This window comes from Leuresthes tenuis, unplaced genomic scaffold, assembly GCF_036924035.1.
Source record: "Leuresthes tenuis unplaced genomic scaffold, fLeuTen1.0.hap1 SCAF_6, whole genome shotgun sequence".
Taxonomy (NCBI): Eukaryota; Metazoa; Chordata; class Actinopteri; order Atheriniformes; family Atherinopsidae; genus Leuresthes; species Leuresthes tenuis.
In genome coordinates, this window is record NW_027325360.1 from 1,993,665 (window position 1) to 2,054,612 (window position 60,948).

The window sequence follows — 60,948 nt, forward strand, 5'->3', positions numbered from 1 at the left end:
ATTATCAAATATTTTCTCCTTTCAAAGGAGTCTTCATATCCTTTCATTCATCTAAGTTTCCTGATATATTCACCAAGTTTCTGCTTTTATTCACAGTTATATTTGTTACAATGTTACACTTCAGCAATTTTGTTAAATTGGCGCAAACTGAAACTGTCAGCAGCACGACTCCAGAGAACTTTCCTTGTTATAAATGAAAAATGGCCTCATCAAGTGTCCTTCGACAGCCAGTTCATCATCCTAATTCCCAAGAGCTGGCATGCCAATATCGGCCTCCAACTACTTCTTTTACCACTACTTCTGGAACTAATTTCTTCTCTTCTCACCACTGATGCTTCCCACTCCACCTGACATTCAGGAATAATGACTCATGACAAAGTTTAATACTACCTGCGGCTTCTGACTCATGACTATGTGCTTTCACCAGACTTTTCCTGGTGGAGGTAAACCCTAAAATGAGCTCCACCTCCTGGTTAAATGTTCAGCCACATGTTGAGGTGATGCTGACTTTGCATGCCATATGGTTTGGTGGAAGATTTCATGTTAAGTGGTTTGAATTGGTAGTCTGGGTGGCCCCGGTGGGAAATTTCTCAGGCAGAATGGTGCTGTTCCCCAAGAATGCCACAACCAATGATTCGGTGCCATGGAGATATGAGGTCACTTAAATAAATACATCACTCGCATTTGTCTGCACAGATATCTGAGCAATGCCTGTTCACTTCGTGTTTATGGAAAACTTCATTCACAAAGGAAGCTGTGATGCTGTCTCGGCACTGCTGACGCCGTTGCCATGGCGCAGGGAGCAGACAGTTTAGCTAGGCATGTCTTCAAGGTGCGGAAGGAGTTCGGGCCCCTCGTCATCTCTGGTTTGTTCCATTTCGCCACTCATCTGTTTCAAAGAGTGTGCATCTGCAACAGCTACCGACGGACAAAATGAATCTCGTATTCACCACATGAGTCGGGGGAAGCAGACCCACAAGACGGAGCATGGAAGTGAGCTCAGGGTACCAGAATGTGGGTTACTGTTAAAACACCACATGAAAGGGACTCCTTTGGGTTTTGCGGGAATCTACGTTTTTTTTTCCTCCCCCCTGCCGCTGAATTTTTCCACCATGATGATCATGTCCTAAATGGAGTTGCTGATTGATGCATGAACATTAGCTACTGTTCGTTCACTGGATACTGTCAGCAGACCTTATGGTGACCGCATTCAGAAAGTTGCTCAGTCTCATAATTAACAGGAAGGAGTGAGGTGAGAGACAAGATCACGCTGACCTGGGGCTGAATTTAAGGCATCTGAAGTGTTTCTGATTAGCTCAAATGGAGGTGAACCATTTTTTCCACTGGAAAAAAATAGAAGAAGGAGAAACATTTGCTTAACAGGCATATCGAGGCTCAGTTCAAAGTAAAAGTGGATGGGGGGGTGCTCGAAAGCGCGGCTGCCGCTCAGTAGGTAACTCTTTACGGTAATGATGGGGAACACAGCAGGTAGAAGCTCTGAAAGCCCAGCAGCATCTCCTGATTGCCGTTTCCACAGAGCAGTAAAGCAGCTGCTGGCTCAAAGAGAAAAAGACCCGAGAACACAGAGAGCTGTGTGTCTTCTCAAGAGCCCCCAAAAGCAATACCAATGAGTGATCGTCTGGCAGAGTGGACCGAAGGCAAACATCGGAGCTCAACACGGTCCAATACCTCTCAGCCAAGAGAGATACCGGAGGGACTCAGACAGTAAAATTCAATATATATAATCTCTACAAAAACATATCTTTTCCCCAGAAAAACTGATTATTCCAACTATTCTAAAAGGTAAAAGCAAAACTCAACTGCTGAGGAAATTTATTAAGAGTTTTTACATTGGAGAAAGTGAAAGCTCAGGGTCGGGGGGGGCTGGAGCCTATCCCAGCTGTCAGTGGCTGAGAGGCAGGGTACACCTGGTCCAGTAGTCCATCACAGGGCCACACAGACACACAACCATGCACTCTCACTCCTCGGGACAGTTTAGAGTCATCAGTTAACCCGACATGCATGTTTTTTACAGTTGGACGATGGGAGGAAGCCGGAGGACCCCACACATGCAGAAAGGCCGCACACCACCATGCAGCCCACAGCCAGAGTCAGTTCATGGGAAAATGTGTTGACAGTCTGACGTGTTGACAGGTATGATTCAGTTTTTATTGTTCCATTAAATATGTCCATATGTCAGGCTTTGACAGATTCCTGCTCTTCACATAAAAAGAAAACCAAATTAAAGGATTAACCCCAAAGTCCTACACTTGTACATTTGTACTATTGTTAATACCTCCTCTGCTGGGGCCTCTCGATATGACCTTTAACCTTTAACATGCTAACTGAGGCCTGTAGAGTCTGAGATGTAGCTCTGGGCCTTTTCACCTTGGGGTGACCTTTAACCTTTAACATGCTAACTGAGGCCTGTAGAGTCTGAGATGAAGCTCTGGGATTTTTGACCTTGGGGTGACCTTTAACCTTTAACATGCTAACTGAGGCCTGTAGAGTCTGAGATGTAGCTCTTGGCTTTTTCACCTTGGGGTGAACTTTAACGTTTAACATGCTAACTGAGGCCTGTAGAGTCTGAGATGTAGCTCTTAGGTTTTTGACCTTGGGGTGACCTTTAACCTTTAACATGCTAACTGAGGCCTGTAGAGTCTGAGATGTAGCTCTGGGCTTTTTCACCTTGGGGTGACCTTTAACCTTTAACATGCTAACTGAGGCCTGTAGAGTCTGAGATGTAGCTCTGGGCTTTTTCACCTTGGGGTGACCTTTTAACCTTTAACATGCTAACTGAGGCCTGTAGAGTCTGAGATGTAGCTCTGGGCTTTTTCACCTTGGGGTGAACTTTAACCTTTAACATGCTAACTGAGGCCTGTAGAGTCTGAGATGTAGCTCTTGCCTTTTTCACCTTGGGGTGACCTTTAACCTTTAACATGCTAACTGAGGCCTGTAGAATCTGAGATGTAGCTCTGGGCTTTTTGACCTTGGGGTGACCTTTAACCTTTAACATGCTAACTGAGGCCTGTAGAGTCTGAGATGAAGCTCTTGGATTTTTGACCTTGGGGTGACCTTTAACCTTTAACATGCTAACTGAGGCCTGTAGAGTCTGAGATGTAGCTCTTGCCTTTTTCACCTTGGGGTGACCTTTAACCTTTAACATGCTAACTGAGGCCTGTAGAGTCTGAGATGTAGCTCTGGGCTTTTTGACCTTGGGGTGACCTTTAACCTTTAACATGCTAACTGAGGCCTGTAGAGTCTGAGATGTAGCTCTGGGCCTTTTCACCTTGGGGTGACCTTTAACCTTTAACATGCTAACTGAGGCCTGTAGAGTCTGAGATGAAGCTCTGGGATTTTTGACCTTGGGGTGACCTTTAACCTTTAACATGCTAACTGAGGCCTGTAGAGTCTGAGATGTAGCTCTTGCCTTTTTCATATTGGGGTGACCTTTAACCTTTAACATGCTAACTGAGGCCTGTAGAGTCTGAGATGTAGCTCTGGGCTTTTTCACCTTGGGATGAACTTTAACATTTAACATGCTAACTGAGGCCTGTAGAGTCTGAGATGTATGACCTTTAACCTTTAACATGCTAACTGAGGCCTGTAGAGTCTGAGATGTATGACCTTTAACCTTTAACATGCTAACTGGGGCCTGTAGAGTCTGAGATGTATGACCTTTAACCTTTAACATGCTAACTGAGGCCTGTAGAGTCTGAGATGTAGCTCTGGGCTTTTTCACCTTGGGGTGACCTTTAACCTTTAGCATGCTAACTGAGGCCTGTAGAGTCTGAGATGTAGCTCTGGGCTTTTTCACCTTGGGGTGACCTTTAACCTTTAACATGCTAACTGAGGCCTGTAGAGTCTGAGATGTAGCTCTGGGCTTTTTCACCTTGGGGTGACCTTTAACCTTTAGCATGCTAACTGAGGCCTGTAGAGTCTGAGATGTAGCTCTGGGCTTCTTCACCTTGGGGTGAACTTGCTGGGACGTCCACTCCTGGGAAGATTGACAGCTGTCCTGAATGTTTTCCACTTGTGAATAATCTTTCTCTCTGTAGAATGATGGACTCCAGATAGTTTGGAAATGGCCTTATAACCCTTCCCAGACTGATGGGCAGCAACAGCTGCTTCTCTGAGATCCTTTCTGATGTTTTTCCTCCTTGGCATCGTGTTAAACACACCTGAAAACTGGCAGAACCCCAGAACTGAAAGAAGCTTTCACACGACAGGAGGCAGAAGAAGCAGTTGTGCTTGTAATTTTGAATCCATAAATAATGAAGTCCTGCAGTGTAAAGGACCTCAGTGGGGAGATGGGCTGCCTGCTGTATATCTGTCAGATGGAGACCTTTGTGGGAAAAACATACTCCTCATAAACTTTGTCACCATTTCAGGACTTAGAGAGTCATGTGACCTTTAGATTTACAGTCCCAGATCACTCTCCAGTAAGGTGACTGTGGTGGGAATGGATGAAGGAGGGAGAAGGATGTGAAAATAAGTGCCTGACAGCATCAACCATTTATCTCAGCTGTCACTGGAGCGCTACTTTCCCTTTAGCATCTTTGACAATAGCATCTCCTGCATCATGAAAATTGGTGCTTCATTAGATGAAACCCAGTACAACAGATGCCCGAATCATACATCAGTTGAGATTAAATGTTTCTGAGATGCAAAACAGACAAAGTGTGTCACATTAATCTCTTATTTTCATGTTCTGGTGAAAACTGAAGCAAGTTTGCCCTCTGCTGTGCAGCAGAGAGGAAATGATACCCCATCAGTTCAATCACTCGCATCAGACTGTTTTTAATCCAATTCAACTTGATATGTGAAGTCTATGGTTTGGCTACATAATGCATGGACTTATATTAGCACGAGTATGAAGGTTTTTGGGATATTAAGGTATTTCTGCAGTGTCTGCTTGATTCTGGATATGCCGGCTTGAACACTCCAGGAGCGAATTGTCTAGAATTGTCATTCTGTGACGTCTTATCCAGGTTTCTGATCATTCTCCAACCATGATGTAAATGATGTAAAGAGCTGTGTGCATCTGAGCCTGTGCCGCTCCACTGGGGGGGATATTATTTCCTCATTGTTGTTCTCAAATAAACTCCTGCTGGATTTAATCACTGAGCAGCAAAAGTGTATCCATGTGCTGCTGAAAATAGTCCCAACAGTGTTCCTTAGAGACAGCCACTGCCGTCCCCAGCTGTCCAGGGTTTTATTGAGCATTTTAAAAAGCTCATTTTGACTGATATTAGGAAAATAAATGCAGGTTTCAGGAATAAATATCATTTTTCCCTTTAGCTCTCTCTGTTTCTACATTATAAGACATGTTTTCCATGAGAAATACTTTCACAATAACACGCAGTTAGGATTTAGAGCGAAGGTTGTCCCAGAATGACTCTGTATATGGAAGAAATTCCCTCTAGGATATCCCCTCTACTAATCCACATAATAGACCAGATGCCCCGGCTCAGCTCGCTGACTGCAGAGGGCTTTATTAAGATCTTAATCGTATTTACAGTGACTGCTGCACTCCACTCTGACTGCAGTCATAATTGTATGATGTTTGATTCTGAGCTGAGCAACCTGGTCTGAGGTCAGTGTTAACTCATCCCACACCCAAGTCAACAAGTTACGGTCAACCTCGGGACCAAATGAGGTTTGAATGAGTGATTTTCAATGTAAAGATGAATGATGACGCGGAGAGAAATCAGTATTATCAGTCAAACACTTTGGTTTGGAGTTAAATAGCTTAAATCTGCTGATCAGTGTGAGATTTTATACACTTTCACTGCCCCACCGGTTGTTCTGTATTAATGTGCTCTGTCTCTGAACTTATCTTCTGGAGCCACGTTGTCCAGGAAGTTGATGTTATTACAAGCATCTGATCCATTGCCAAGAAATCCGACTCATTTATTGAACTTGGAGGACACAGATCTCTCTGTACAGAAAAACCCTTTCATAGAGGTGGCAGGTTCTGTGTCTTCATCTGTCAAACAATTTTCCTGAGAGCCTGTCACGGCTAATTTCCTCTTTCCCAGCAGCAAAGCCACTCCACCGTCTCTGCAGGTGTGCGTTCGACAGTTTCCACGAGAAACCAAAAGGTTTGTGAAGTCAGAATAAGAAGTAAGACCAAGACAAAGACACACAGAGGGAAGGAAGTCTGTCAGATGGGTCCAGTGAGCTCGTTTCCAGATGTGTAGCAGAGCTTTAAACGTTCCAGCGAATCAACTAAGAATCACTTTCAGGATTATACGTATCAGTGAAGTGTGCAATGAGGTAAGTTCTCAGACATCCTGGATTTAACCCAGACTGGGCCAGAGCGGCCTGTGAATAACCCAGAACCTTCCATATTCCCTGTGACGTCACACAAAACCACATAATTGAGAGTGTGGTCTTAACCTAGGGAATGGAACTGGGTGGGGGGGGGCTAATGGTGACGTCATCTGTCACTTGGTTAAATTGTATGTATTTATTAAGATGTATTTCTTTATTTTGCTCCCTATTTTCCTCCATCCATCCATCCATGAAAGGCTTTGTGCAGCATAGGAACCTCATTCATAAAAAATATGCTTCGATTTATACTTTAGCACAGACATGAAATTAGTCCCAACTGTGTGTTTTTGTTCAGTTCATGAAGGATATAAAGCATATAAAAACTGCTCAAACGTGCATAACTAATGCTCCAATAAATCTGAAAATAATGTGAAGTCAAACTGAGCAGAGCATTCATGTAAAAAATAAAGACAGAAACACAAGTAATCTGCATCTATCATCACTTTATGACCCTTTAGAGTCAGGTGGGGCGCTGTATTTTTACTGTATTTTTTGTACTTTGCCTGCAACCTTTGGGCAACACTGTGAAATATGTAAAAAAGTCTCTATTTCTCATAGTTAATGCTTTGTTGTGCAGTTTCACCTCCTCCAGCCAGTAAATGTGTGCTAAAAGTGGGATTAGCTTAAAGGAGGACCTTAAGTTTGTCTCTAAGTGTTTGGACATAGTCAGCAACCTTGACGTCTGCTTGTACAGATTTGACACCGTCGTATTTCTTTATAGTGAGCAGAAAAATGTCAAAAGCAGCCTTGAGTGTGTAGCTCTGCCAGCACAACCATGACCAAGATGGGTAGCTAACATAATCACACTTTGAAGAAGGCTTTGTGTAAAAAGAAATCTCTGCAGCCGCAGACTGACGAAGTAAATACTTAAATATTTTTCTCTTCTTCTGACTCACTTGAGCAAATATCCACAAAAAAACATGGTGACGGTAGAGTCTCTGCATGAGCTGCATCCACAACATAAGATTTCTGTTTCCTTCAGCTCAAAACTGCCTCCAGAGAAGAGAAGCAACACCAAAATCTACTCGTTTTGACTGATTTGTATCTTTGCTCCTAATTGCCTGAAGCTTCTGCCATTGTTGTAATTACTGTGCTTTTCAGTAACTTCTGCTCAGCTCTGAGCTGTTTGCCACCAGAAGCTACATGCAGCACGTACCTTCAGTTAATGATACATTTTACAAAAAAAAGAACAAAACCCTGCTGTCACTTTCTGGTTGGTTTGGACAATGCAATCAGTTGGTTAGGGTTGGAAAACGTTTTCTGGGCTCAACTCATTCACTCCGTTAAGAACGTCCATCTTACTCAAAGTCGTCAAAATCTGATAAATATCCTGCCATGTTGCACAAAACTATCAGCAGCAAACTCTGTGTGAAGTTAGCCGACTGTCACAGAGCACGGAGTGAATAAACTGTGCTGCAGGGGGGCGTGTGGATGAAGTGGTCCCAGTAGAGTGCCTGTGTAGAAATCCCTCCGTTAGCTCTCCTATAGCTGCAAGTAGCCACATAACAGCAGCTATGAGCTAACAGAGCTATAGCACACGTTCATTCATTCATTCTTCTTAAAGTATTGGTGAAATAAAGACAGATAATGCCTTATTTAGAGGCTGCATCCTCTAAGCCCCGTTCACTCCGTTATATGGATCTCCAGTTATCTAAATATCTTCCGAAGGACGCCGACTTTCACCAAACTGTTCTCAGTGAGCAGATGAACGTATTTCATGCCAGAAATAAGGTTTAAAAACACCGGAGTTCCCCTTTAAAATGCACTTATCTGTCTGTTAATTCTGATTTTCTCCACATCGACTGTGGCAGCAACAAGTTAATTAAATAGGCTGGAAATGGAAAAATATCCCCGTCACACAGAGACAGTCCAAAGACAGAAACCAAGACAGCAGCAAACATCTCATGTTCTCCTTAAAAAGGCTCAGAATCATCCAGATTACATGTCCATGGATTAAGAAAAGCTTTAACATAACGCTCAGTGCTTCTTTTCTCAGATTGTGACGGTACTTAGAGTAGTTTTAGGTCTTTAATGCACAGTTGATTTTTAGTTTTTTTATATTCTAAACACTTTTTTCACCAAACTTTCTGATAAAATAAATGATCCATAACATTTCAAATTGAAAAGGTTAATTAAAGCCATCAGATATCAAACTGGTTTGGGGGTAAAAAGTGAATCATCTCTGATCATTTTCATTTGAAGTCATTCATTTCCAACCATTTCACCAAACTGTTCTCGGTGAGTAGATGAACGTATTTCATGCCAGAAATAAGGTTTAAAAACACCGGAGTTCCCCTTTAAGTTTAGAAAACAATCAGGGTTAAATCTCACTCTCATGGACTCTCATAATTAAGTTTGCATGTTTCAAACTTAATTACTGTCTGCAGGAATTCTCGAGGAAGACAGTCTCCTCAATGCCACTGAAATATATGATTGATTCTATTCTTTATTAAATATTTTCACCCAGTCTTTTGTTATAATAATTAATTCATGTCATGTTGTTGTTCATCTTTGCTGCAGCCTGCGCTCCTCTCACACACTCAGTGCTGTACTCACTGCACAGAAACGTACGCTGAGGCATGAGCTCCAGATCTGTCGGAAGTGCAAGAAAATACCACTTCGTAAATGTTCCACTCATCTGCGACTCCCAGCGCCAGCTCCTGCTTCGCAGAATTCCCACAGCCTCTGTTTTCTTTACAGAATAGTTCCATCAGAAGAAGGAGCTACATGGCTCATTGATATACATCTTTAAAGACTGAAATTCCTGCAGGAGAGGGCCTCAGTTACTATAATGGCTTGTTTTATTAGCAGATCCAGGACATGGCCTGGGGAAATAATTAGAGACTCCACAGACTAGTATCATCCTTTTTACAGTTTATCATCTTTGGCCGTGTTTTCATTGTTCCACTTGTGAAAGAGAAGTTTGTGGTTTGCTGTGTGTTGCACACAGTTGCCATGGAACCGCCTCCCATCCATCAGGCTCCATGAGGGGGTGTGTGTCCTGATCCTCTCTGTGGGCCAATCAACCGCCTTGCTGTTCAAGTTTAACAGCAATCAAACAAATGAATAAAAGAATAAAAGGTCCAGATGTGTTTAGATGATCTATTCAGAGCCAAGTTTAATGCAAATCTTGCCTATTTGTCTCCTGTGGTCAGATTTTCTGCTTTAAATGTTAACTTTCTGAGTTACCGGGACAAGTATGGTACCTGACATGGGACATTTAAGTGCCAGGCTGCAGTATTTATGCAGGAAGCCTTCTTAAATAAAGTATAGGTGGTCATAATATGGTCCATATTGAAGGAAGAAACATTTTGTGTGAGGTTGAAGATGCACAGGTGTGGGAAATAAAAATAACATTGAGTAATGTTAGTAACACCTGCTAAGGGGGTAAAAAAATGTCTGTCATGGGATAAATATGACCCTGGGAGAGATGGAATGTTGAATTTTAATAACAGGTTATTTTAAGCAGGTGGTTGACCCCATTCTATATAAAAGTAGGCTTAAGGGTGCACTGTGCAACAAAGAAAAACACGAGTCCTGCATGTCGATAACTAAGAAAACGGCTTCAGTGTAAACAGGAAAAAGTGGGATAAGATTAAGTTTACAGTCTCTGGGGAAATTAATATTCTGAAAAATATTTATGCATGTAATGATGCGGCAAAACCCTCCTCTGATTAAAATAAAATCCAGCTTTTAACCTTGCTAACAAGTCCACAAGGTGGTTTTATGTGGTGCATCATTATCCAAATGAGCTATCGACACAATGTCTGTGGATTTCTGCTTTGACTCTGCAGAGCACCGCCTGCAGTCTGCTATTAATGCAGATTCTGGAAGGTAACTGTGAGTATGGCACAAAAACACCACCCAGTTTCAGGGTTTTACAGAAGGACAGTCTTCTCTGTTAGTGACGAACCTTCTGAGGTGAGATTTAACAGCAGACAGAAAGCAGGAAGGAGCCTGGAAACACATAACCTGCTCCAGGAAAGTTCACACAACACAAGATTTTACACGAGTGTCATTCTGTTGTAAGACTGCAGAGTGAAACTGATCAATTTGAACATGTTTATACGCAACCTGCTGGTTTCCTTAGCTGGGAAATTGGCTTTTTTAATCGGCTTTGTATGTCTTTGACTAATTTGAAATGGATTGAATTGGACTGGAGTGGATTATGACTGTGTTACAATGAGTTGGACAGTAATTGGCTTCAGTGTCTTTCAAGCCTTGAGATGACATTTGCTGTGATTTGGCGCTATACAAAGAAAACTGAGTTGATTGAATTTAAATTATATCTTCATGATTTCTGCTAAATATCTGAAAACCAAATGTACCAAAAGATGCACTTTTCTGTTATTTTTGTCTGATCGCAGCTTCCAGGAAACACGAGAGTAAATCTAGTGCTTGAAACATCTTCCAGGCTTGAACAATGTGATTATATCATATATTTCATTATTCAGTTTGAGACTTATGGAATTAATGACTTCATGTTATATTAAGATGTGATTTTAATAAAATCCAACATTTTAAAAAGGTTTCCCAGACATTTTCTGCTTTTTTTAACTGCCTTTTCAGCCCAGTCCTTATTCCTGATCATTCTCAGAGGAATGAGCGTTTAACTCTGACATTTCATTCAGGCAGAAAAAAGGCTCCTAACTCAAAGGATGAACCAGTGTTGTGTGGACACAGAACAGACAACTTAGCAAAGAAGCCATTTTAAACTGGATCTTTAGGCACTTTGTCACAAAGACACATCATTTGTTCCCATTTCTTTAGCTGCATCTATGAAAAACAGCAAAGAAAACACAGTTTGACAGACAGAAAATAGGATTTCTGCAGCAACAAGGTGATTCCCAAAGAGCTATTAGCTGAAAACTTGGCATATCTCAGCATGGTGTGCAGTGTGTCCTTAAAACATTTGAGGAAACTGGACAAGTGGAGGACAAAAGAAGAAGTGTCAGGCCTAAAAAACTATCTACAGCAGATGAACAGGATCTGAAAGTGATGTCCTTAAGAAAGAGGAAAAAATCCAGCTGTGACCTGACAGGACCTGAGAGATGCATCTGGACCTTCAGCTGATCCATCTACTGTTGGCCCAAGCCTCATCAGAAATGGGCTCCATGGAAGGGTGGCTGTCAAGAAGCCGTTCTTAAGGAAGGGAAACAGGGAGAAAAGGCTGAGCTGTGCCAAATGACACAAGAAGTGGACTGAAAATCAGTGGCAACAGGTCTTATGGAGGGATGAATCCTCCCCAGAGCCCGGACCTCAACATTATTGAAGCAGTGTGGGATCATCTGACAGAGAACGGAACAAAAGGCAGCCCACATCCAAAGAAGAGCTTTGGGATGTCCTTCAAGAAGCCTGGAGAACTATTCCTGAAGACTCCTTAAAGAAATGACAGAAAGCTTGTCTCAGAGGGTTCAGGCTGAGTTGGAGAATAAAGGAGCTCAGACCAGAGATTCACTTTAAAGCTGCTGAGAACTGAGAAAAAACTCTGTTGCCTTATATACAGCATTTCCATTTATGTTTGAATATGTTTCACTATTTGTTTGTTTGTCTTAATATCTAATAAAAAATGAGTGCTGACTCAAGACTTTCACAGTCCTGCAGCTACAAAAGTGTGAAGAAAATCAGACTGAAAGAAACATTTTATATTCGCTAAGAAAAGGAAAAGATCAGAACCTTTTCAGAACATTGTTAAAGAACTAACTAAGTTCAGTTCATTGCTTTTATCTATTTCTGCTGAAACATTGGGTCTTTATCTTCAGAGAGCGACACGTGCTGCTGTGCATGTGCTGGCACGCGGCTGCTCTGTGGACAGGTGATGGGGGCCCCCGTGTGGTGAGAGAGAGCTGTGAAACAAACATGGCAAACATGAGAGAACACAGCGCTTCTTTGCATAGAGGGCATCTTAAAACCTTTAATAAACCAAAATACAAATATGGAACAAATTTCCTGTTGTACAAAGAGTTCACGAACACACGACTTACTACCACCAGAAGAAAGAAAGAACAAGTAAAACCGATGTGATTGCTACAGATGAAAGCTCTTCATCTTAATCTCAACATGGGCTTCAGACAGATCCATAAAAAGCATTTTCAGTTTGACATTTCTCAAGCGTTGCTTATAATAAGCACATGGCATCAACATGTTTTTTCCGTTGCAACAACAGTGAGGCAGCGTGGCATTTCCTCCGAGTCATCATCGCTGATATAAGACCAGCGAGCTCAGGCGCAATGTCGCTCCCAGGTGGAGCCGAGCGAAGGTTTCATTCCAATCAGTGACAGAGTTCAAGCTACAAGCTGGGTGGGAAACAGACAGATGTGCGTGCAAGCCTGGCTGACATTTAGTGGATGGGAATGAAATGTGAAGCCCTTCTGATGTAAATTATTCTGAAGTGCCGTCTCACTTCAGGATTTACAAGAAAGAGTAAAAATGAACATCCGCTGCAGCGCAACATCTACGAGCTGAAGCCGGCAAACACTGCAGGCATGAATAAATGAGTCTGCAGCCACACATGCAGTCCTATTGTATCTGCAACAGTACCCTCATATTCAAAGAGAAGAAAGAGAAAAAAGGTAGCAACCAAAACTCAAAGAGCCGCAGCCAACTGAGGTCAGAAAGTAGATCCATCTCCTTACAATCCAACACGTGCCTCTGAAGCCTCAACGCTTAATAAATGCAATCTGCGGCTTGATTAACTTTCTCAGACTCAGTCGCTTCAGAATGATCTCACACACCCATGTGCCATGTGTAAACTAATGAAGAAGTCATAGAATAAAACGCTGTTTTCAACCAGTGCTTGAAATGTGTTTCCCACTGAGAGCCCTCGTGCACGGAGAGGTCTCAGCATCTGTTGAGAGGTTTAAAGTTGTGTCGGTTGCATTCGGGTGGTGATGCTAAAAGCTGGAAGTTAATCAGGTTCCGACCTCAGTTTTCATAAAATACAGTAAAACTTTTAACATTCACGAGTTTCTTGGATGCGAAGAAGACAAAATGACTTGAATCTAATCACATGAATTACATGGGCTGCAGGAAAAGTATTAAATCCACTGCACACGTCAAAGGTTGTGTTCAAACACATCTACAATCAGTGGGCTCAAAGAATAAAAAAAGGTCCAGGCACTTCTTTTACTGTAAAAAGTTCAAAGCTGTGAGGAAAGCCAAAAATAGCAGAATTATTACAACATCAACCCTTTCCTTTTACCTCTGCTTCTATTCTTAGACGTTCAGCTCTCACCTCGACACGTCTGCGCGTGGAAGCGTTACAAAAGGCAACACCCATATGGAAATACAACTGTTCACAAAGTTTAAATCCTATCAAATCAACAACAACTGAAAACGCCTGCCGCCTGTGGAGCTCACTGCTGGTTTGAGTCACTCTTTGGTTGTGCGTCCATTCAGCATCTCAGTGACAGTTTGAATCTTTTCACATTCATTTTGTGGGTCCCCCAAGTTGTTTTGCTCGCTTGGTTTTCCATTTCTGTCATGATTTTGAATCTTTTTGTGGGTTTTCCATCTGCATTGCACTCAAAATGTCTCATTATAGTCATTTCAAAGCCTAGCCTCATCACACCTGGTAAAATGTGACGCTAAAGTTACCCTACAGCATCATTTTAAAAGATCCATGACAGATGATGTGAAGAAATGTACTTTTAGTCAAACTGTGAGCTTTTTCTAGATCTAATAAAGTAATTTAACACCTAAACACAATATTTACGTTGTGTTTTAGAGGAGAAAGGCTCCTGTCTGTAATTTGACACCTAAACATGAGTCTTGAGACTTGTTCCTTTTCCTCACATGGACGTTGTGTTTTAGAGGAGAAAGGCTCCTGTATGTTGCTGGAGGCTTTACTCTTTGTATAATTCGGCTGCCAGCTCCAAAGGTAATCCTGTGCATGTCAGAAAGGCCACAATAATTAGTGTGTTATATTTAAAGCAGTCTATTAGCAGGAATTTAATAGGTTATTTCTAACTGTGGAATAGTATTATTCACCATTTTGTTTTCATTACTACAGAATAAGCAGTTCATCCCTCTGCCATCATGCACCATCATGTTACCAGATGCAGATAAATACTGGTTCAGGAGCAGGCCATTCACTTAGTTTAAGGGCAGGGGATGGGGGCGTTTAACTGGCTGCAATTTTCAATTTATGCCACTAGATGTCTCACAGTATTTGGCAGTATTTGAGGTTAAAAGCTGATAAAATGCATGAATAAGGTCCAAAATACAGTGTGTGCATCTTCGTTATAGATATAGAAATCAATCAAAGTGTCCCAGATGTCCTGTAGAAGCTGTAACTAGCAGAAGTTATTCTGAGACAGCTCTCAGAGACGGTGTAGGAATGAACCTGATATAACAGGAGGTAGCGCCCCGAATCGTCTGTCAGCACCGTTCGCATCAAGTGTCTCAACATAACGCCCCACGCCAGCTCACCACTGAACACTTCCATCCAACTGCTAACAAATAGAGAAAAGTTTACGATCAAAACATATTTACAGACCTTGTAATCAAATATATGTTTATTTCTAACAAAATATGTCATATTTCCATTTGGGCAAACTGGCTCGACTGCTGTTGCTGTTAATATTTCCCGGGTGAGCAGCTCAGAAACTGTTGCAAGCTGCAGTGCGTCTTCCACAGGTTCAACATGAAGTTAACAGCAAAAAAATGGAACAGCACGCTCACAAACACATACAAAAGGAAACATTAACAACCGAAATACTGCACTGAGAATTCATGGAATTCAAGCAATGTTCGTCACCACGAATGATCACCAAAGAACACAAAACACCAGAGATGGACGCATGGATGCTAAGAAACTGTAAACGAGTGTGCAAAGCTGAGCGATATTCTGAAGGCTACAGGGGTGTCACACTGTTATTGGAAACCCTCCATCATGAGAAACCAAAGGAAAAGATCAGCTGACCAAAGGTTGGGCAGAACAACGTTTCACCTGCCTCCCCACAGCTCACTTTCCTGTTTCTCATTTCACTTTTTGATGATTTTAAATGTTCAAAAATACAAAATAAAACACACGAACCCTGAAGAAAATCAGCTGGTTTGCTTAGTTCTTGCTTTAAGACTTTTCTTTGTGTCGGTACATTAGTATCACCAACTGTAATGAATGCAGAAAGACTGCTAAATGGAATCTGTCGTTTCCCAAAGCTCTGCAAACTCTTTCTGCATCTCACGGCTAATTCCCTTTGTTTTACCACCTGCAGTTTTACCGTTTCAGCTGGGAGTTCGAAACAGGGCTGAGGTGGGAAGAATGTGAGATTCAGACAGAGTAAGGTGCCAAAGCCGAGAGTTACATGGATGTTACTGCATCCCGGGTGCAGGAAGAAATAATAGTTTTTTATGACTATGAGTTCTGAAGTGGATAAAACATTTAAAAAATAAATGAATCTTTATTTAAGATGACTTGGGTTGTGAAGGTAATGATAGCGGTAAACTAGTTGCCATTTTTATGGGCCTTAACTTGCAACAACTGGGGCTAGCTGTTATTAAGCTAGCTGTTGTAGCTTTGTTTGCTAGCTGTTATTAAGCTAGCTGTTGTAGCTCTGTTTGCTAGCTGTTATTAAGCTAGCAGTTGTAGCTTTGTTTGCTAGCTGCAGAAAACTCTCTTTGAGTCTCATCAATGGAACAAAGAGCCACAGCATGATCGCTGGAGATTAGACACAGTGTCGTAGTTGTTAGTTATACCAGAAGCATTGTGTTCTTCAGAACTCTTGGAATGCTTTTTATCAATCCTCCATGAGGTGGAAAACAACCACCAGCCAAATAACGGCATGTAGGCTAGGCTCACTTCTGCAGTCACTTTGGGATATAATTGCTAAATTTTGCATATTCTCACCAACAACTCATCCCAAATCCAAAAGAATATGACAGACCCCAGAGAGAAATGCCAGTCTCTGATAATACAGTACAAAGGCCGGTTGATCAAACAGGTTAGTAGCAACTAAAGGCAAAGTTGGAGTTACACCCGCGAGGTTCATCTAGAGCCCAGTGAGGTCTACAATGGCCTTGATGAAGATGGTGTCGTCGCGAATGTAGGAGTTTTTTAAATCCAGCTTGGAAAGTGGACAGAAGAGCGGGCAACCACTGGCGATGTTCATATCGCTGACGGGCCTCTGGAAGGACGAGGATGAGATGTCCGGCCGGAAAGCATCGATTATGTGCTCCCTGTTGTTCTGGTCGAGCAGCATGAGGGTAACCTGCGTACAGATGTCAGGAGTGTGACCTTGTATCTGCTCTGACGGACAAACTGAAGCTGATCCAACAAATAAAGCACTGGTGCAAAACAAAAAATGGATTTTAAAGATGGCTGTCAGTGAGGAGATCTGAATATCTGTTCTTAAAGGTGAATCATAGTTTGTATGAACAGTTTCTCTGGCTCTAAAAGTTAGGAGGAGGAGGAGGAAAGGGCTCCACACAGTCTAAGACAGTGTTTCTCAACCCTGGTCGTCCTCAGCCTTCTGCAGAGCATAAAGACCTGACCCACTCATTTGAATCAGGTGAAATAGGCAGGGAAACATGCAGGAAAACATGGAAAACATGCAGGACAGGGTGTTTTGAGGACCAGGAATGAGAAACACTGGTCAAAGATACACCTTGAGTCCCATTATGCAAGTTCACCTGCGCTACAGAAGGTTTATTTATTGTGTCATCTGAAAAAGCCTGAGCTTCAAACGTAGCCACAGTACCTGAAGCCTACGTTAAGCTTCTCTTCTGCTAAAAACAATCATACATCCCATGGACCCATTCTCTGCATGTCATTTAAAAGACCTAAGAATAACAGGCTGATCCAGGATCGGCTAAAGCAGCGTTTTATCTAATCTGATTATAAAAGCTTTTACCTTCTGATTAAAAGGCCACTTGAGGAGTGCGTCGCTGTGTCCTCTCATCACCACAAAGAACAGAGATAAGTGGGTACCGCGGCCTGTGCCGTCGCCATTCAGGTAGATCCGCAAGCACATCTTGTAGCCGTATTTACTGGTGTAAAATGCTGGAAGACATTATTCAAAAATCAGGTGTAACAAGACAGTTATGCCAAGCAGGAAGTGTCATATCAGCATACAAATTGCTTACCGGGAGAGAACATAGCAGGAGCACGGCCAGCCACAGCATCCTGCCTCTTTTTGGTGAAATCTGAGATTTTCCAGATAAAGATGCCGTCGTAGGTTGCTGCAGACATGTCCCTCATTTTCCCCTCCATCTCCACGATGGACAGGTCTCTGAGACTCACCGTCCTCTCCAGCTGACGAACCTGCAGCAAAGCAACACAAGACCATTTAGGCTGTATCTGAAACGCTGAAACCAAACCAGAAGCTTCAGGCGGCAACACGGAGCCGTTTGACACCAAGAGCACAAACAAATACAGGCAGGAGGCCTTCAGCTGCCCTCACTAAATCTAAGGGCTGTTGAACACCTTCATCTGGAAAACATGAATACAGATTGGTGTAGGGTGGAGTTATTGGGAAGGTAACGAGGCCCACTGAAGCTTTCATGGGTCACCTTGTTGTTCAGAATCTCAATTTTGTCCTGGTCTAGTCGGTGTTGGCGGTTGTAGGCCTCCATGGTGGTGCAGGAGCGCTCCATCTCTCGGTTGAGGACACAGACGATGTTTTCAAAGGTGTTGACTTTGAGCTCCAGCTCCTGGCAGCGCCGGCTCAGCTCAGCCACCTTGGTCTTCTCGCTCTGCAGCTGCAGCTCCAGGGCAGCCCCCATGGCGCTGGGCAGCGGGGTGAAGGAGGTGGCGAGAGTCGGCGCACATGCACCCTGCATGGGGGCCATGCCGACCCCACCCAGCTGACTCATCTTCAGCTCCAGCTCCCTCAGGCACTGGTGGAGCTCCTGCAGCTTCTGGCTGGCCACCTCCAGGCTCTGGGGCTGCAGGCTCTCCAGACTCACCTTGATGCCCATGATGAAATGCAGAAGCAGGTTGAGGTGTTCGTATGAACACTGCCGCTCGTGGTCGTGGATCTTCTCTTTCTCCACCTTCGGAGTCAGAGACAGAGACACATTGAGACAACAACAGTTCTCAGCCTTACAGTTATTCTAAATAATGTTTGCAACACTGCCACAGAAGAGGAAAATACCAAAGCAACTAATTACAGAGGAAACTATGGATATATACACTATAAAAAGTGTTTTATTGTTTAAATATAAGACCGAAAAACAGGCAAAATACCTTCATATCAAAGGGTTGTTTTGGAAGTTAAATAGAAACTAGTTACATGTAATAATGTGCATACGTTACTTTAGAATAAGGAAAGGAAGAGAATTACACCTCCACTGATAATCAGAGCCAATCAGCCTGAACATACCTAATTCACCACTAATAAATTAAGTTAATTCTTTCTATTCACACTGTGAATGTGTGCAAACACCCACAGCAGCAAGAGTTTGGCTCTTTTTCACAAACTCTTCTGTGATGATGTAATACCATCAGAGAGCTTCTTCTTCTCTATCTTTTACATTCAAATAGAAATCTGAAACTTGAATTTTCTCCCTTTCTCCTTTGCATCCTTGTTATTTGTTTTAAATGGGAAATTCTATGTACTTTTGTCAAGTTTTATACAGTCAAGCAGTTATGACATTAGGCAGGGATACACACAAAAATATCTACTTACAGATGTATCGCAGCCAACAACATGAAACCTGCATGGTGTTTTAAATTTACTGCAGAATTTAATATGGTCCACATACTGCAAAACAAAACAAATGAAAGAAGCAATGATGTATCGAGTGTGTTGAGGAATTTGATCCCTAGCTACATGGTGAACGACATCAAGCTAACGATGCTAATAAGTATCAGGGATACCTTTTCTCTGGGGATCTTTTTCTTTGCACAACCTTCGCAGATCATTGGGTACTTCGGACAGATTTCATCATGAGCCTGAAATAACGATAATTTTTTAAAGAGTAAGTTCACAGCTAAATTAAATACAAGAAGGTTTAACGGCTACATGCTAAAAATCATCCATCATCACGGTAGCCTTATCCTCTGGGTCCCAACAACTCCTTTTCTGTTGTTCCACTTGTTTTAGTGTATTTAGGTCTGTAAAATTTAAATTTGACCCTTTTTTAAAGCGAAATGATGCAAACTTATCCATTAGCAGTTCTTGTGTCTTTCTGGATGCACAGAAATAATCCAGCATGGCTGTATCATGGTGATGTGGGAAAAAAATGACAATTTTGGTAGTTTTCCTGCTGATTCTGGTGCCGTTTCTCAGAAAAAAAACCTTAGTCGCAGTCTATTTAAACCTGTGTGCGTCATGCCTGAATGTTCCAGTGAGACAGAGCGATGCCTCAGAGCAGGAGCGTGAGCTTTGACCAAACTGTTCGTGCACAGGAGCGTGAGCTTTGACCAAACTGTTCGTGCACAGGAGCGTGAGCTTTGACCAAACTGTTCGTGCACAGGAGCGTGTGAATACTGTGGGAGACGGGCAGGGCTCGTTACAACAGGACACTCACCTTGATGTTCTTTAACAAGAAGGGTTCTTTGCAGTATTTGCAGTTAAGCGTCCTCTCCGGACATTCCCTCTCATTGTGGCGTTCCTGTTCGTTGGCTCTCATCAGCTCTTTACAGGAAGGACACATGATGATCATGAAGTCACAGTTGCCCTCGTGGCCCGCCTGTCAGAAACCGACAAAAACCCTTTGTGCTTAATTTGTTCTCGCTGAATAATACACTTGGATGCATCTGATGATGTCAAACCGTTAAATATTTGATGAAAGATGAACAAAACTTCAACATTTTGCTCAAACAACTGACGGCTGTGGGCTGCAGCAGAGTTCAGTAAATTGACTGATTTATCATCATTTATCAGTTTTTCAGTTTTACAAAGTGCAGACTGGCAGTGAACATCTCAATAGTTCATGAGTGTCCATCATTCTGGCAGCACTATATTAGAAGAAAAGACTTAGAAATATGTTCTTTTTTCTGCAATATGCGATAATAACTATAGGAATAATCTATAGGAATCATTTGAATGGATTTCTGTGGAATAAATCCCTCAAGAATGATTGATGTGATTCTGTGGGACAATACGCCTGCATACAAACTAAAATTAGGGTCGTTCAACCGTTAAAAAGGTTTTAATTGTGATTAAACTCATGACTGTGCAGTTAACTGAGATTGAGGTGATGCTAAACATGTTGATGCTATCGAATTCAAGATGAGCTGTTATCTTTACAGAAACAGTTAAACATGTTTTAAATTTAAAAGCAGCTTTGAAAAGAGGCACAAAATGATTTATGCCTTTTTTACACTTTTATTTCAGCCATATTTCATGTTTTGTCTTGTAAACTTGAAAAGGGGAACTGCATTTTTCCTCCTTCTAAAGTGGATAAAATCATGAGAAGATTCAAGGAATCTGAAGGACTTTCGGCAGGCAGGTGTGAGGGGGAAAGGGAGCTAAGCTGGACACCAGAGTTCTCTGGGCAGAACTGCATCATTAATAGCTGATAGAACCACACAGACAACAGTGGAAAACCTTTTCCCAGCAGTAAAGTACTCAGGTACGTTCAGTGAGGATACTAAAAAGACACCTTTTGTCATCCTGGTCCTTCTCGGAGGCTCGGAGGCGTCTGAAATGAACCATCACACAGTGGCCAGACCAATCAGTATTAAAGATCTTTTCTGAAACAGATAAATGCTGCAAACTCCGAACCAAAGACAAAAAGGGCGTTCAGATTGCAATCCACAAGGAAGATGAGCTGAAAGAGGACCAAAAACGGATCATCACTTGGTATCAATGATCGTTTGTGTTGAGAAGGAATGATAAGAGCGAAGAGTTTATCTGGGGCTCATGCTGTGGGCAAATAAATAAAAGTGATTCTCCACACCATCCCGACTTTTCCGATTCGGTGTCTTAAAATGACCAAAACATCTTGAGACTTGTTCTTTTTTTAACTTGATGAGATTTATTCAGTTGTGGATGTGCTTGTTTTTACCTTTTATCATTCTGCTGCTTTCAGGGTTTCTGTTATCGGCTGTTTTGGAATCATCCATAAAGGAGGGATGTAACTGTAGAAATAAATGGACCCATTTACCTCAAATTCTTTGACAGTTCCCGTCCATGTGCAGCCTTCATTTGGACAGACAGCTGCCAAGGCCTCCACCTCTCTGCGAGCGGCGTTGTCTGGGAAAGCCTGGATGGGAAAACAGGGCTGTGTTTGGTTGCAGTCTGAAGGGTCGTGTTACAAGCTCTCTGCATCGTTTTACTGAGGGTCAGGATGCTTGAAGCTCACTTTTCCCCCCTGGCTCGAATTTCTGCTGCGCGTGTAGTTGTGTAAAAACGGGACTATAGCTGCTCCACCTATTGTCAGTGCAGGGAAGAATTACAGAGCAGTCACAACGGATCCATGCTGTGGCTCAATGACTCTGAAAACAAAGACTGTCGTGTTGCAGTGCTGACCACAAAGATTTTTTCTTTTTTTTTTTTTACAGCCGCAAACACTCAGATTTTAATTAAGTAAGCCAATAATAATAAAACTGGTCACACTGCTCGTGATGCTAATGAAAACAGAAATCCAAATGAACCACGGCTAACCATAGTTTCCTTGTCCCCCTCATTTCCTGTGCAGGAACCAGGAGCTAAACAACATTATACCCAAAGGAAGGTCCTGGCAGGGAGGTAGTTTTGAAGAATAGCTTGAACCTTTAGAAGTTTTATCTAGACTCACCACAGCTCATAAAATCCGTTAACTTCAAGTTGTATCACAGGAACAGTTGTTATTGGTTATCATACTGTGTCTCACTGTGTCTCACTGTGTCTTAATGTGTCTCACTGCGTCTCACTGTCTCACTGTGTCATACTGTGTCTCACTGTGTCTCACTGCGTCTCACTGTCTCACTGTGTCATACTGTGTCTCACTGCGTCTCACTGCGTCTCACTGCGTCTCACTGTGTCTTAATGTGTCTCACTGCGCCACACTGTGTCTCACTGTCTCACTGTGTCATACTGTGTCTCACTGCGTCTCACTGCGTCTCACTGCGTCTCACTGTGTCTTAATGTGTCTCACTGCGCCACTCTGTGTCTCACTGTGTCTCACTGCGTCTCACTGCGTCTCACTGCGTCTCACTGCGTCTCACTGTCGCACTGCGTCATCCTGTCTCGCACTGTGTCTCACTGCGTCTTAATGTGTCTCACTGTGTCTCACTGCGTCTCACTGCGTCTCACTGTCGCACTGTGTCATCCTGTCTCGCACTGTGTCTCACTGCGTCTTAATGTGTCGCACTGTGTCTCACTGTGTCTCACTGCGCCACACTGTGTCATCCTGTCTCGCACTGTGTCTCACTGCGTCTTAATGTGTCGCACTGTGTCTCACTGTGTCTCACTGTGTCTCACTGTCTCGCACTGTGTCATCCTGTCTCGCACTGTGTCTCACTGCGTCTTAATGTGTCGCACTGTGTCTCACTGTGTCTCACTGCGCCACACTGTCTCGCACTGTGTCATCCTGTCTCGCACTGTGTCTCACTGCGTCTTAATGTGTCTCACTGTGTCTCACTGCGTCTCACTGTCGCACTGTGTCATCCTGTCTCGCACTGTGTCTCACTGTGTCTCACTGTGTCTCACTGCGTCTCACTGCGTCTCACTGCGTCTCACTGCGTCTCACTGTCGCACTGCGTCATCCTGTCTCGCACTGTGTCTCACTGCGTCTTAATGTGTCTCACTGTGTCTCACTGCGTCTCACTGCGTCTCACTGTCGCACTGTGTCATCCTGTCTCGCACTGTGTCTCACTGCGTCTTAATGTGTCGCACTGTGTCTCACTGTGTCTCACTGCGCCACACTGTCTCGCACTGTGTCATCCTGTCTCGCACTGTGTCTCACTGCGCCACACTGTCTCGCACTGTGTCATCCTGTCTCGCACTGTGTCATCCTGTGTCTCACTGTCTCGCACTGCGTCTTAATGTGTCTCACTGTGTCTCACTGCGTCTCACTGCGTCTCACTGCCGCACTGCGTCTCACTGTGTCTCACTGCGTCTCACTGTCGCACTGCGTCTCACTGTGTCTCACTGCGTCTTAATGTGTCGTACTGTGTCGCACTGTGTCGCACTGTGTCTCACTGTGTCTCACTGTCTCGCACTGTGTCATCCTGTCTCGCACTGTGTCTCACTGCGTCTTAATGTGTCGCACTGTGTCTCACTGTGTCTCACTGCGCCACACTGTCTCGCACTGTGTCATCCTGTCTCGCACTGTGTCTCACTGCGTCTTAATGTGTCTCACTGTGTCTCACTGCGTCTCACTGCGTCTCACTGTGTCATCCTGTCTCGCACTGTGTCTCACTGCGTCTTAATGTGTCTCACTGCGCCACACTGTGTCATCCTGTCTCGCACTGTGTCTCACTGCGTCTTAATGTGTCGCACTGTGTCTCACTGTGTCTCACTGCGCCACACTGTCTCGCACTGTGTCTCACTGCGCCACACTGTCTCGCACTGTGTCATCCTGTGTCTCACTGTCTCGCACTGCGTCTTAATGTGTCTCACTGTGTCTCACTGCGTCTCACTGTGTCTCACTGCCGCACTGCGTCTCACTGCGTCTCACTGTCGCACTGCGTCTCACTGCGTCTTAATGTGTCGTACTGTGTCGCACTGTGTCGCACTGTGTCTCACTGTGTCTCACTGCGCCACACTGTGTCATCCTGTCTCGCACTGTGTCTCACTGCGTCTTAATGTGTCGCACTGTGTCTCACTGTGTCTCACTGCGCCACACTGTCTCGCACTGTGTCATCCTGTCTCGCACTGTGTCTCACTGCGTCTTAATGTGTCTCACTGTGTCTCACTGCGTCTCACTGCGTCTCACTGTCGCACTGTGTCATCCTGTCTCGCACTGTGTCTCACTGTGTCTCACTGCGTCTCACTGCGTCTCACTGTCGCACTGCGTCATCCTGTCTCGCACTGTGTCTCACTGCGTCTTAATGTGTCTCACTGTGTCTCACTGCGTCTCACTGTGTCATCCTGTCTCGCACTGTGTCTCACTGCGTCTTAATGTGTCGCACTGTGTCTCACTGTGTCTCACTGCGCCACACTGTGTCATCCTGTCTCGCACTGTGTCTCACTGCGTCTTAATGTGTCGCACTGTGTCTCACTGTGTCTCACTGCGCCACACTGTCTCGCACTGTGTCATCCTGTCTCGCACTGTGTCTCACTGCGCCACACTGTCTCGCACTGTGTCATCCTGTGTCTCACTGTCTCGCACTGCGTCTTAATGTGTCTCACTGTGTCTCACTGCGTCTCACTGCGTCTCACTGCGTCTCACTGTCGCACTGCGTCTCACTGTGTCTCACTGCGTCTCACTGTCGCACTGCGTCTCACTGTGTCTCACTGCGTCTTAATGTGTCGTACTGTGTCGCACTGTGTCGCACTGTCTCACTGTGTCTCACTGCGTCTCACTGCGTCTCACTGTCGCACTGCGTCTCACTGTGTCTCACTGCGTCTCACTGCGTCTCACTGCGTCTCACTGTCGCACTGCGTCTCACTGTCGCACTGCGTCTCACTGTGTCTCACTGCGTCTCACTGCGTCTCACTGCGTCTCACTGCGTCTTAATGTGTCGCACTGTGTCTCACTGTGTCTCACTGTGTCGTACTGTGTCTCACACTGTCTCACACTGTCTCACTGTGTCGCACTGTGTCTCACTGTGTCTCACTGTGTCGCACTGTCTCGCACTGTCTCACTGTGTCTCACTGTGTCTCACTGTGTCTCACTGTGTCTCACTGTCTCACACTGTCTCGCACTGTCTCACTGTGTCTCACTGTGTCGTACTGTGTCTTAATGTGTCTCACTGTGTCTCACTGTGTCTCACTGTCTCACACTGTCTCGCACTGTCTCACTGTGTCGCACTGTGTCTCACTGTGTCTCACTGTGTCTCACTGTCTCACACTGTCTCGCACTGTCTCACTGTGTCTCACTGTGTCTCACTGTGTCTCACTGTCTCGCACTGTCTCACACTGTCTCACACTGTCTCACACTGTGTCGTACTGTGTCTCACTGTGTCTCACTGTGTCTCACTGTGTCTCACTGTGTCGCACTGTGTCTCACTGTCTCACACTGTCTCGCACTGTCTCACACTGTCTCGCACTGTCTCACACTGTGTCGTACTGTGTCTCACTGTATCTCACTGTGTCTCACTGTGTCTCACTGTGTCTCACTGTGTCACACTGTGTCTCACTGTGTCTCACTGTGTCTCACTGTGTCTTAATGTGTCTCACTGTGTCTCACTGTGTCTCACTGTGTCTCACTGTCTCACTGTGTCTTAATGTGTCTCACTGTGTCTCACTGTGTCTCACTGTGTCTCACTGTGTCTCACTGTCTCACTGTGTCTCACTGTGTCGTACTGCGGGGGAAAGGTCAGATCAAGTCAGAGCAAAGAAATCGTCACTAAGCATCTGCAGCAGCGTTTGCACAGGCTGCCGTGAGCAGCTGCTGGCCACAGTGAGGACGAGCATTATTTCACACTTCAACAGACTTCATTTGCCTAATCTTCATCCTCGAGCTCAGTGGAAATGGAGAAGAGCCGGGACTGAAATAATCTTTTGACGCCCTGAATAAAGATAACAGGCATTTAAAGTCTGGGTGCTCGTGGTTAGAAGCGCAGTAACATAAAGTGATATGTGACGCAGCCATGAGGATAGTAAAAAAGTACTTACACCACCTTGCTTGAGAATGGAGGTAGGTTCCTCAAACAAGTCTTCTTTGATGCATGCACTGCATTTCTGTGGTCCAGAACTTAGATGGAGAAGAAGAACACAGATACTTTGACTTTTAAGCAACAATCCGCTCTGAGTCATGCAGCACAAACTCGACACCATCAACAACGTGTTTAAGTTCATATTCCTCTGGAATCAGTGAGTAGGACAACTTAAACTCAGCACAGGGTCAAAAGACAAATAAAATGGCTTTAGGCTTAAGCAACCAAAGTGTTTCTGCTCCTTTTAACCACATCTTAACAGCTCTCTCCACAGCATCCCTGTTGGCTTAAGGTGGGCAAAGCTGTGCTGTGTGTGGGCTCCAGGCAGAACTCTGCAGGAATTCCACAAACTTCTTCCCACAACTGCAGCTCATTAGTTTTCCAGCTAACTCACCGACTGATCTGCAAACCATTTCAACATATCACTGAATAAATGCTTCAAACATTCACTTTAGGCTGGGAAACCAAGGTTCTGAACCACTGAGGTAAAGCATTAACGAAGGCTGGCGACATCAGAGGTTAGCAAACCTTAAGTCCAATCAGCGAAAACAGCATGAAGTGTGGGTTAAAGCTACTTTAAGTTGCAGTTCTGGGAAGATTTATCGTCTTTTCTGTATTTAAAGTGCAAAGCACAAACAAAAGGATTCATTTAGTGTATTCAGAATCTCTGCATATGATGTCCAACACTGAGAAACAAAAGTATATCTGACACAACTAAATGTATTCATTCTTTTATGTATTTATAAGCACCACTCGCTATTATCTCATTATCTCACTATGGATGAAACACGGTGCAGGTTCTAAGCTGTGAACACACTCAACAGTTTTATGACAGTTGAATTCAGCCTTTACATATAAATATATAATAAAGTGGCCACAGCATATACACATGAGAGAAATTCCATTTCAGGGACACTATATTTGATCTGAATTTATCTTAAGGAGGCCAGAGCCACATTTTTTTTCTCTGACTTTTGTATTTTATCAAATAAAAGCTGTTTATTTGCTCATCTTGTTGCAATGTGTCAGCAGCGAGCGCCTCCAACCCCCCCAGATGGAAACAGTGGAAAGCAGGCCCACAAGCCACAGCTTCAGTGGGTCCAGACACTCCAGGAAACCCTCACAGGTCCTCTGTCCACACTGTTAATGCTCAGAGCTGAGACCTGACCAGCTTCCATCTAACCAGTCACTTCTGACACAATCTGTAACACCTGCTTTCTTCTAGTATCTATAAACAAAGATAAGGCGGCGATTAAAACAAGCTACTAATGACTAATGTACAGAAAAGAAATAAATAAGTGTGGCTTCATCACGCGCATGCGCACTTTGAAAAAAGAAAATCGGTGATCTCACCACCAAGCCTCCACTCTCCTAAGGAACCTGAAAAACTGTGATTTGTTTCACTACATTCTTATCATACATGTTGTTTTTTAAAGAAAATAATGTCGTTTTGCTGTTATTTTCATCAAACACTTGTCAGATGATGTCATTTACTGACAGATGAGGTCATCAGACCCATTTCCAGCACACAGCGGAGCATTTTAAGACTAACAGCGGCCGAACCTTCTGGTGTATTCGGCATAAAGACACTTTCAGACAGCACCGTGTTGGGTTTAACTCCTCAGCCCGGCCAGCCTCAGCATATGTTAGCGGGACTGTGACATGACGAGCCCATCATTTGGGTCGAGCTCTTATTCTGCGTGTTACCTTCACGCCATTCTGCTCTATTCACGACAGCGTGGCTTTAATCGCATTTATCCTTACATGTGACAGCGTGAAGGGCAATGTGAACATCTGAAATATGTGCATGAAGTTCGGGCTACTCTCCATCTAGCTAGCTCACTAGCAGCTACGACACTACTCACCTCACAATTTTGTTGAAACAGAACGAACAAAAGCGGTGACCGCATTGGGCTTGCAAGGGCCTTCGCAGAATTTTCTGACACGAGTTGCACAAATGCTTGTCTTCGAGGTTGTTCCCCAAAATTTTCTTTGGGAAGCCCGGTTTGTTGCCTTCCAGGGAAGATGGTGGAGACGGCTCCTGTGCAGCCATTATTCCCCTTGAACAATATCGGGGGGACTCAGCGGGGTGTGTTCAAGATAAGCAACACCGCTGGGTGTAATTTTCGAAATAACCGCCACTCATTGCTCTTTCACAGATTTATTCAGACGTGTATACCTGCTTATGTTACGAGCCCATAACGATATCTGCTCCTCACATGCACGGACCAGGCGCTTTCACGTGACAGCTGAGGATGCTGTGCTACAGAGGAGCATCAATGCGAGCAGCATCAGGAAGCTGCGGTGGAGCGGACAACAGCGACAGGACCACTAACCCGGCGGGGATCCCGGAAGTGGTGTCCCTTTGTCTTCAAAATAAAACAACTTCAAACGAAAATAACATTAGACTATTGGACTTTTCATTGTTGATGCACATTTTGAGACATTGACACAATAGAAATGAACCTGGACTTAAAAGTCCTCAGCACATTTTCTGTTAAAGGAAAAGTCTGTAATTTGTTACATCATTAGTTGTCCTTATTAAAATATTTCCATAAACATGCTTTGGGTATTTGGTCGTTTTCCATTGGAAGCTGTCCTATTTGCTACAGAACTACTGGAAGAGCAGAATTGTAATTGGTAGGTGTGTTTAAGGTCAGTAAACAGTAAGCAGCTAACCAAAACAAAGTGGGGGGGGCAGTCACTGTCTCGGAGAAATTACACTATTCCTTTAGATGTGAACTTACATGGTCAATGTAGTCCTCTAAACTATGTTCTAAATGTCCAATTTTTCATATATGAATAAAGAATTGTAGATAATGCACTCAACAATTTTGTTTTTCTTGGACCCCCCCCCCCCCCCCCCCCCAATGTCTAATGTCTACGCCCTTGGCTGTTAGTACATAAACTGCAGTAATCAAGTAATATAAAAGTGAATTTGAGACAGAAGCCGGTAGAAACTTGTCTGTCAGACCTGTCTTTAGTCACCTTTAAGGCTCCATAGTTAGGAGATAATGGGGGGTGTTTCATGCCCAGTATTTGCCTGCTACATTCTCCCGTGGCGTCTCCTTATAACAGCTCACAGAAAAAGTTCACACGTTCATGTCATCGCAGTTATCAAACCACTGGCTCATGGCTGATCTCCTGCAGGTTATACTGAAACAGCTGGTTAAAGAAAAAGAAGAAAAGCTTTGGAATAGTAGCATCTTTCACTGGGTTTCACTGCCAGAGGTTTCTTCCTAAGTCTGGTTCTGCCAGAGGTTTCTTCCTGAGTCTGGTTCTGCCAGAGGTTTCTTCCTGGTTCTGGTTCTGCCAGAGGTTTCTTCCTGGTTCTGCCAGAGGTTTCTTCCTGAGTCTGGTTCTGCCAGAGGTTTCTTCCTGGTTCTGGTTCTGCCAGAGGTTTCTTCCTGGTTCTGCCAGAGGTTTCTTCCTGAGTCTGGTTCTGCCAGAGGTTTCTTCCTGGTTCTGGTTCTGCCAGAGGTTTCTTCCTGGTTCTGCCAGAGGTTTCTTCCTGGTCCTGGTTCTGTCAGAGGTTTCTTCCTGGTTCTGCCAGAGGTTTCTTCCTGGTTCTGGTTCTGCCAGAGGTTTCTTCCTGGTTCTGGTTCTGCCAGAGGTTTCTTCCTGAGTCTGGTTCTGCCAGAGGTTTCTTCCTGGTTCTGGTTCTGCCTGAGGTTTCTTCCTGGTTCTGCCAGAGGTTTCTTCCTGGTTCTGGTTCTGCCAGAGGTTTCTTCCTGGTTCTGGTTCTACCAGAGGTTTCTTCCTGAGTCTGGTTCTGCCAGAGGTTTCTTCCTGAGTCTGGTTCTACCAGAGGTTTCTTCCTGGTTCTGGTTCTGCCAGAGGTTTCTTCCTGGTTCTGCCAGAGGTTTCTTCCTGAGTCTGGTTCTGCCAGAGGTTTCTTCCTGGTTCTGGTTCTGCCAGAGGTTTCTTCCTGGTTCTGCCAGAGGTTTCTTCCTGGTTCTGCCAGAGGTTTCTTCCTGGTCCTGGTTCTGTCAGAGGTTTCTTCCTGGTTCTGCCAGAGGTTTCTTCCTGGTTCTGGTTCTGCCAGAGGTTTCTTCCTGGTTCTGGTTCTGCCAGAGGTTTCTTCCTGAGTCTGGTTCTGCCAGAGGTTTCTTCCTGGTTCTGGTTCTGCCTGAGGTTTCTTCCTGGTTCTGCCAGAGGTTTCTTCCTGGTTCTGGTTCTGCCAGAGGTTTCTTCCTGAGTCTGGTTCTACCAGAGGTTTCTTCCTGGTTCTGGTTCTGCCAGAGGTTTCTTCCTGGTTCTGCCAGAGGTTTCTTCCTGAGTCTGGTTCTGCCAGAGGTTTCTTCCTGGTTCTGGTTCTGCCAGAGGTTTCTTCCTGGTTCTGCCAGAGGTTTCTTCCTGGTTCTGCCAGAGGTTTCTTCCTGGTCCTGGTTCTGTCAGAGGTTTCTTCCTGGTTCTGCCAGAGGTTTCTTCCTGGTTCTGGTTCTGCCAGAGGTTTCTTCCTGGTTCTGGTTCTGCCAGAGGTTTCTTCCTGAGTCTGGTTCTGCCAGAGGTTTCTTCCTGGTTCTGGTTCTGCCTGAGGTTTCTTCCTGGTTCTGCCAGAGGTTTCTTCCTGGTTCTGGTTCTGCCAGAGGTTTCTTCCTGAGTCTGGTTCTACCAGAGGTTTCTTCCTGGTTCTGGTTCTGCCAGAGGTTTCTTCCTGGTTCTGCCAGAGGTTTCTTCCTGAGTCTGGTTCTGCCAGAGGTTTCTTCCTGGTTCTGGTTCTGCCAGAGGTTTCTTCCTGGTTCTGCCAGAGGTTTCTTCCTGGTCCTGGTTCTGTCAGAGGTTTCTTCCTGGTTCTGCCAGAGGTTTCTTCCTGGTTCTGGTTCTGCCAGAGGTTTCTTCCTGAGTCTGGTTCTGCCAGAGGTTTCTTCCTGGTTCTGGTTCTGCCAGAGGTTTCTTCCTGGTTCTGGTTCTGCCAGAGGTTTCTTCCTGTTAAAGGGAGTCGTTCCTTTCCACAGTCCCTCAGGCTCAGGACGGGAGATTGGACTGAAGACAAGTTTCGGTCCAATCTGTTGGTTTCCTTAGCAGGATATTATTTTTGAATTGGCTCCATATGAATTAATTGGATTATGATTACAATGAATTGAATTGGACTATATTACTTAAGTGCCTTGAGATGACAATTGTTGTAATCTGGCGCTTTATAAATAAAGTTAAATTGAATTGAGTCTGCGCTGGCAGCCCTGATCAGAATGTATTTCTGTTTTTTCTTTACAACACGAGGCAGAACTTCTTTAGACGGTGGAGACTTCGTAAAACCCCAGAACTACCAAGCAGAGACTTTGGTGGAGCTACATCAGCATATTCATAGATCCCCCACTCACCAAATTAAGAATTCACACCACATGCTACTTTAGGGCTTTAAGTTTGAGAACAGAACCCAGAAATGAGGAATAAACGCAGAGACTGGGTTTAGATATATTTCACATGCAGAAACCTTTAAATGACATAAATCCTTTATTTCATGCTGTGCCTTACAAGCCAATTAAAATGTCATGAGAACAGACTCTACTGGGAGTGGAAAATAAATAAAGAGCGCTGGTGTTTTTTTTTATATTTACATTATAATAGAGTTTTTCAATAGTTTGCACACAGCTTTGGCACAACTTTGAGTTGTACGAATAAAAGGACCACAATCACATCTGCTCAGTGGTTAGTTTTATATCTACATTCATACTGTGCAGTTAAATAGGCTGGGACTCTGGGGTCACCTCCCAAAAACATGTTTGCAGCAGATTAACACCCCAGGATCAAGACAAAGAGGGAACTTCCTTGTCCCAACGAGGAAAACATCCTTTTACTTTCACAATAAGAGCTTTCCAGGCCTTGGAAATCTTATATTGTGACCCCATTTCCCCAAAAAAAAGCTGGGAAGCTGTAAAATATATGAATCTAACAGAATGCAGAATGTTGAAAGTGAGATATGCGACTATTTAATGAAAAGTATCTGTTCATTTTTTAATATCATGGCAGCAATATGTCTCACAAAAGTGGGGAAAGGGCTGCTTAGCTTCCCCTCGTCTTTAAACAACAGTCCAGCAACATCTGGAAACTGAGAAAACCAGTTGCAAGACCTTTGGGAGACGAATGTTGTCTCATTCTTTCCATACATCTTCAGCTGCTAACAGTCCTGGAACTAAATGTTTTCTTTCAGTGCTGAAAGGCTTTGAGTTTTCCTTCTATGAAGCCATGCAGTTGTAATAGATGCTGTTCAGCATTGTCTGAATGAAACATGCACGGCGTTCCCTAAAAAAGGTCAACTACACACCTTTCACCACTGATGTGATTCTTTTCCATGCAAACTGCCTCTTCTACAGGCACTAATGCACCCCCATATCATCAGAGATGCAGAATTTTGAATTGATCGCTGATAACAAGCCAGATTATCACCATCCTGCTCAGGGCATGGCGTCCAGCCCTTTATCAGCCCCTGACCACAGAACAGTTTGTCCATCTGTGTCCATTTTAAATGAGCTTCGGTCTATTTCTGGGTCACGTTCACATGGCCTCTCCTCTGCATGACAGAGCTTTAACCTGCTTTTGTTGATGCACAGTCGACTGTGTTCAAAGACAGTGATTTCTGGAAGTTTTATGAGCACTGCAGTGATTTTCATGATAGAATCAGCTCTGTTTTTAATGCAGAGCTGCCTGAGGGCCTGAAGGTCACAGGCATCCTAAATCATGTAGTGACCATCTTGGACTCCTCTGAGGAATTACTTTTCTAAAGTCTTTGCATTTTTACATTGAGGAAAACAATTGTAAATAATCTTTGAATAGATTGAATAGACTCCAAATAGATTGTAAATAGCCTTATAACCCTTCCCAGATTGACTGGCAGCAACAGATTTCTAAGATAATTCCCTCCTTGGCATTGCAACACACACCTGAATGCTTCAGACCAGCAAACTGCTAAAATTAAGCTTTACGATCTGTTGTTTATTCATTATGTTCTGATATCAAAACCTTAGAATTCAGTTCATGTGACGGAAAATGTTCCTTTTCAGCAGGATGAATTGAAATTGACTGTATTTATGTCAGAATAGTATTAATAGTATTAATTAGATAAAACAAACAAAGAACAGACCACTTGATATCGATTAACTAAAAAAATTTCACTTTAAAATGCGTATCTTTCTGTAAAACAATCTTGGACGTAAACAGAAGCTTTATTTTGAAAGTCCCAACGGAAGTTGCCATTTTTTCGCCTTCACTTACCGTCAGGACCGGGAGCTGCTGCTCGTCTTTGCGAAGGAATGCGGCTGCTATCAGCGCCGCTGTGTCGCTGTAGGGATGGATGTCTGACAGACGTTTTGGGGAAAAGATGTCAGGACTGCGTGTTCTCTTTTTATTAAACAACTGTGAGTATTTGCAGCGGATGATACGGAGCTCTTTTGAACCCGATGACGTGTAATGTAATTGGGGAACGCTAAGCTAACATCGGCTACAGAAGCTAGCTAGCGCTGAGCCAAGGGATAACGTTACCTTTTAGCTAGGGTAACAGTAGGTAGTAACCCAGGCTGCCTCATCACTCTTTAAAGGCTGCGTTGACCTTGATATCCCATGCAGGTTGGTTTACTTTCCTAATATTAATCACGGTAAAACACTCTTAACACGAGCGTATGGGGAACTGTTTGGGAGCTAATGCTAGCTAACGGCAAGTGGAATATTCGCACAAAAAGCCGAATTGGTGAACTGCGTTGTTGGTACAGCATTTCTCAGCCGGGCTTTGCATTGGTTTGTGCTTCTGTTGAACACCGGGCTGATAATGTCATGTGAGGGCGTCCCGAAGCTGGGACTGATGGTGATTAAAGTAATGCTTTCCTGGAAAAAGTAGCGCTTCCCTTTAGGGGTTTGCAGGATTATGGAGACGTGTTCTGAAACCCAGCTGCAGCTCGCATGTATCAGTAATTTTGCTCTTATATTTTCCTTGCACATAAACGAGCCGACTGCTAATTCATTGTCAATGGACCCAGTGTAAAGAGAGTCAGCTGACATCACCATCATCTTGCCTTGGCTTTCGCATCCCATTTGCTCCCTAAATGCGTCTTTAGAGGAAATGCACAAAACTAACAAGCAGCTGAACACGCAGATGGATGTTGAGACGCTTTCAAACAAAATTACCAAGAAAAAAGTTCGAAAATATAAGCAAAGACCAGAGAAATACTTTGCCAAATTGTTTTAATTAGCAATTAACCGATTAGTCGATTAATCGTTTCGATAATCGATGACGAAACATCCGGTTTAAAAGAGGTCAGCACCACAGCTGACCTTCAGTCTTCAGGGGATGCTTTCTACATTTAGAAAAAAACAAACATATATATCAGTTTGTTGGTTTTACTTGAATGAAATGGAAAATAAGAGCCTGAATAGTTTGAATCCTTCGCCTCCACATCAAAGCCAGCCAGAAGTTAAGCCTCACTCTTTGTGTGCAAATGAGGCAGAAGAGCTAATCATAAGGAGAGTTATCAGGAAGCCGGTGTATAGGCATTGTCCTGCTGCTGTGGGAGGTGTTGCAGGGTGACTGTATCTCTGCTGTGAGGAATATTTCTTCCCATGCTGGCTTCAGGTGTATCATTCAGCCTCCTCTGTGCTTTATGAGCCGTTATAATCCTTAAACGACCTGTGGTTGAATGCACGCTCAGTTTAATAGAAAAGATCAGACCATACCTGACCCAACATGCCCCCCCAGCTCCTGTTGCAGGCCATGGTCATCTCCCACCTTGACTCCTGCAATGCTCTCCTAACTGTTCTCCTAACTGGTCTCCTAACTGTTCTCCTAACTGGTTTCCTAACTGGTTTCCTAACTGGTTTCCTAACTGGTTTCCTAACTGGTCTCCTAACTGGTCTCCTAACTGGTCTCCTAACTGGTCTCCTAACTGGTCTCCTAACTGGTTTCCTAACTGGTCTCCTAACTGGTCTCCTAACTGGTCTCCTAACTGGTCTCCTAACTGGTTTCCTAACTGGTCTCCTAACTGGTTTCCTAACTGTTCTCCTAACTGTTCTCCTAACTGTTCTCCTAACTGTTCTCCTAACTGGTCTCCTAACTGGTCTCCTAACTGTTCTCCTAACTGTTCTCCTAACTGTTCTCCTAACTGTTCTCCTAACTGTTCTCCTAACTGTTTTCCTAACTGTTTTCCTAACTGTTTTCCTAACTGTTTTCCTAACTGGTCTCCTAACTGGTCTCCTAACTGGTCTCCTAACTGGTCTCCTAACTGGTCTCCTAACTGGTCTCCTAACTGGTCTCCTAACTGTTTTCCTAACTGGTCTCCTAACTGGTCTCCTAACTGGTTTCCTAACTGGTTTCCTAACTGGTTTCCTAACTGGTTTCCTAACTGGTCTCCTAACTGGTCTCCTAACTGGTCTCCTAACTGGTCTCCTAACTGGTCTCCTAACTGGTTTCCTAACTGATCTCCAGCCTGTGAAACCTCTGCAGATGGTCCAGAACGCGGCGGTGCGTCTGGTCTTGGATCAGCCTAAAAGAACACGCCCCCCCTCTGTTCATTGAGCTCCTCTGGCTGCCCTTAGCCGCCCGCATCAGATCCAAGTCCCTGATGTTAGCTACAAAGAGCTTAATGGAGCGGCTCCATCTACTTGAATGCTCTTGCAAAGGCTTCTGTCCCAACTGGGTCCCTCCGTTGGTCCCAGGATTGTCGTCTAGCAGCTCCTACACCACGCCTAAGACAATCCAAACTCTGTTCATGTGTCGTCCCACGATGGTGGAATGACCTACCGAGCGCTACCAGAACAGGGGCGTCCCTGTCTATCTTCAAGAAGCTCCTGAAAACCCAGCTCTTCAGAGAGCATCTCCTATCCCAGCACTTACCTTGTACTTCCCTCCCCCCTCTATCTCTGCACTTTATCTTTCTGCTCTTCCTTCTATGCCTGCACCCTATCTCTACTCTGTCCCCTCTGACAGAGTCGGACTCCTGGGTTCCTTCTATGGAGCTTATTGTTAGCTTATTGTTAGCTTTTTGTTAGCTTATTGTTAGCTTTATATAGCTGTTATATCTTCATTTGTAAGTCGCTTTGGATAAAAGCAGCTGATAAATACAGAAACAGAAACAAAAGCAAAATCCGACGTGCAGGATTCTGAATTTTGTGCCCGAAACGATTGGCTGTGTTTTCGTATTTTGTGAAACCCGAGAAGGATCCTGACAGCCGGGCTTTCTCTGTGATTTATTTAACTCGGGTCCTCTTTAGGCTGCATAAAATGAGCAGTTTGAGTCATCAAAGCACAAATCAGCTGCGTGATTGGCTGAGAGAAAGTCATTTCAGGGAAAAGCACAGAATGTGAGCAGAGTTATAATTAGAAGCATTTTTGTTATTAATAACCTGCAGTTTGTTGGTTTTACAGATGAGTCTCATGACAAGATGGTGATCATCTTCACCCCCGACTGGGAAGCAAGAAGCGCTCGTCACATTTAGGAGGAGGTTCTCTGAGGTCATTCGAGCGGATAGTTCTTCCAGGCATGGACCTGTGACTTCCTCAGGCAGCAGGAATACAGCGCTACACTTTTCCTTCCCTTAGCACGTGTGGAGTTGTCGGGTTGAGTCTCGCTCTTTCGCCGCCGCCGAAGCCTCAAAATGTTTTCGGCTCTGAAGAAGCTGGTGGGATCTGAGCCGGGGCAGCTCAGGGACAAGAACATCCCCGCCGGCCTGCAGTCCATGAACCAAAGTCTGCAGAGGCGCTTCGCCAAAGGAGTGCAGTACAACAGTAAGAGAAGTGCCACATGTGTGCAGCTTTTACCCCAATCTGCTTCATGACAGCTTCAATGCGTTTCTCCCCTCAGTGAAAATCGTTATCCGAGGAGACAGAAACACCGGAAAGAGCACTTTATGGCATCGACTGCAGGGCAAGAAGTTTGTGGAGGACTACATTCCCACTCAGGAGATCCAAGTCACAAGTATTCACTGGAATTACAAAAGTAAGTGGAGCCGTGTGTGAGTTACTCTCTGAGGGTTTCTGTTGGCCTCCTGTTTGACTTCTTCTGTTTGTGCCTGCTGCTTTATTTCAGTGGCTCCATATCAAGGTAAAGAAGCAGCCTTAAGATGTGGTTTTAGAGTAGGTCTGTGGGTATTTGGGTTAGTTCCTCCTCCCCAGAACAGGCTTTTCTCACCACTTAGTGTTTTAGATCCAGAGCCCCGGCAGCCTGTGGTTTGGTTTCCTTCTGCTTCGTGAGCTTTGATGATGACGGATCCTGTCTCTGTTTGTCTCAGCTACTGACGACGTGGTGAAGGTGGAGGTGTGGGACGTGGTAGACAAAGGTGAGTGTTGGCCTTGGAGGCTGAGTTCATGATGAGATGTTTTTCTGAGCCTCCTGCTGCAGGATTTCCAGACCTCAGAGACGCTTGTCTGGTCTGCTTCTTTGTACCCGTGTTGATGTTGTCTTTCTTGCACCTTTCCTGCACTCATCTAAGGCCAAAAATATCCTCTTCCTGAAGGTGTAGGTGAGCTACTGTAGAGTGTAGAGTGTCGCTTGTGTGCTGTGGCCCCGCCTCCTCCCACTCTTATCTGAAAGCCAATCCTCTGAAGGTTTGGCTTTGCTCACTGTGTGGCTACATCTGGCTGCTTTTGCTGCTGTGTTTAGAGCCTGAACATCTGCACCGTGTGACTTACCGCCAGCAGCGTGTTAAAAGTACCCTGCTAGATGCTTTTCCCATAAGAAAAGTGTTTAACCTGCTGTGCTTGCTTTACTCATCTCAAACTAATATAAAGACCAAACAAAGCTGTGCATGAAGCTATTTTTATTTTCTGTTTTTTTTTCAGGCAAAGGCAAACGGCGCGGGGACAATTTGAAACTGGAGAATGAGCCACAAGAGGTGATTATCACATGGCTGTCATGTGTTTGGGCTCACGAGTATGTGGGGGGGTTATTCTAAGTGTTTTCTTTCATAATGGTGATGTTAATGTGTGTTGTTTCAGTCTGATGAGGTGGCCCTGGATGCAGAATTCCTCGATGTTTACAAGAACTGCAACGGGGTCATCATGATGTTCGACATCACCAAGCAGTGGTGAGAGTCCTGGTTGTGCTGCAGCGTGCACGGGCAGAGGAGGGGTCAGCGTGCCTGCTGTGCAAGAGGCTGACTGAGGCTGAAAGAGGCTGACTGAGGCTGAAAGAGGCTGAAAGAGGCTGACTGAGTCTGACTGAGTCTGAAAGAGGCTGACTGAGGCTGACTGAGTCTGACTGAGTCTGACTGAGTCTGACTGAGTCTGACTGAGTCTGACTGAGTCTGACTGAGTCTGACTGAGTCTGACTGAGGCTGACTGAGGCTGACTGAGGCTGAAAGAGGCTGACTGAGTCTGACTGAGTCTGACTGAGTCTGACTGAGGCTGAAAGAGGCTGACTGAGTCTGACTGAGTCTGACTGAGTCTGACTGAGTCTGACTGAGTCTGACTGAGGCTGACTGAGGCTGACTGAGGCTGACTGAGGCTGACTGAGTCTGACTGAGGCTGAAAGAGGCTGACTGAGTCTGACTGAGTCTGACTGAGGCTGACTGAGGCTGACTGAGTCTGACTGAGTCTGACTGAGGCTGAAAGAGGCTGACTGAGGCTGAAAGAGGCTGACTGAGTCTGACTGAGTCTGACTGAGGCTGACTGAGGCTGAAAGAGGCTGACTGAGTCTGACTGAGTCTGACTGAGGCTGACTGAGGCTGACTGAGGCTGACTGAGTCTGACTGAGTCTGACTGAGTCTGAAAGAGGCTGACTGAGGCTGAAAGAGGCTGACTGAGGCTGACTGAGGCTGACTGAGGCTGACTGAGGCTGACTGAGGCTGACTGAGGCTGAATGAAGCTGACTCTCTCATGTTATCGGTTGGTTCATCCTCAGGAAACAAGGTGGACATTTTTCTAGGTGTTTGAATGAGTGTCCCCATCAGGTTCAGGGCCGTATCCTCAGGTATTCTGGATATTTTTTGAATTATTCTCTTGTTCAGTACATGCAGACGAAGTATTTATAGCAGGCAGTAAAATAAAATGCCAAATCTGACAATTATTAATTTCAGAAAAACGTTAGACTTTATTATAACTTAAAAATGACATTTAAGAGTGTCAGCTGGGAAATTCACTCCTGAGCTGAAGGTTCCCTCCATTAGCTGTATAGCTTCTTCCTGTTTGGATGTAACATGCAGCCGTCTCCCACCCGCTGAGGTCAGAGGTCAATAGGCTCTTTTGCATATCAGCCGCGAGTCATTGGCCGCTTTAATGTGTGGAAGCACACACGAGGTGGGTCTGTTTTGCCTCTTTAACTCCCTCCTTTGCTGGTGCATCAGCGGCGGATCAACCCAACCCAGACTTCCCCCGATAACCCCCCCGTGACCTGAGGCCCCACGAAGGCACATGAGTCCCAGCCGTGAAAGAGGCTCCTTCACACTCAGATGTCAGGGATTCGATTTATTCAAAGAAAACAAACTTCAGATCAACACAGTCCCACCGTGGTCAGTTTGGATGAAAGTTCCTAATTGCAACTGTTTTTCCCACCGGAGGGAGTCATGGTAACGTGTAACTGTGACATCATGCTCCACCTGAGCGCATCACATCTGGTTCTGAAAGCAGCACACAAACATCCAGCCGAGTGGCACCACAGGCTCCGAACCCGACTCTGAACCAGTTCTTTCTGTATCTGCAGTCAAAGCTCTGGCTCCAGTCCAGAAAAGCTGGTTCTGATCGACTCCAACAGGACCGGGGGGGGGGGGGGGGGGGGGGGGGGGCGGGGTTGGACCAACCAAAGCATGGAACAGGTTATGGTGGAAAATACCGAGCCGGGTCAACACAAGCAGCCACGCTGCCCAATGTGCTGCAGAAGGTGTCCACGGTTTCCCTTTTTTAACCAAATGATTGCACCTTGTTAATATTCTCGAGTGTTTGGGTCTCTCTTGGGCTCAGGGATTACTTTACTGAGGCTGCTGTTTGCACACCACACATATTGTACTCAGTTACTTATGTTAAGCTTTATTTTATCTTATTTGTCTATTTCATTGAGTACTTTCCCCCTTGTTCCATAACTGTTGCACAGCAGCTTCCCTCAGGAGAAATAAAGCCTCTTGAACCTTGAAACGGCGCAGAAATCCAATCTGCTGCAGGATTCGTAGATGCTGCACAGTGTTTGGAGGCCTTGGTGTTGAAAACTGCATTTTTAAGACCTCACTTTTCAGCGAAAATGCTAGAAATGCTGTAAGAAGTGCAGATAAACTGCCCTCAGAAATCCTGAGCTCTGAGGTGCATCGTATCCATTTCACTGCGCCTCGGTTCTCAGACACAGGACACCGGTGTGCTTTGTGAAAAGGCCGAAGAGTAATCTAACCCGTTTGCCTGTAAATCCAAGTTAGTGTTGGCTTGTTTTACCCTCACAGCCTTCTCTTTCAGCTCCTTCTGCTTCCAGCTTCCTTCACTCACCCACAGATCTGTGTTGCATTGTGATTCTGTGGATTGCAGGACGTTTAACTACATCCTGAAGGAGCTGCCCAAAGTGCCCACCCACGTGCCGGTGTGTGTCCTGGGAAACCACCGGGACATGGGGGAGCATCGCGTCATTCTGCCTGACGACATCAGAGACCTTATTGCAGGACTCAACCGGTAAATATCAAGTTTAGTGGAAATACCCAGAATCCAGATTCATTTGATCCACTTTAAGTCCTTATTTACATGACTTTATAATGTTCTTCCTGTTTTAAATTCCTCATTCATTCTGTCCACCATAATCGATCAAAAACGCATGAAAACTGCTGCTTTTCTGGCTTTTTGTACATGTTGAAACAGAGGAGACACATTCAAAGTGACTTATCCCCAGTCAGGCCATCTGTTTCAGTTCCAGTGCCGACAAACGATGCCTGAACTCAAACATCTTCCTGCTGGGACGTCTGTCTGTGGGGCAGATCGATGGTTTTCAGGGGTTTTAAAGTGGAAATGTGCCATCTTACTTTGTGCACCCGCATCAGTGAACATCGTGCTTCTGTTCGCCTCAGCTGGACCTGAACTTGACTTAATTAATCATACCTGTCCTTCACAGGCCGATGGGCTCATCTTACATCCACTATGCTGAGTCCTCTATGAAGAATGGGTTTGGCTTGAAGTACCTGCACAGGTTTTTCAACATCCCCTTCCTTCAGCTCCAGGTGATTTATTTCCCCGTGCACTGGGTCGTAACCACGCTTCTCCACTGGTTGCTGCATGTTTATCTGAATGCTGTGTGTGTGAACAGAGAGAAACCCTCCTGAGGCAGCTGGAGACCAACCAGCTGGACATCGACGCCACCCTGGAGGAGCTCTCAGTCCAGCAGGAAACCGAGGATCAGAACTATGAGATGTACTGTCTTTCCCTTCCTCTCAGCCACCAGAGGCACTTTTTATCTGTTTAGCATTTTGTGTGTGTGCACTCGTATCCTTTTTGAGGGAAAACACACGCCAGCTGTTGAATTTTACACACATTTATCAAGCTCTGAGTACATGTCCTCCAGTTTTCTCCCTTAAGAATTCCCAAATACTTAATTTATATGCATAATTTATAACTGTTCTGATCTGAAATGCGACCTCACCGGTTTCACTCCACAGTTTCCACCTCAGCAGAGTTTACCCTCCACCACCTGAGACAGTTTATTCTGATTTCTGCAGCTTCCTGGAGAATCTGGAGTCCCGCAGTAAGGGCTTTGGCTCCCCGGGTCCAGCCAATGGTCAGAGCCCCTCTTCTGGCTCCCAGTCCCCCATCGTTCCTCCCAGCGGGGCCTCCACAGGCAGCTCCAGCCCCAGCACCCCGCAGCCCCCCATACCCCCCCAGGTGCTTCCTCAATCCCCATCTGTATCTGCTTCCTCGCCTCCACCTGCGCCAGCAGCGGTGGCTGCAGCAGCCTCGCCCACAGCCGAGATGAAGCCACCGGCTCAGTCTCCGGAGCACCAACAGTCCTCGGCTGCATCTGGGGGGCCCGGCCCCCAGAAACGCGGTTTCATCTCTCGCTGGTTTGGCTCGTCTCCAGCCGCCGACGCTGCTGCTTCTGCTCCAGGTGAGGCTCTTATACTCGTTACTGAAGTGGAAAAGGGTGTTTAAAGCTGCGGGGACAGGGCAGGACCGACCATAGAAGAAGAAGAAGGCTCCACCTCTTTGATTATACCCTGACATCTGTTTTTATCTTTGAACAAACATGGCTGTGTGTCCACAGTGAGAAAAAGGGCTGTGTCATTACCCGTTTGGCTCACATCTGGGCTCCAGTCAGCATTTCCACAGCTGAGTCCAGCTGAGCATCAGAGTTAGCATTAGTGTAGCTAATGAGGCTAACCCCACATGCTATCTAACCCACCTGGCTAAAGGTTCTGAATGGTTCTGATATTTTTAATCAGTCTCCATCATATCTGTCCAACTGCCATCAGTATTATTGCTAATATCATGCTGTTGTTGGTCCTGTCGACGTGTGACGCCACATAGCTTCTTAACTTCCCTGAGGGAACCTCCCAGATGGACCAGTAAAGTTCTATCTAATCTAATCTGTTACATAATGCCTTCTACCGAGAAGCGAGTGATGAAATTCAGTTGATCTATTGATGGAGCGAATGACATAATCCATTACGTAAAAGTGCACGCCCGCTTATTGCTGCAAAGCACCGAGCTCCCAGAGAGGAGGAGGACTAAATGCATCAGGAGGAGTTGCAAAGTCGGGGGTAAAACTGACACCAAAAGGCCATCGTTCTCCCAAACGGTTTCATTCGGCAGCTCACCTTTTTCTCCACGACTCCTTCTTTCTATAGAAGCCTCGAGGCCTCCCTTCGAAGTAAAGATGAGTAAATATTCACATAGTTGAGGCCTGCTCAGTAACGCCGTTGTTACCTGAACACAAAGTGAAAAATAGAGCGACTTCAGGCTGCTCCAAACATGGAAATGGAGCCAGAGTGAACTTCACTGCACTCTGGCAGCTGGTGGGGATGTTAATGTGAGTGAGTCTGGAAATGTGAAGGCGTCACATTGCAAATATAGTGATGAGTAATGACTAAAGGAATATTACTGTAGGTACAGGATGCTGCCAAAAGTGTTCGCTCATCTGCCTTTACACGCATATTAAGCCAAATAACATCCCATTCTTAATCCAGGGGGTTTAATATGACCTCAGCTCACCCTTTGCTGCTATAACAGCTTCAACTCTTCAGCTTTCCACAAGGTTCAGGAGTGTTTATGGGAGGTTTTGACCTTTATTCCAGAAGCCTGGCTCTCAGTCTCTGCTCTAATTCATCCCAAAGGTGTTCCATCGGGCTGAGGTCAGGTTCTTCCACACCAGACTGGCTCATCCAGGTCTTTATGGACCTTGCTTTGTGCTCTGGTGCGCAGCCATGTTGGAGCAGGAAGGGTCCATCCCCAAACTGTTTCCACAGAGTTGGGAACATGAAATGGTCCAAAATCTCTTGGTATCTGAAGTATTCAGAGTTCCTTTCACTGGAACTAAGGGGCCAAGCCCAGCTCCTGAAGAACAGCCCCACACCATAATCCCCCCTCCACCAAACTTTACACTCTGCACGATGCAGTCAGACCAGTACCGTTTCCCTGGCAACCGCCAAACCCGGACTCCTCCATCAGGTTGTTAGATGGAGAAGTGTGATTCGTCCCTCCAGAGGAGGCGTCTCCACTGCTGTAGAGTCCAGCGGCGGCAGCTTTACTCCACTGCATCCGACGCTTTGCATTGCCCCTGGTGATGTGTGGCTTGGATGCAGTTACCATGGAAACCCACTCCATGAAGCTCTCTATGCTCTGTTCTTGAGCTGATCTGAAGCCACGTGAAGGTTGGAGGTCTGTAGCGATCGACTCTGCAGAAAGTCGGCGACCTCTGACCCCGCTCTGTCATCTTACCTGTCCGACCACTTCCTGCTGAGCTGCTGTCGTTCCCAATCTCTTCCACTCTGTTATAACACCACCGACAGCTGACTGGAATATTTAGCAGCGAGGAAAGTTCACGGCTGGACTTGTTGCACAGGTGGCATTATTACAGGCTTTCCAATAAAGCTGAATTCATTTCGATGTTTTTCTGTTTCTGGTATCAGACAATAAGTCCAAAATAGAGACTGAAATGCTGCCTGTTAGAATGAAACTTTCCACAGCAGATTTCCTGAAGAAGTGCCCGTAAACAGCAGGTTTGGTTTGGCCTCGGCTGGATTTACACATCAAATGAGCCTCGTAACTAACCTGCAGTTAGTTCCAGTTCCAGTCACACTTCTGGGACTGTTCTTGCATTAGAAAAAACTAAAATCGAATCATCAGATAAACATAAATGCTGCAGCGACGCGAAGAGTTGTTGCATCCTGTGTGCCTGATCGAGATCTTCTCTTTAATCCACCATATCTCCTTCATTTCCTGTCCTCAGATACAATAAATACAGTTTAAACGCTACGAAACCCCGTTACTGAGCTCATTAGAAGTGTTTCCAGGTAAGCTGTGCAAAAGAATAGATGCATGAAGGCTTCCATGTCTGAAGGAGAGAAACTGGGCTGAAATAATCACATTAATATGATAAAAACCTTTTATTGTCCTTGTTTTTTCACTCAGTTCCTCATGAAATCTTAAGTTGGAGTCACTTAAAAAAGTCACTGCTGTAAAATCATCCGAGTTATTCCACAATAATGTGGTTTTTATTTGAAATGATGGGCCGCACATGCCTTTAAAGTCGTGTTTCTCTGCCAGATTAAACCGTAACTGAGACTCAGGCAGTAAAGTCGTCCCATGATTGGAGACTTAGCGCTTGAGAAATGCGGCGTTTGAAAGGATCAGAGGACCGGCTGGTGCAGGAATGTCATGTGAGTGCTCTCTTTCACAGGAGTTTCTGTTAGCAGGACAAACGCGCCGCAGTGCACCGATGGGAGCTGTTTAACGTGGACTTTTTGGGATTGTTGCTCATAAAACTGCCCCCATGTTTTCCTCAGAGGACCCCCCCGCCCCGGTGTGTCCTTCGAAGGTGCAGAGTGTGGATGATTTCGTGCCAGATGAAGGACTGGACAGGAGCTTCCTGGAGGACAGCCTGCCCTCCAAAAGCAGGGTGCCCCAGCCTGCAGCGGCTCCAGCTGTGGACAGCGACAGGTGAGGCTGGTGGTTGACGGGTTACAGGTTAGATTTAACCTCATAAGTTCATTTATAACACCTTTTTATGCATTTAGAAGGCTGCAGATGTACTGTGGCTCTGGTTTCAGTTACCTTACAGCAGCAGACCCTCAGTTAACTTTACATTGATGTTCCTTCACGGTGCATCTGCATCAATTCAATTCAACTTTATTTATAAAGCGCCAGATTACAACAATCGTCATCTCAAGGCACTTAAATAATATAGTCCAATTCAATTCGTTATAATCATAACCCAATGAAATGGATTAGAAAATAATCCAATTAATTCATATGGAGCCAATTCAAAAATAATATCCGAGCTAAGGAAACCAACAGATTGGACCGAAATGTGTCTTCAGTCCAATCTCCCGTCCTGAGCCTGAGGGACTGTGGAAAGGAACGACTCCCTTTAACAGGAAGAAACCTCTGGCAGAACCAGAACCAGGAAGAAACCTCTGGCAGAACCAGAACCAGGAAGAAACCTCTGGCAGAACCAGAACCAGGAAGGAACCTCTGGCAGAACCAGAACCAGGAAGAAACCTCTGGCAGAACCAGAACCAGGAAGAAACCTCTGGCAGAACCAGGAAGAAACCTCTGGCAGAACCAGACTCAGGAAGAAACCTCTGGCAGAACCAGAACCAGGAAGAAACCTCTGGCAGAACCAGAACCAGGAAGAAACCTCTGGCAGAACCAGGAAGAAACCTCTGGCAGAACCAGACTCAGGAAGAAACCTCTGGCAGAACCAGACTCAGGAAGAAACCTCTGGCAGAACCAGACTCAGGAAGAAACCTCTGGCAGAACCAGACTCAGGGAGAAACCTCTTGCAGAACCAGAACCAGGAAGAAACCTCTGGCAGAACCAGGAAGAAACCTCTGGCAGAACCAGAACCAGGAAGAAACCTCTGGCAGAACCAGAACCAGGAAGAAACCTCTGGCAGAACCAGAACCAGGAAGAAACCTCTGGCAGAACCAGAACCAGGAAGAAACCTCTGGCAGAACCAGACTCAGGAAGAAACCTCTGGCAGAACCAGACTCAGGAAGAAACCTCTGGCAGAACCAGACTCAGGAAGAAACCTCTGGCAGAACCAGACTCAGGAAGAAACCTCTGGCAGAACCAGACTCAGGAAGAAACCTCTGGCAGAACCAGACTCAGGGAGAAACCTCTTGCAGAACCAGAACCAGGAAGAAACCTCTGGCAGAACCAGGAAGAAACCTCTGGCAGAACCAGGAAGAAACCTCTGGCAGAACCAGAACCAGGAAGAAACCTCTGGCAGAACCAGGAAGAAACCTCTGGCAGAACCAGAACCAGGAAGAAACCTCTGGCAGAACCAGACTCAGGAAGAAACCTCTGGCAGAACCAGACTCAGGGAGAAACCTCTTGCAGAACCAGAACCAGGAAGAAACCTCTGGCAGAACCAGAACCAGGAAGAAACCTCTGGCAGAACCAGAACCAGGAAGAAACCTCTGGCAGAACCAGAACCAGGAAGAAACCTCTGGCAGAACCAGACTCAGGAAGAAACCTCTGGCAGAACCAGAACCAGGAAGAAACCTCTGGCAGAACCAGACTCAGGAAGAAACCTCTTGCAGAACCAGAACCAGGAAGAAACCTCTGGCAGAACCAGGAAGAAACCTCTGGCAGAACCAGGAAGAAACCTCTGGCAGAACCAGAACCAGGAAGAAACCTCTGGCAGAACCAGGAAGAAACCTCTGGCAGAACCAGACTCAGGAAGAAACCTCTGGCAGAACCAGACTCAGGAAGAAACCTCTGGCAGAACCAGACTCAGGAAGAAACCTCTGGCAGAACCAGACTCAGGAAGAAACCTCTGGCAGAACCAGAACCAGGAAGAAACCTCTGGCAGAACCAGACTCAGGAAGAAACCTCTGGCAGAACCAGACTCAGGGAGAAACCTCTTGCAGAACCAGAACCAGGAAGAAACCTCTGGCAGAACCAGGAAGAAACCTCTGGCAGAACCAGGAAGAAACCTCTGGCAGAACCAGAACCAGGAAGAAACCTCTGGCAGAACCAGAACCAGGAAGAAACCTCTGGCAGAACCAGGAAGAAACCTCTGGCAGAACCAGAACCAGGAAGAAACCTCTGGCAGAACCAGACTCAGGAAGAAACCTCTGGCAGAACCAGACTCAGGAAGAAACCTCTGGCAGAACCAGACTCAGGAAGAAACCTCTGGCAGAACCAGACTCAGGAAGAAACCTCTGGCAGAACCAGACTCAGGAAGAAACCTCTGGCAGAACCAGACTCAGGAAGAAACCTCTGGCAGAACCAGAACCAGGAAGAAACCTCTGGCAGAACCAGACTCAGGAAGAAACCTCTGGCAGAACCAGAACCAGGAAGAAACCTCTGGCAGAACCAGAACCAGGAAGGTTCCATCCGCCTGGACCAGCTGGGGTTTGAGAAGACAGAAAAGAGGGAAAAGAGGGGGAAAAACACCATAACGCCATTCAAAGGATACCTGCTGGAACAGGGAAACACAAGTTAATAACCACAATAATGTCACAGGGACATAAAATCATTTGAGAAATTAAACAGGGGGAAAAAGAGAGCAAAGGAGGAAAAGTGTGACAGATGAGCTCCCCCAGCAGTCTGAGCCTATAGCAGCTTAACTATGGGATGTTTCAGGATTTGCTCCTATTTGGGCGAAGTTGATGCGCTGCTGATGCTATTTTGCGGTGCCGGACTGATGGAGCGTTGAGCTTCCTGTGTTTGGAAGCTCCTGATGATGTCTTTTTGACATTTCTGATGCACCATAATATGAAAATGCTGTTGCTCGTCTTCTCTTTCCGTCGCAGTGATGGTGAGGACAGAGGGAACCCAATGGTGTCTGGTTTCCAGGATGAGCTCGATCCCGATGACACAGAACCCAGCCTCCCCCCGGTGAAGACCACGCCCCCCAGTAAAGATGTCACCCTAACCAGTGACGAGGAGGAGTTGGAACGAGCCGCCCCCACAATCCTGCAGGACCAAGACCTGGACAGTGAGCCTGAGCTGAAAGCGTACGTTTGGTTCCTGTCCTGCAGCTTTTTCCTCTCAATACATGATAATAATATGATGTAATGATAAATATAATGATAATAAGGTTTGTGTAGGGACTCATCTACTCTGTAATCTGTTGCTTTTATGCTTCAGACCACAGATTTCTGACACTCTTTCGCAGATTTAGCTTTAACTTTCTGTGCTAATCGTCTGATTTCAGTTCCTCTTTCTTGTTGAGCTGCATCTCTTTGCTCTGCCACCGTCTTTCCTGGCAGGAATCGATAGAGATAGAGCCACTGCCTGCTTCTCTGTGCACGTTATTCCTGCAGTTAGTCTAACCTTAAACCTAACGTCAGTCTGAAACACAGTTTTCCATCACAGAAGTGGTTCTGAGGTCCTTTGCTTACATTTCTCACAGAACGCCTTAAATCGGGTGGTAACTGAGTCATATTTCCACTCAAAATGAAGTGTAAAGACGATAAAAGCCCAAAGTGGCTGAGCTGTGACGTCACGTTGGTGTAAAACCTAACAAAGTGCACACACCGGGCCGCTTGTTCTCCGTCCGTTTAATCTCACACACGTGAGCAACATGTTTCCACGTCTTGGTCACGCCGGCGTTTCTAACCTTTAACAGCCAATGTGAGGACAATCAGCGCTTTTTATGTGATAGAAAGCTAAACAAAGGTGTAAACCACAGGTTTTTGTCTTTATTTCACTGTATAAAAGCCTTTTTCTGTTGCCTCTCTATGCAAGAACAGGTTCTGGGCTGCTGATACCTGTCAACTTTGAATAAATCCTTTGAAATGTGTGGCAGATCCTGTAGAATTCAGTACTAACGGACATATTCAACACTTCTGATGAGCTTCGCCTGTGCTGCTGATCACTTTTTGTGGGGATATATACAGATTATTATGACTTGTTATTCTGTCGCTCTGGTCTCATCTTGTGTTGTTTTTCTTTGTCTTATTTCCATGTTCAGCAAACTCTCGGATAAGAATCTTGTGTATTTATATGATTTATATGTATTTTATATGATTTTATATGATTTATATGTATTTTATATGCATTTTATATGATTTTATATGATTTTATATGATTTATATGTATTTTATATGCATTTTATATGATTTTATATGTATTTATATGATTTTATATGATTTATATGTATTTTATATGCATTTATATGATTTTATATGTATTTATATGATTTTATATGATTTATATGTATTTATATGATGTGTATTTTGTCTGGAAGCTAACCGGTGAACAACATGACAGCAGCTTTCTGTATTTAAGCCACTGATCCCCCCCCATCTCCCCGTTTTCAGGCCTGTGATCCACCTCACAAAGCCAAAGATGACCCCTAAAGCTCCAGAGCCCAGAAGCCAGAGCACTGCACCCATCTCCCTCACTTTAACTCCTGCAGCAGATCCACCAGCTCGACTAGCAGGCAAGAAGAAGGGAGGCGCCCTCAAGGCCGAGGACTCGGACACCGACCCCGAGGCGCCGGTGGCCCAGCAGATGCTGTCGTTCATCATGGACGACCCCGACTTTGAGTCTGAAGCGTCTGACACACCAAAAATCGTAACGGTAAAGTAGAACAGACGCAGCCTCGATCTACGGCTGTGTTTCTGCATGGATAGAAGTTGGCTCAAGTTGCTCAAGAGATGAAAAGGTTGGAAAGATGGCGAACCCCAGATGTGCACATCAGGTTGTGCATGATGTGCACATCCATCAGTTACTGGAGCACAATCACAAGCTTTTCTTACATATTCAGGCCTCCTGTGGTGTCCCCTTGGTCCTGTTTATCAGGCCCAAGCCCCGTCTCCTCTGAGGCTGCTGAGCTCGGCACCTTTTCCCAAGCAGCCTCAAGTATTTGCTGGACCATAAACCAGATGTTTCATCTCTGCTTCAGCCGCTCGGCACCTTTATCTGGGGATGGGAAGGTCTTCGGAGGCAGAGACCGACCTCTGCAGACTCGTATCAGCCTTTAAATGGCCTCTAAAATATGCCAATTCAAGCTTTCCGCTTCATCCAGATATTTAATTATTGGAATGTGTTGCACTCAGACTTCCTTTAACCCCACTTCAGAGCATTTCTGAGATCAGTTCTCCATTCTTACACAACTGGTCAACAGCTTCCTGCATTCAGCTAAGGAAGAAATGATTACCTTCTCCTTGAAACATGTGTGAGAGCTGCACACTTCTCCCTGACAACAGAGGAACCTGCAGCCAGGCATTCATTCCTAAGCCCTGAGCAGCAGTTTTTATCATCTTTATTTACTGATAAAGTTTAAAGAGAGTGAAGAAAGGCCTGATTTAATGAGTTAATGTCAACACTCATGGCTTCTAAACCATCAGCATGTCTGTTCATCCCAACTTCTCCCCTTGAGGATGTTGATTAATACCTTGATCAGGTCAGCCTGATTAGCCTGATTCTAATTAAAGTTGGCTTTAATTAGAACATTAATTAAAAGGCCCACCCTTGACCCTGCTGTTTTAGCCAAATATACACTAACCTCTTGCTAGTTTAGCTCAGACTGGTCTGTATGAAACGTTTAAGGCTGGATTTAGAGCCCACCGTGCTATTGAAGCTGTAAATGACCTCATAAATGCCTCTAATAATGGGTCAGCGTCTCAGTGCTGCCTTTGACATTGTCCACCACAGGATTGTATAAAGGCTGCTGCTTTGAACTGGTTTAACTTTTATTATTCACATACCAGAATTAAAGAATAGCATCTGTCTCAGTGCAGCTTCTTTTTACATTCCTGTACATTTAGAATAGATTTCAGAGCCCTGAATTATCTCTCTTATCTCACCTGAGAGAGCACTTTGCTCTCAGACAGCTTGTTTTGTTCTTTATACTCTATTTTTTCTCTGTAAACCACTTTGAAATGTTGGTAAAAGTGCGACGTTCAGTCAGATCCTTATCGTATGAATCTGAATTAGCTCTAATTCCAACACTGTGCCGTTTTCTTTCACTCAGGATACATTTCCAGTTAGAGACGAGCTTCTGTCCGATCTGTCAGACGATGACATGCATTTAGCCAAGGTGCCGGAACCGCTGAAACCCACTGTGATCTCCTTCAAACCCAAGGATGATACGGACCTGTTTGGCCTGGGACTCCAGGAAGATCCTGCAGCAGCGAAGGACAGCAGTGAGGACCAGGAAGGTCAGGCTTTTGTGGAGTTAGATTTAAATTTTATGAGAATAAACAGGAATATCCACAAATGAGCCGTGGCTGTCGTTCTGAAGCAGGACTTAACACTGGTTACACCGGCTGGGAACCAGGTTACACCGGCTGGGAACCAGGTTAAACTGGCTGGGAACCAGGTTAAACTGGCTGGGAACCAGGTTACACCGGCTGGGAACCAGGTTACACCGGCCGCTGGGAACCAGGTTACACCGGCCGCTGGGAACCAGGTTACACCGGCCGCTGGGAACCAGGTTACACCGGCCGCTGGGAACCATGTTACACCGGCCGCTGGGAACCATGTTACACCGGCCGCTGGGAACCATGTTACACCGGCCGCTGGGAACCAGGTTACACCGGCCGCTATTAACCAGGTTACACTGGCCGCTGGGAACCAGGTTACACTGGCCGCTGTTAACCAGGTTACACTGGCTGCTATTAACCAGGTTACACCGGCCGCTGGGAACCAGGTTACACCGGCCGCTGGGAACCAGGTTACACTGGCCGCTGGGAACCAGGTTACACTGGCCGCTGGGAACCAGGTTACACTGGCCGCTGTTAACCAGGTTACACTGGCTGCTATTAACCAGGTTACACCGGCCGCTGGGAACCAGGTTACACCGGCCGCTGGGAACCAGGTTACACTGGCCGCTGGGAACCAGGTTACACTGGCTGCTATTAACCAGGTTACACCGGCCGCTGGGAACCATGTTACACCGGCCGCTGGGAACCATGTTACACCGGCCGCTGGGAACCAGGTTACACTGGCCGCTGGGAACCAGGTTACACTGGCTGCTATTAACCAGGTTACACCGGCCGCTGGGAACCAGGTTACACCGGCCGCTGGGAACCAGGTTACACTGGCCGCTGGGAACCAGGTTACACTGGCCGCTGTTAACCAGGTTACACCGGCCGCTGGGAACCAGGTTACACCGGCCGCTGGGAACCAGGTTACACTGGCCGCTGTTAACCATGTTACACCGGCCGCTGGGAACCATGTTACACCGGCCGCTGGGAACCAGGTTACACTGGCCGCTGGGAACCAGGTTACACCGGCCGCTGTTAACCAGGTTACACTGGCTGCTATTAACCAGGTTACACCGGCCGCTGGGAACCAGGTTACACCGGCCGCTGGGAACCAGGTTACACTGGCCGCTGGGAACCAGGTTACACTGGCCGCTGGGAACCAGGTTACACTGGCCGCTGGGAACCAGGTTACACTGGCCGCTGTTAACCAGGTTACACTGGCTGCTATTAACCAGGTTACACTGGCCGCTGTTAAACAGGTTACACTGGCTGCTATTAACCAGGTTACACCGGCCGCTGGGAACCAGGTTACACCGGCCGCTGGGAACCAGGTTACACCGGCCGCTGGGAACCAGGTTACACTGGCCGCTGTTAACCAGGTTACACTGGCTGCTATTAACCAGGTTACACCGGCCGCTGGGAACCAGGTTACACCGGCCGCTGGGAACCAGGTTACACTGGCCGCTGGGAACCAGGTTACACTGGCCGCTGGGAACCAGGTTACACTGGCCGCTGGGAACCAGGTTACACTGGCCGCTGTTAACCAGGTTACACTGGCTGCTATTAACCAGGTTACACTGGCCGCTGTTAACCAGGTTACACTGGCTGCTATTAACCAGGTTACACCGGCCGCTGGGAACCAGGTTACACCGGCCGCTGGGAACCAGGTTACACTGGCCGCTGGGAACCAGGTTACACTGGCCGCTGTTAACCAGGTTACACCGGCCGCTGGGAACCAGGTTACACCGGCCGCTGGGAACCAGGTTACACTGGCCGCTGTTAACCATGTTACACCGGCCGCTGGGAACCATGTTACACCGGCCGCTGGGAACCAGGTTACACTGGCCGCTGGGAACCAGGTTACACTGGCCGCTGTTAACCAGGTTACACTGGCTGCTATTAACCAGGTTACACCGGCCGCTGGGAACCAGGTTACACCGGCCGCTGGGAACCAGGTTACACTGGCCGCTGTTAACCAGGTTACACCGGCCGCTGGGAACCAGGTTACACCGGCCGCTGGGAACCAGGTTACACCGGCCGCTGGGAACCAGGTTACACCGGCCGCTGGGAACCAGGTTACACCGGACGCTGGGAACCAGGTTACACCGGCCGCTGGGAACCAGGTTACACCGGCCGCTGGGAACCAGGTTACACTGGCCGCTATTAACCAGGTTACACCGGCCGCTGGGAACCAGGTTACACTGGGAGCTATTAACCAGGTTACACCGGCCGCTGGGAACCAGGTTACACCGGCCGCTGTGAACCAGGTTACACCGGCCGCTATTAACCAGGTTACACCGGCCGCTGGGAACCAGGTTACACCGGCCACTGGGAACCAGGTTACACTGGGAGCTATTAACCAGGTTACACTGGCCGCTGGGAACCAGGTTACACTGGCCGCTGGGAACCAGGTTACACTGGCCGCTGGGAACCAGGTTACACTGGCTGCTATTAACCAGGTTACACCGGCCGCTGGGAACCAGGTTACACCGGCCGCTGGGAACCAGGTTACACTGGCCGCTGGGAACCAGGTTACACTGGCCGCTGGGAACCAGGTTACACTGGCCGCTGGGAACCAGGTTACACTGGCCGCTGGGAACCAGGTTACACTGGCCGCTGTTAACCAGGTTACACCGGCCGCTGGGAACCAGGTTACACCGGCCGCTGGGAACCAGGTTACACCGGCCGCTGGGAACCAGGTTACACCGGCCGCTGGGAACCAGGTTACACTGGCCGCTGTTAACCATGTTACACCGGCCGCTGGGAACCATGTTACACCGGCCGCTGGGAACCATGTTACACTGGCCGCTGGGAACCAGGTTACACTGGCCGCTGTTAACCAGGTTACACTGGCTGCTATTAACCAGGTTACACCGGCCGCTGGGAACCAGGTTACACCGGCCGCTGGGAACCAGGTTACACTGGCCGCTGGGAACCAGGTTACACTGGCCGCTGGGAACCAGGTTACACTGGCCGCTGTTAACCAGGTTACACCGGCCGCTGGGAACCAGGTTACACCGGCCGCTGGGAACCAGGTTACACCGGCCGCTGGGAACCAGGTTACACCGGCCGCTGGGAACCAGGTTACACTGGCCGCTATTAACCAGGTTACACTGGCCGCTATTAACCAGGTTACACCGGCCGCTGGGAACCAGGTTACACCGGCCGCTGGGAACCAGGTTACACTGGCCGCTATTAACCAGGTTACACCGGCCGCTGGGAACCAGGTTACACTGGGAGCTATTAACCAGGTTACACCGGCCGCTGGGAACCAGGTTACACCGGCCGCTGGGAACCAGGTTACACTGGGAGCTATTAACCAGGTTACACTGGGAGCTATTAACCAGGTTACACTGGCCGCTGGGAACCAGGTTACACCGGCCGCTGGGAACCAGGTTACACCGGCCGCTGGGAACCAGGTTACACTGGGAGCTATTAACCAGGTTACACTGGGAGCTATTAACCAGGTTACACTGGCCGCTGGGAACCAGGTTACACTGGCCGCTATTAACCAGGTTACACCGGCCGCTGGGAACCAGGTTACACCGGCCGCTGGGAACCAGGTTACACCGGCCGCTATTAACCAGGTTACACCGGCCGCTGGGAACCAGGTTACACTGGCTGCTGTGAACCAGGTTACACCGGCCGCTATTAACCAGGTTACACCGGCCGCTGGGAACCAGGTTACACTGGGAGCTATTAACCAGGTTACACTGGCCGCTGGGAACCAGGTTACACTGGCCGCTGGGAACCAGGTTACACTGGCTGCTGTTAACCAGGTTACACTGGCTGCTGGGAACCGGGTTACACTGGCCGCTGGGAACCGGGTTACACTGGCTGCTGTTAACCAGGTTACACTGGCTCTGTTTCATGTTTGCTGCCGGCTTATCATACATCAAACCTTCACTTTATCTCAGCTGGACTGTTTTCAACAGAAACTTAACAAGATAAACACTTTATTTCAAAGAGTTTATAATATATTCAGTTGTATTAACTGCAGCAGCCTTTATCTTAAAATACCACCATAACTTAATTGGCTGTGATCACATGGCTGTGATCTGACCAATGACGGTGCTGATGCCAGCTTCCTTTTTAATAGCACACTCAAATGCAAAGCTACGCAGCCTCTGTTCAAGCAAATGATTCATGAGATGTGGGATCCATGTTTGGCAGCTTGTAGACTGACCTCCGGTGCAAACTGAAGCGTGTGGAGCTGCTCACATGTGATCCGATCAGCTGATGTTCCCAGGACTTCATCTGTCAGCTGCTCCTGTCTGTAGACTGATGCATGTGTCTCATCCTCTTTCAGAAAAAGAAAGCAAACACTCCTCCAAAGAGAAGAAGAAGAAGAAGAAGAAGAGCAAGGAGGTAAAATAGCAGTGAATAGGGCTTCATGATCTGTTCAGAAGCCAATGAGATGGAGTCACGATCCAAACCTTCTTCCCACAGATTCATCTGAGCTGTTGAGTAGGTCTGAATGTGGTTGCCTGGATACAAACATTTAGGTTTGCAGGAAGCTAAGCTGGTCGTAGCTGAATTAGAGTGACAGAATCTGCACGTTTTCTTGGTCCACCTTCAGCTTTGATGCCAGTATTCTGTCACTGGCATCCTTTGGATGAGCAGGTGCAGCGTGTTAGTTTCAGTCCAGAGTCTGAGCACCGCAGGAAGTCCTCTCCAACACTGTGGGGTTAAACTCTGGACTGAATGATGCCTCGTTCTCCTCCCTCATTCAGTCCGGTTACATGAGCGCCATCGGGTCGGATTAACGGCTAAATTACAATTACAAAGACTTACAAACTACACGGACGCAGCTTCATCTCGCTCTGGAGCTCTGGAGCATTGTTTAAAGTATGCTCACATATTTCAGTCACTGACTTGACAGCAGGAATTGTTTTCAGTCAAAAGTTAACTGGTGAATGAGAAGCTGTAATAAAACAGAAGGTTTTATAACTCATCTGATCCTCCTAAAGTCTTAAAATGAGGTAAACACAACCTCAGATGAGCAGCAACACGTGACATGTTGCACTCAGCGTCATCGGGTCGGATTAAAGGCTAAATTACAATAAGACTGAGTTATTCAGCTCATGGAGACGCCTTAATCTGACAGGAAATGGATCGGATCGGGTTAAGACCCGAGATAACTCGATCCAAAGTAGACGACAGTGGATCGGATCGAGCCTTCTGCACATGCTCCAGATTTTTTCACGCCATCGTCACCCTGAAGTCGAAGGAGACGATATACCGGAAGCAGCCAAAGGGGCGGGGCTTATATGAATAGCAACTAGCAGATATATATAATAATCCATCCATACATCGGTTCCCTCTTTCACCATGGATCGTACTCTGGGCAGCCTTCTTTGTGTTTCTTTGTGTTTGCGCTCTGCCGTTTTCCGCCGTTTTTCCACCTTTTTTTTCGCCTTTTTTCCGCCTTCAGAATCCAGATCGGCCCTAATTGGCTGTCGTCGTGTCGCATCACTGCTCATTTGCATAAAGTTGAGCCTTTCTCAACTCTTGAAGCTCACAACGCGCCGCTCACAAGGCCAGTTTACATTGAAAATGAACGGCAGCTGGCCGCCCACGCTGCTTTTGGTGTGAGCCCCGGTTAATCTGACAGGAAATGGATCGGATCGGGTTAAGACCATCTGTGCCATAACCAGCTCATCACAGATGGAGAGGGACGCAGCTTCATCTCGCTCTGCGTTCGCCATCTTTCTGAATGCCTGAGTTTGTTGTTGTTGGTGGTGAAGACGCCAACAGGAAGTGGCTCTATTAGCGATAGCTGAAATGGGGACAGCGCCACCTATGGTACCGGGGTATGACATGCTTTGTGCCAGTGATTCCATTCATTCACCGCCATATATCCAAGGATAATTACCCTCAGATAAGGACCCAACTGTAGCTGTAATCCAGTTAATCTCAGCATGTGGACCCTCTGAGTGTAAAGTGCAGTTGGTCCATAGCAGGCTTTGACTTTCAGCTGATCTCTGTTCATTAGCAGGTCTCTGTAGTTCATACAGTGCATTAGGCCAAGCTGAGGACATTTATTCAACATGTTATTACAACAATTTCTCATTTGCTTTATGGTTTCCAGTTAAACAACTGAAGAAACGAGTCCTCTCCTCCTTTGTCACAGCTACGAGGCGACTTAGATGTCCCTCAATATTTGGCATGTGGGGAAAAAAGAGGAGACAGTAGCTGTAATCCAGTTAATCTCACCATTTAGACCCACTGACAGTTTTAGCCTGGTTAAACACTTTCTGAACCTAAACCGGACCCATTTGCATAGTTAATTCTGTCTTTATTTAGCTGTAAATACTTAAATGTCTTTAAATATTTCACTTTTCTTTCAGGAGGATGAGAAGAGCAAGAAAAAGCATAAACACAAGAAAAAGGACAAGGATGAGGGTGCAGCAGGAGATGACAAGGAGAAGAAGAAGAAGAAACCTCGCTCCAAGAAAACCGAAGTGGATGAACTGGAGGACTTTCTCGGCGGGGGAACAGGATCGGTCAAAAGAGAAGACGGCGATTACGAAGAACTATAAAAGCTCCTTTTCCATCTGGAGCTGCAGCTCTGCAGCCGGTGGAGGGATCGATTTACAGAAAGCCCCTCGTTCCTCAACATGTGTGTGCATAAAGCAGCATTTCCAAGCCATGCACGACCGACCGTACCCAGGTAAAGAAACCACGGACTCCTACCTGTGCGCTCCCATCTGAGCTGCTGCCATTTCCATTCCAACCAATGAGACGAGGCCAGAGCACCCACCCGTGACTCTGTGCTGCGTCTGAAGATGGATTTGATCCCGGTGTGGCCACAGATCGGCTCTTTGTACTTTGACATGATTGAAAACGTTGATTTAAGGTTCGATACAAGCTGTGATTGACCCGCTCCGTATCAGCTGCTGTAAATATGTCGTCGGAACGTGTTTTAATGGCCAGCATGCTCAAAGTGATGACTGCCTCCATCGTGGTGTTCTGTCTTTTCTTTCCTACTCGTTGGTTTAAACGGTTAATGATAGATTCAGTCTTGTGTTTGATTATGAAGACAGTTTTTTTCACTCCACACTAAGTCTGCTTCCTTCTCCCTTCCTCTCGTCTTTGTCCAACCTTCTGATTGTTTCTCACCCATCAAACGCCTCCCAAACGGAGACATCTGTGCAGCTCCCAGAAGAAAGCCTTCTGCTGATTTCACACATGCCACCGAGACTCTTTCTGTGCCGGTTCTGCTCCGATGATCTGTAACCAACATTTCTGCAGAACCTGTTCAGAGGATTTCTGCAGCTGCAAACAAATCGTTGTCTCAAAAAGGAAGAAAAATCTGCCATTAACAGCTGGACAGGAAGAAAAATCTGCCATTAACAGCTGGACAGGTAGAAAAATCTGCCATTAACAGCTGGACAGGTAGAAAAATCTGCCATTAACAGCTGGACAGGTAGAAAAATCTGCCATTAACAGCTTGACAGGAAGAAAAATCTGCCATTAACAGCTGGACAGGTAGAAAAATCTGCCATTAACAGCTGGACAGGTAGAAAAATCTGCCATTAACAGCTGGACAGGTAGAAAAATCTGCCATTAACAGCTGGACAGGTAGAAAAATCTGCCATTAACAGCTGGACAGGTAGAAAAATCTGCCATTAACAGCTGGACAGGTAGAAAAATCTGCCATTAACAGCTGGACAGGTAGAAAAATCTGCCATTAACAGCTGGACAGGTAGAAAAATCTGCCATTAACAGCTGGACAGGTAGGAGTTGAGCTGCTGAGAAAAGAAAAGAAGCCGGGCTCTTCCAGGCTTCAGTTCGCTGTGGTACCAGGCGGTACCAGGCGGTACGCCTGAGTACAAAGTGGCTATTATGAGTTTCCAGCAGGGTTTTATTTCAGAAGCACCTGAATATGATTTTATACCGGCTGAAGCTGTGGCTGCATCAGACGCCAACAGCTGCCGATTCTCTCCGACCAATCGTCTGCCTCAGAGTAGAGTTTGGCTCGGCTCGGCTCGGCTTGCTCTGAACCTTGCATGAGATAATTCTATCAAGAGTGGAAAATCAAAAATAGCACCATACCATGCAATGGAAAAACCACGTGAGCGCGAGCGTGTGATCGGGCTGCAGACTTACTTCCTGGATACGGTTTCATAACCTGCTCGATGAGCTCATCCAGAGGTGGTGTGGAGTCGGCCTCATGCTGTCTTTCCCCATCAAAACTCTCCTCCGGTTCCCTGCAATTGCCTTAATGAAAGTTCCTTCTAAGGGAAAGATGTGCAGCTGTCTCCGTGGAGCATTTTAAGTGTTCTTACTGTAAGTTCTTAGCTAACTCCGGTGGGTGTGGAACGATGTCTTGGCCTTTTATTGCTTGATCTGCAGCATCCCTGAAGGCCTGTTATGAGATTGCAGTGAAACGGTACATTTATTTGTTTGATTCTCATTGAACAGCAGTTCTTTTAAAGGACAATGTGGAGATTTTTCCCTGTTTTATCCTCCTGTTATTTATTGTTTGCATTTGTATTGTTGCGAAACTTCAGGGTTTTCCTCCTCGTGTGACGTTGGCTGTCCTCAAACTCATGCAACTTTCTATGGCTCATAGTTTCTGAACTTCCTCCTGTAGTGCACGGTCCAGCTGTGCACTGTGCAGCTTTTTAAGGACACAGACCTGCTAAACACCACCTTTTCATCCTGAATTACCTGCTTGTGATCGACTGAGATGCATCTTCCGTAACTCGCATCAACACGTTCCAAACAGGTAAAACATCTGGTGTGTATTTTAGATTTCATACAGTTTTCCATTTCTCACATGCAGACACTCAGTTGGTTTACAAAGAAATAATGTTTGATATTCCAAAGTTGAAACTATGCAGCATTAATCCTGAATACTGTGCTCTGTTTGTCTCATTTAAGGATAAATGCTGAGAAACAGTTTCAAGCAAAGCATGAGACTTAAATGTACAGCAAGAAAAGAATGTATAAAGTATATAAATGAGTATATATCTATGTATATGTATGTAGATATATATGCTTGAAGAGCTTTGTTCCAAAATGTTCCTCAACCCGTGGAAGCAATATTTGCTGAAATCTGAAAAATAAAAGGAAGTTCATCGTCATTCCTCAGAGTGATACGCACTTTAGAAACATCTGTATTTCAAGTATTCATTTCCAAACGGATGTTCAACATTTTGGAATAAAGCCCTTCGTTTATTTTTCACCCCATGACATGCTCCATCTTTACACTATGTGTGAGTTTGCTTCTGTTTGGTTTGTCCAATAAATGCAAACTTATTTCTTCATAAAAACGAATCTTGGCTTTTCTTTGGTCTACAACATCTGTTCAGGAGTCCGGCTCACTGGGACGCTGCATCGCTGGGAGCTCATACAGCTGCTCTGCTCCCTGAGGAAAGGAAAGGAAAGGGAGGGAGGGAGGGAGGGAAGGAAGGGAAGGGAGGAAACAGGGTGAAGTCAAGGAAGGAAGGAAGGAAACAGGGCGAAGTCAAGGAAGGAAGGAAGGAAACAGGGCGAAGTCAAGGAAGGAAGGGAGGAAGGAAACAGGGTGAAGTCAAGGAAGGAAGGGAGGAAGGAAACAGGGTGAAGTCAAGGAAGGAAGGAAGGAAGGAAGGGAACAGGGCGAAGTCAAGGAAGGAAGGAAGGAAGGAAGGGAACAG

General features: G+C 45.9%; 2 protein-coding genes across 5 annotated transcripts; one reads left to right on the forward strand and one right to left on the reverse strand.

Annotated features, from left to right (window-relative positions):
• Nucleotides 1-14,124: 14,124 nt before the first annotated feature.
• traf2a (Tnf receptor-associated factor 2a) lies at nt 14,125-28,343 on the reverse strand. 3 transcript variants are annotated; one of them, XM_072387188.1, is made up of 10 exons: nt 27,895-28,343; nt 25,989-26,067; nt 21,391-21,489; nt 19,810-19,971; nt 19,157-19,231; nt 18,966-19,040; nt 17,848-18,330; nt 17,422-17,599; nt 17,190-17,338; nt 14,125-16,547 (listed from the first exon to the last, which is right to left on the reverse strand). In XM_072387188.1, the coding sequence occupies exons 1-10, from the start codon at nt 28,080-28,082 to the stop codon at nt 16,329-16,331; spliced, it is 1,707 nt and encodes a 568-aa protein (XP_072243289.1). In that variant the 5' UTR covers nt 28,083-28,343; the 3' UTR covers nt 14,125-16,328. The 3 variants fall into 3 exon arrangements, with proteins under 3 accessions (XP_072243289.1, XP_072243290.1, XP_072243291.1); XM_072387189.1 differs by lacking the exon at nt 18,966-19,040; XM_072387190.1 differs by lacking the exons at nt 18,966-19,040; nt 19,157-19,231.
• Nucleotides 28,344-33,238: 4,895 nt separating this feature from the next.
• On the forward strand, nt 33,239-60,586 carry rabl6b (RAB, member RAS oncogene family-like 6b). Of its 2 annotated transcripts, XM_072387191.1 has the most exons (17): nt 33,239-33,387; nt 36,384-36,743; nt 36,820-36,954; nt 37,247-37,294; nt 37,448-37,477; nt 37,797-37,849; nt 37,953-38,041; nt 40,461-40,601; nt 41,035-41,140; nt 41,227-41,330; nt 41,636-42,021; nt 44,918-45,071; nt 47,897-48,100; nt 49,409-49,670; nt 51,067-51,253; nt 55,611-55,669; nt 57,652-60,586. In XM_072387191.1, the coding sequence occupies exons 2-17, from the start codon at nt 36,614-36,616 to the stop codon at nt 57,841-57,843; spliced, it is 2,280 nt and encodes a 759-aa protein (XP_072243292.1). In that variant the 5' UTR covers nt 33,239-33,387; nt 36,384-36,613; the 3' UTR covers nt 57,844-60,586. The 2 variants fall into 2 exon arrangements, with proteins under 2 accessions (XP_072243292.1, XP_072243293.1); XM_072387192.1 differs by lacking the exon at nt 37,448-37,477.
• The last annotated feature ends 362 nt before the right edge of the window (nt 60,587-60,948 follow it).

What these genes read in the sequence shown, in the direction of transcription:
- traf2a (XM_072387188.1), bottom strand. Translation starts at nt 28,082, where the DNA reads ATGGCTGCACAGGAGCCGTCTCCACCATCTTCCCTGGAAGGCAACAAA. An exon ending in GAACTGTCAAAGAATTTGAG is followed by an intron (nt 19,972 to 21,390) that starts GTAAATGGGTCC and finishes GGTTTCTGACAG; the next exon opens with GCGGGCCACGAGGGCAACTG. An exon ending in TTGAGATTCTGAACAACAAG is followed by an intron (nt 17,600 to 17,847) that starts GTGACCCATGAA and finishes GCTTTGCTGCAG; the next exon opens with GTTCGTCAGCTGGAGAGGAC.
- rabl6b (XM_072387191.1), top strand. Translation starts at nt 36,614, where the DNA reads ATGTTTTCGGCTCTGAAGAAGCTGGTGGGATCTGAGCCGGGGCAGCTC. An exon ending in TATTCACTGGAATTACAAAA is followed by an intron (nt 36,955 to 37,246) that starts GTAAGTGGAGCC and finishes TGTTTGTCTCAG; the next exon opens with CTACTGACGACGTGGTGAAG. An exon ending in CAGCAGTGAGGACCAGGAAG is followed by an intron (nt 51,254 to 55,610) that starts GTCAGGCTTTTG and finishes ATCCTCTTTCAG; the next exon opens with AAAAAGAAAGCAAACACTCC.